The sequence below is a fragment of the Schistocerca nitens genome, chromosome 7, assembly GCF_023898315.1.
Source record: "Schistocerca nitens isolate TAMUIC-IGC-003100 chromosome 7, iqSchNite1.1, whole genome shotgun sequence".
NCBI lineage: Eukaryota > Metazoa > Arthropoda > Insecta > Orthoptera > Acrididae > Schistocerca > Schistocerca nitens.
Genome location: NC_064620.1, coordinates 98,228,303 through 98,282,434, shown reverse-complemented (window position 1 = coordinate 98,282,434; position 54,132 = coordinate 98,228,303). Strand labels below are relative to the sequence as shown.

Sequence of the window (54,132 nt, the reverse complement as noted above, 5' to 3'; positions counted from 1 at the left end):
CTGACTGCGTGAGTGGGGGGACCAGGCACCTCTGGGGGCACTGGAAGAGCCTTGTCCCAATTCTTCTTTTGCTTCATAACTATTGGAGAACAAGGTTTGTTCAAGGAGCCATCTGCACTGAGTGCAGGGACAGATGAAGAGCAGCCAGCCCTGGGACCCACAGCAGCCTTGGGCCCTTTCTGTACATGTCTGATAAAATGTTCTACTCACTTATGGTGATTATTCCAGAGTTCCTCATCTGTTTGGAGCTTACAACCTCTGTGGAAGATAATTCTTGGACCCTGTTCAATTTTTGTGAGGGGGAATTGTCACAGGTAGGTTACCCAGATGATCACACGCGTGAACAGCTGTAGATTGGATAGCAGAGAAAGTTTTAAATAATAACAAACCATTTCATATTTTCCCCAGAGATTAAACAGCCCCAAATTTGTTTTCAACAAAAACTAATGGTTTCATTGCAGTAACAGTATCCCCATCAGTCTGAGAGTAGACCATGTACTGGGTGAAGTGTTCACTTCCAGTTGACTGGCTTGTCCCTCTTTCCATGTCATAACCAGAGAAGGGAACATTATGGGGGTCATCACACTCTCCATTATCATCATCTTTCCCATGTGAAGAGACTGCTGGGCCACTGCAGCTACCAGTGAAAGAAAACTTAATTTGCTTTATGAGTGAATCCTCTGCAATGGTGCCACCCACTCCAAACATGGGCGCTCTCCCAACTGGCCTTACCCAGCCACAGGAATGGTTACCCACCCAGTAAACCATTGCCCTGAGTCCCCGTGCCCAAGCCATGACAGGCACATACTCCCTGGACTGCATGGGGAGTTTCCACCTCAGCCACCTACAGTGCAATTATTGTGTGGTCACAGGGGTAGGTGATAATCTGAGCAGCCCCCTTAGATTGTTTGCAGATGATACTGTAATTTACCGTCTAGTAAAATCATCAGACAATCAATTCCAATTACAAAATGATCTAGAGAGAATTTCTGTATGGTGCGAAAAGTGGAAATTTGCACTAAACAAAGAAAAGTGCGAGGTCATCCACATGGGTGCTAAAACAAATCCGATATATCTTGGGTATATGATAAATTGCACAAATCTAAGGGCTGTCAATTTAACTAAATACCTAGGAATTACAATTACAAGCAACTTAAATTGGAAACACCACATAGATAATATTGTGGGAAGGCGAAACAAAGACTGTGCTTTGTTGGCAGAACACTTAGAAGATGCGACAAACCCACTAAAGAGACAGCCTACATTACACTTGTCCATCCTCTGCTGGAATATTGCTGCATGGTGTGGTATCCTTCCAGGTAAGATTGATGGAAGACATCGAAAAAGTGCAAAGAAGGGCAGCCCGTTTCGTGTTATCGCGCAATAGGGGCAAGTGTCACTGATATAATATGTAAGTTGGGGTGGCAGTCACTGAAACAAAGGCAGTTTTCTTTGCAGTGAGTTCTATTTACGAAATTTCAATCACCAACTTTCTCTTCCGCATGCAAAAATATTTTGTTGGCACCCACCTACGTAGGGAGAAATGATCATCATAATGAAATAAGAGAAATCAGAGCTCAAGCAGAAAGATTTAGGTGTTCCTTTTTCCCACGCACCATTCATGAGTGGAATGATAGAGAAGCAACACGAAAATGGTTCAACGAACCCTCTACCAAGCACTTAAGTGTGAATTGCAGAGTAACCACGTAGATGTAGATAGTGTTCAAACAGTGCCTTGTTATGTAGCATAGCAATGTTTGCATTTCTGCCTTCCTCACTCTGAGATTATGTGACAATGCTTGCCTCCTACCCTGACATCTGTTGAATTGCCAGTATGCTTTGTTGACTTTGAAATTGCACACCAGCCCAGAGCTAACTACTTCTGTTCAGAGCTCACTTTGTAGAGCCTTTTAAAAATTCGAGACATGTACAATAAAATTATTCTGATGTGCAACAATTCTTTTTATACTGTGAGCTTGAGTTTAATTGTCTTTAGCAGACACAAGACAAAACAATTTGCTCCTGTAGAGAAATGTTTGCGCAATTGCAATAACAAAATATCTGCATTCTAAATTGAATGCAACACAGAACATTTTATTTAAAAAAATAACACAGCTCAATGAACATACAAGTGGACAGATTTTTTAGTCAAGTGAACAAATGCTACAAAGGGCAAGGACGTTCTTTGTTGGATGAGATTAGAAAACATTTGGACATGAATGTTATCGCTAAAGATCATAATCCATGTAGAAATTTAGAAGGTGTTTATTCCCTAGTGAATGATGAATGGCTAATGATATACATGTGCTTTCTAACTTAACTGTTGAATGTATGGTAAACTTGGCACGCATAACTTACTGCATGTAAGGGAGCAAGTGGGAACTCACAGAAATTGCTATTGAACTTTCTACACAGATTATCAATTGGAAAAATATACTGAGAGATGCATTCAAGTCAGTTTCTCTCCTTCATAACAGTAATGTTCATTTTCCTTTGTCTTGGACACACTAGTTGGTTGTAAGTGGCAAGTTACTGGCCCTAACACACTTACCTGCAAGCATTCTGCAAAGGTTCACTGGAAATAAAATCTGTAGTTTCTTCCATACTGATAAAAAGTGAAAGGCAGGGCTTCATTGAAACTCAATATCTCAGAAATAAACACAATCTAATTTAAACTCTTCATTTGTCTCATCATGATGTCCACTTACCATATACTTACTTAAGGCACTCTAGGTTCATCTGTGGAATTGCTAAAAATGCATACTTATATCACCATAAGTATTTTGTTTTATTGGATTAAAGCATTGTCATTGGGCTGGAATTAAACATATTTACAGTTCTGATGTGATTGTAGAGTCACAAACGGGTTGTGTAATAAACATTTTTTTTATAGCATCTAGTTCCTGTTAGTAAGCATAGTTGTTTCTGAATATTTTACTGAGACTGTTTAACTTGCATGTGTTTGGAGTTTGTGATTATGTGGGCAGTTTGACGTGTAGCATTCATTATATTGTCTTGTGTGGACTGATGCATGTGTCAGAGGTGGGGTTCTTTCTTTCTACATCTAAACACAGGCTTTAAATTCTACACACAGCTCAGCTCAGGACTGGATGACAATGCAATATTAACTCAGTTTCTTGCCTGGTGTGTGGCAGAGGGTACTTTATGTACTACTGTCATTCTGTTTTGGGTGTGACTGGTTCATGTGAAGAGAGAGTGGTGGTAACCCTCTGTGTGGGCTCAAATCTTTAAATTTTGTCTTCATGGTCTTTTCAGAAGATACACGTGTGGGGAAGCAATATATATTAACTAAGGCAGATGAAAAACTGAAATAAACCTGAAATTTGCTACATCTCTTCTCTGTTATACCTCATCAAAATGTTTGAAATCAATTGAAAAATTTCACACAAAGACAAAAGCAAAACATAAATACATAAACAAATAAAAATTAAATTTTAACACACATTTTAAAATCAGACTCAACAGGTATAAATTAATTTCTCCTAGCCCAAAATAGATTCCGAATCCCATACAGCTAATCCTGAAAATTTGTAATTATGAATCTTTAATAGCTGCAAAAATACTTGTAAAAAATTTAAGACAAAAAACATGTAGCACACGCAATACAAAATTGATGCATGAACAATTCCCTCCTCACTTATCTGTTGCATGTGTCCCAAAATTTTCATTTTAAATCTTAAGTATTTTCCATGCTATTAAAAATTCACAATCATAAATTTTCGGGATTATCTGTATGAGGTTTGGAATCTGTATGAGGCTACGACTTATTTCACACTGGTTGTAGTCAAATTTAAAATGTGGCATATTAAAAATTCATTTTATTTGAATAATTATTTATGATTGTACCTGGAACATTTTGAGTGTTTCTGGTTCAACCACTGTAATCTTTATGTTCTTATGTATTGTATTATATCTGTGTATTCAAATGAGAACAGAACACTACCACTATGTATCTAATAGTTTTCAGCAAAGTAAAGTGAACAGCATATTGTGAGATATTTCTCTCTCTCTCTCTCTCTCTCTCTCTCTCTCTCTCTCTCTCTCTCTCAAGAGTTAGTGTTCAGCCATACAAACAAACAAATCATGTACACATTGTCTGTACACCAACCAACTCGTTCAACACAATTTAATGGAAACGTGTGGCTGACATAGGGAACATACAAATATTTTTCCTCTTCTTCAGTCTCAGGGTTGGTGAAGCATGTTGCTATGCGACTGGGTAAAAGTGTCGGGAGAGTTGTCAGATCATGTCACATTCCTGCTGTTTCAAATGCAATTCTGTCCATTAAAACAAGCATTTGATATTTATAGCCCAAAAGACATTGGTTCTACATCTGCAAGCACACACTGCTTCTAGTTGCCTTTCTTAAACATAATTATAATGCTCTTCTTCCACTTATTGTGTATATCGACGTGCCAGACTAAATTTCATACTGCCCAATTTCTGTTTCCATCATAAGCTTTAATCATGGATATTCACTACATCTAATCATTTTATTTACTTCTATTTGCACTTTCAAGATGCATTAATTTTCTAGAAGTAATGTAAATATTCACTTTATTCACAGTACAACAGTCAAATTTTGATTTTATGTAATATTTCTGAGCTATCTTGATTTGATCAATTGACTGTCATTCTTTATCTTGGCAGTATTACTGAGATGAACAGTAAATGAAGTTCCTGGTGTTCTGGCTATAATACAAGTTTTTATTTGAAAGCAATAGAACAGAATATAAATCATCAGTAGTACACTCTTCTCCATTACCTTCAATATTGTCCTCTGTCGACAGTTTCTCAAACCTGAAGGTAATTAAAGACTTAAATACCAACTCAACTATGTAGAGAGAAAGGGTGATGCAAATAATTTTCGATGGCTTTCCAAATCTGGCACTTGCTTAAAATTTGAATCGGTATAATTGGGCAGGATTTTTAACATCATCCTTCCAACACATTGGCATGTATCTTTACCAACCCCATATGGTCAATTCATTAACTCCATGTATGAAGGCAGTTTTTGTTTTCTCTTGTAATTGTCAAGACAAGTTTGAGAAGTATCTTTTCTATTAAAGGAGGTTCCCCAAAGATCATCAGGGCAGAAGCAGAATTCTGACAAAACAGTATTATGAAGAGAAAATTACCACTCAAGCACACCCCTATATAGCAGCATTCCTTATCAGTAACATATCACCCATCCTCTGTAGAATAACTTTTGAATAGTTATTTGATCCTCTGCAAAGAATAAGTTCATCTCTCTTATCTATTATATTTCAGAGCTATGCCTTTCTTTTCCAGTTATCAATGATGCCATCCATACAAAAAGTTAACAGATGCAGACAACATATGTTACATTTGTCTGGCATTTTGGATTAGAGATATTTGCTTGCTGTTTTATCCCTTTATCTCTACTTCACTGTTATTTTGGAAGGGGGAGAAAAAAAAAAGTTTGTTGAATTTGTTTTTCAATTGTTTCACACTAACTACGCAGCCTGTATGGGATCATCCACTTATAAAGTGATGACAAACATATCATTTAACACAATCTTGTCTAATACAACACTAGGCTTCTAGTTAATATTTTCAGAGAGGTTTGGTAGGTCAATGATGTTGGTAAGAATGGTCCAAGTTTGTAGCTTGTGGTTCACAAAAATAACAAGTGCAAATTAAGACAAATGCCACTGACATTTATTCATTAATATTTTGTTTACACATTTTTTCATATGGGGTAACAACATAATGATCAAAATCCTTTTAACATACACAACTTTGGTTACTATGAAAATATTACAGAACAATAATGGCACTAGCAAAAAGATCTTGAAATGGTTGACAGTATAGCTGAGGTATTTTGGAAGACAGTGATATTTCAATCACTAATACTAAAAAGATAGTATTTTTAAACTTCCTCACTGAGAAAATTAATAAACTTACAAATGAGTCACAATCAGTACCTGAACAGTCGAAGATTCATTCTACTAAGTTGCTACATAAACAGTATATAAGACACTAGTATAAGTTTTCTTGTAAGACAGCTTTTGGCATATATATATATTACTGAAATGCATTAGTTTAAAATGACAGTCCAAAAATCTTTAAAGTAGATCCTACACATTACACACACGCATCCACACAGATGCAGTATCACTAAAATAGAAAGTTTTAACACTGGAAATGATACTGTTGTAGCATAGAAATAACAATTTGGTTGGTTTGTCAGTTGGCTGACAGTTTGGTTTGTTGGTTGATTTGCTGATTCACTGGTTATTTGATGTTATTCAAGGTTCAACCTTCAGTAACTCAACATCGAATATCAGTGTTGCATTGGGTGGAATAGTAATTTTCATTAAGGAAAGTCTACAATTAACTTGTCTACATAAAAACAGCTAATACACATAATGAATCACAAAACAAGTTTTAGCACTATAACAAATCATATTAGTCAAAGTAAACACAGAAACAAATCTGTTAAAGTACTGAGAGCACAATCAAAAAACAAAAGAATAATAAATACTAGCTTTTACACACACACACACACACACACACACACACACACACACACACACACACACACACACACAAACCAACCAGAGACAAGGAAAGGGCTAAAAGTAAGACAGCCTAAATATTAGCTGAAGAAAAGATAAAAACAAAGTTAGCATCCAGAAGTTTCAAGATATGCGAGTCGAACATAAAGAAACAGAAAGAGAGAGAGAGAATTTCTTCAGCTTCAATTGTATATGAAATATATATAATCTTGAAATAAAATATTTATTTTGTACTGCTAACCAATTTCAAGTCAGATTTTTATCAAGAGTGTCTGATGCACAGGTATAAAGATGCTAATGAAGCCCGACTCCCTTTAACATCTCCATTTTCATATGAAGCGTTGCCACAAGTTTCCCCAAGTGAAATTCCCTGATGCCCACACAAGTTTTAACTTTTTCCCTGACAAATTTTGAGATCTCAAGGGTAAGTTAAGACATAAGTTGACAATATGTCTTTGCAGCTTAGTACAAGGAACAACAGTGTAAACAAGGATATATCTTAAAAAAATTACTTGCAAGCTGATGGCATTTCCTGATGTGAACAAAAATCATAAGTACTAACATCAACCTCTTTTGTAATGATCTCAGACTGACTGTTTTCCTTCTTATCGTCCATACTCTCTAGCATACAAACTAATTTTTACTTTTTAAGTGCCAAAATGTACTAGAAAAAATAAAATGTGTATAGAACGCCACACTGTACAAATGTACTTGTGGCGAGACAGTCACAATTCTTGAAATCAGTCACTCGTGGCCTCTGGCATGCTGAGGAGCACTGCAGTCCTGGGTCCATGGATAAACTATGAAAATCTGAAGCATTACGCCACACACAAACAGCCCTGGCCTGTGGGCAAATCGGTGAGACTAGATCTGACGGGCACGGCCTGCACATCAGTGGGAAACAATGTGCTTCAGATCGGCAGACCTGATCCATTTCAAATATCTGCAGAAATGGCCTGTGGTTTCGGCCCATTGCAGAAGTCCACTCATGTGGCCAGCTATTCACAAGCCACAGACAGCATGTTTTTGAAATGAGACCACAGTGATCAATCCTTGCAACATATAACTTGTTCAAATACTCTGGGAATCAATAATGAGGATAGGTAGCAACTCACCATAAAGGTGATTGCTGAGCTGCAGACAGGCACGTACAAAAGGCAATCACACTTTCAGAAGTAAAATTTCGGCCATAGTTTTTGTCAGAAAATGAAAGCGCACACACACACATTTACCCAATCACTCATATGCAACTTGTGCACACATGAGCACCATCTCTGGCCGCTGCGTCTGCAGTCTCTCAGAATCAGATCCAAACAAACCACTCCTCACACCTCCCTGACTCTCGTCGGCAGCTGCAAGCCTAGGGACAAGAAGTGTGGCAGCACTGACTGCACGCTGATGGGGGTGGTAGGAAGGGGAGCAGCAGTAGTAATGTGGGAGTAGCGAAGAGGCGCATGTACTTGACTGCACCAAGCCACTGACAATACGCGACACCACAGTAGACAAACCATTTCATCTACTTAGACAAAAACCAAAATTTTTCCAGTGTTTTCTTTTTTCCAAATTTCCCCGACATGTTTGAAATTCCCCAATTTCCAGAACCTGTGGCAACTCTGATATATCAACCCAAAATTTAAATATTTGTCTCTTCTGGTAACTGTGCAGTTTCTTCTTCCATTGGATTTGAATTGACATTATCCATGACAATGACAACCTCACACTAAACCACTCAATAGATCTAAACACAGGTGTTTAAAATCTCACAAGGATCACTAGATTTGCCAGATGCAAACATTAACACTGAACTTTCAATGAAGCTATAGTCTGATTAACCTCCATAACAGTAAGTCTGTTTTTCTATCCAGTCAGCCCTTTCAAGCTGCCATTTCCCCTCAAATCCTGCATAATATTTCCTGGCTTAATTTTGATTGAGCCAAGTCTCATCAAGATAGGTAACGCAACAACTCAATCATTTTCTAGGTGACGTACATTTTTGTTAGAGAAGTTGCCCTACCTGCTACCACATCAGAACATTCCATCAGAATCTACCTTCCGTCATTCCATTTCCCAAACCCCAAAATATTTTACAATTCTGCCTATCAAATAGTGATCCCTTTTTAAATCTATCCTGTCATGTAACACACTTGTCTTTTGCCATAAGGGAAACTAAACACTATCATAAAATTCCAATAGTGTGACAAATGTCCTGGAAACTGTCCAACTTAGTGAGTTGCACTTTCAAAAGCATTTCCTTGCACACTGAAACTGTTACATAACTACAGATTTCCATTCTTGCACTGATCAATGTAGAACGCCACACTGCAATTTTTAGATTTCATCTTTTCTGAGATTGTATTTAAGGTTATGAAGAAATTCTTACACCTCTTATGTGACACCCAATTTGACCCCGTGTGTATTGTAACTGAGTCACCTTCACTCCAAAACAAGAAAAGCCAAATATATTATGAAAAATCAAAGCTCTCTCACTAAACAAACACTTCCACAAAGCAAACACTTAAGTGACCGATTAGGTGCAACAATGTGGCAAAGGCCAGCACTGATGAAGTATAGTGTAGCCTCCAACAGTCAATGGTGTGTCTGGTAGTCACTGCTTCTTGTGATGCTAACTGGAGGACAACCATGTATCAGGAATGATACTGTGGCTAGTGCGTACACATAAGTCATGGACTGAGAAAAAGGCTTTTCACTGGCAGTTAACGGTGAAGGAAAAGATGAAATACCTCTCCAAGCCACAACTTTGGCTGCTTTAGTATAGGAGGGAATGGTGCAAGGCACTAGTTTCACAATTGGGGCAGTAAGAAATATTCACAATATGGCACTAACATGTATCTAGAATGAGCAAAGCAGAGTGACCAGGATATTTTTGATGATTAGAATCTCACCAAGGTGTGTAGGGAGAACAAGTGATATGCAAGCCTCACTATACACTGGCTGCTGAAACATCACTTGACACCTCACACGTAGTTGACTATACTGAGATTGCAAGCAATCAAACGCCCACAACTCATAGCTCCGAGGTATATTTCGTAAATGCAGGTAACAACCCTTGTGTCTATAAGCTGTCCCTTAATAATGTGTACGTAAGTATAACAAAGAACATGTTACTGACAATGGAGAAAAAAGCTATGGAGAAAAAGCATTTGATAGTGTATGAAAACATGAAATAAACAAAGACCAAAGTAAACTACAGTGTTTATTCTACATCTGTTGTTGTTGTCTTCAGTCCTGAGTGGTTTGATGCAGCTCTCCACGCTACTCTATTCTGTGCAAGCTGCTTCATCTCCCAGTACATACTGCAGCCTACATCCCTCTGAATCTGCTTAGTGTATTCATCTCTTGGTCTCCCTCTACGATTTTTACCCTCCACGCTGCCCTCCAATACTAAATTGGTGATCCCTTGATGCCTCAGAACATATCCTACCAACCGGTCCCTTCTTCTAGTCAAGTTGTGCCACAAACTCCGCTTCTCCCCAATCTTATTCAGTACCTCCTCATTAGTTATGTGATCTACACATCTAATCTTCAGAATTCTTCTGTAGCACCACATTTCGAAAGCTTCTATTCTCTTCTTTTCCAAACTAGTTATCGTCCATGTTACACTTCCATACATGGCTACACTCCATACAAATACTTTCAGAAACGACTTCCTGACACTTAAATCTATACTCGATGTTAACAAATTTCTCTTCTTCAGAAACGATTTCCTTGCCATTGCCAGTCTACATTTTATATCCTCTCTACTTCAACCAGCATCATCAGTTATTTTGCTCCCCAAATAGCAAAACTCCTTTACTACATTAAGTGTCTCATTTCCTAATCTAATTCCTCAGCATCACCCGACTTAATTCGACTACATTCCATTATCCTTGTTTTGCTTTTGTTGAAGTTCATCTTATATCCTCCTTTCAAGACACATCTATACTCTCGAAACTACCTAGAGGTCTATGGCAGAGGATATATCCCACTGTATCAGTTATTAGGGTTTCTCCTCATTCCATTCACAAACAGAGTGCAGGAAGAATGACTGACCGAATGCCTCTGTGCATCAAGTAATTATTCTAATCTTATCCTCATAATCCCTACGTGAGCAATACATAGAGCATTAGAAAACTAAAAACCCGCCGCGATTGCGAAAAAAGCACCTAGCGTTAAGTTTTAACCCAGGTTTCAGCGTAGATAACTACACCTTCTTCAGAACAATAAAAGCCACAAGTGCCTAAGAATCACTGACAAAGATCTTCTTAGGAACTTGTGGGTTTTATTGTTCTGAAGAAGGTTTAGTTATCTACGCCGAAACCTGGGTTAAAACTTAACACTAGGTGCTTTTTTCGCAATCCCGGCGGGTTTTTAGTTTTTTAATATATTAACCAACAATTGCTGACGCGCTGCGATGTTGAAGGTTCTTACAAAGAGCATTGTAGTATATTCACAGGATCACCATTTAAAGCCAATTCTTGAAACTTTGTTAATAGACTTTCTCGCGGTAGTTTACATCTGTCTTCAAGAGTCTTCCAGTTCAGTTCCTCCAGTTTCTCTGGGACACTCCCACAGATCGAACAAACATGTGACCATTCATGCTGCTCCCTCTGTATATGTTCAATATCCCCTGTTAGTCCTATTTGGTACAGGTTCCACACACTTGAGCAATTTTCTAGAACTTGACGCAAGTGATTTGTTAAGCAGTCTTCTTTGCAGATTAACTGCACTTCCCCACTACTCCACCAATAAACCGAAGTCTACCACCTGCTTTAACCATGACTGAACCTATGCGATCATTACGTTTTATACCCCTATGAAGTGTTACACACAGGTATTGTTTGCGGTGGCCGATTCTAACAATAAATCATTGATATTACAGTCATAGGATACTATGTTTTCTTCATTTTGTGAAGTGCACAATTTTTACATTTCTGAACAGTTAAAGCAAGTTGCCAATCTTTGATCCACTTTGAAACCTTATCAAGATCTGAATGAATATTTACGCAGCTTCTTTCAGATAGTACTTCATATAGATAACTACGTTATCTGCAAGAAGTCTGATGTTACTATTTATATTGTCTGTAAGGTCATTAATATACAACATGAACAGCAACAGTCCCAACATACTTCCCTGGGGGCACGCATGAAGTTACTTCTACATCTGACAATAATTCTCCAGCGAAAATAACACTGTCTTCCCAACCACAAAGTCTTCAATTCAGTTACAAATTTACCTGATACCCTATATGACTGTCCTTCTGACAGTAAGCCTAGGTGTAATACTGACTCAAATGCTTTTCGGAAATCAAGAAATACTGCATCTGCCTGACAGCCTTGATCCAAAGCTTTCAGTATGTTTATTGAAGTCTTTCTGAATCATTGCCATAATGACTGCATATAAAACGTCATAATAATGTAAAACTAAGCCTAACAAAAGAACACGCTATCAAAAACTTTACTGAAAAAAAAGGAACAAGTGCATACTCTTAGAGTGAAAGAATTAATTCTGCACACTTTTGCACTCAGCAATTCATTATGTCAATGGCGTAATTCCATGACCACCACCACCACCACCACCACCACCACCACCACCACCACCACCAAGATAAATCATTACCTGTTCATTATGATACTGTCTGGTCTATGCTTCTCTCGTGAACTTACCAACATGGTTTACTTTCTTCCTCCAAAAGGTGGTGTTTGAAGTAGCAAGACCTTCACATAACAGCCTTTTCACTTCTGTTACAGTAAAAAACTACATTTTGAACAACATTAAGCCTCCCCTCAGGAACCCTGACCTTGCCGAGGTCTAAAATACGCATACCATAAGTGCAACCAAATCTGAGGGGTATCTGAAGAGTAATGACATGTGATTCCCGAAAAAGGGCAGCAGCTTTTCAGTAGGTGCAAGGGCAACATTCTGGATGATTGACCTGGCATTTTAACATGAGACAATATGCTCTTGCTATGCTTACATGCAACTGGCTGAAATCAACAGGAAACTATAGCCATTCTTTCCGAAGGCACACAGCTCTACTACATTGTTAAATGGTGATTCCATCATCTTAGACATGATATTCTAGGTGTAAAATGGCAGCTCCTTTTAGAGCTTTGGGCAGGTCTGATAATGTTTCAGAGATGATGAGGCTGCACAGAATAGAGACGTGTGGAGAGCTGCATCAAATAAGTCTTTGAACTGAGGAAACAACACCACCACTCCATCTTAATGATTACGACAAACCCTTCATTTTAGCCTTCTCAGATCCCAGAATTTCACTATGAGAGTAATGTTATGTTTATTCAGAACTGAAATCTTACTTCAAACCTCACTAAATACAGCAGACAAAGGATATATTCCAGGATGACCACGTGACCCGTACGCATAATCTGGAGAGCATGTAAGGCGGGCTCGTTGACCAACACACATCTGAAAATAATTGCAGTTATTAATACAATTATTATTATCACAGTATATGGCATTTAGAGATTTGTCACCAGCTTAGAAAGAAAACCAATTATCTGTTCTTAATGCAGTGGAAGTTGTTAAAATTATACAGTGGTAATAACTGCAAGCTTCTCTGAAGGCTTAAGGAATACATCTACATCTGTCCACCTTCAGACACACATTTAGTAACTACAGAAATTTAGTACAGAGCAAGAAGATGCTACAAATTTCCCCCCTGCCCTCCTGTTCTTTGAGTGTGCGAGTTAACAGCAGCATGCTGCATTAGACCAAGAATTATTATAACTTCTAAGTAGCCTTTCTGTTACCCGTATATTTACAGCTTCAGGGATAATAAATGCACTCAACCAGACCTTTCTATGTCTAGTATCAGCACGGTAGAGTAATTTTTTGCCAAACTGCGTTTAAATGTGAAGTGGGCAATACTCTCATAAATTTAATATTAATGGACACCCATTCTGCAACAAAGTGAAAAAGTAGAACATTTAAATTATTATCGTTGGTTGGTTGATTTGGTGCGTGTGTGTGTGTGTGGGGGGGGGGGGGGGGGGAGGGTAGGCAAAAACATGTTCATTGGTCCCATGCACATGATCTACGATGGCAGAAATCAAAGGAGGAACAACACAAACAGCGCAGTCCCATCAAGGGGAAGGAATAACGTCCAAATAAAGGGAAAGGAAAGGACAGGACAGGACAGGACAGGACAGGACAGGACAGAAAGGGAGTGGGCGGAAATGGGGAGAGCAGGGGTGCACCAGAAAAACTATGTGTGATGATGCACCAGCAGCACAACCGACCCGTCCAGACACTCTCGCCATACCATACCATCATCACTATATAATTGGCACAACATCAGGGGAAGAAAGAAAAGGGGAAACAAAACAGTACAACAGAGCAGACAAAATATAGGGACAAGGCAGAGAGAAACTGGCCAGTGTGGAGGCAAAGTCAAGGCCTACACTGATTGAGGGACTCAAATTCTAGAGTAAAATTCAAGGCCTTTTACTTCACCCTGGACAATGAAGGTGGGAAGGCATAATTAATGTGAAGGGCCAAAAGGCAGGGGCAGTCCAGCAAAATATGGATCACCATGAGGGAAGCCCCACAACTACGAAGTGGGGGAAGTGGGCAGTCTCACAGCGGAGTAAAAGACCATGGGTCAACCTAGTATGGCCAATATAAATACAGCAGAGAATGGTAGATTCCCACTGGGAGTTGCAGAGCAAAGAATGTCACATGGTGGGAGTCTCCTCGATGGCACATAGTTTATCAGACAGGGGGTTAACCTCTGAAGAGTCGACCCGTGACTGAGCAAAAAGAGATTTGATGTAAAGCCGCAAATCTGTCCCCAGAGGGGTCACAGATAATGGGGACATGGCAGCAAGTTCACCACCCGGAATACCTAAGTGGGCAGGAATCCAAAGGAAATCAACTGAACAAGCAGCATCACCATGATCAGCAAGAGGGCATTTATGGCAGAGGCCAAGGCGTGACAGGGAAAACAATGAGTGATACCCTTAAGGCCACTCAATGAGTTCATACATAACAAACCTCAGGTGAGTCAGGTTTGTTGGTTGTTTGAGGTTTAAGGGACCAAACAGCAAGGTCATCAGTCCCTTGTTTCAAATATACCCCATTCTGCTAACGGGACATCTCAGAAAAGTCAGAACAATAAAACGGAAAAAGGGGAAAACGTAAAAGGGCAGTCACGTTGTCATTGGTAAAAAACAAATGAGAAGTCGGCAAGAGAACGAACCCAACACTATGCTGAAGCAGCATAGGCAAGACCACCTGTGACTTAAAGGGTACAACTGCTATAATGCAGAAAGTACGTATGGGAATAGAAAGACTAACCAAGCCTTTAAAAAAAAAAAAAAAAAAAAAAAAAAAAAAAAAAAAAAAAAAAAAGGGGTAAAAACAGAGTAAAAGGGAAAGAAAAGAGGATTCCGGTCAGGGAGGTGAATCGGGAATCTCTGAACACTGCCTACAGTGGGAGACACCCAAACACTCACCGCCCTGACCGAACACCAGAGAGATTAAAAACCTTAAAACTGAGAATAAAAACCACTCTCCCGGAGGAAACCGAGAACCAGAGAGACCATCCAGGAATCGTCAGCCAACATCAAAGGTAAAGTGTGGGTGAGTCTGTACTTAGCACGCAGAGCCAAAAGAAGGGGGCATTCAACCAAAATGTGGGCCACTGACTGGAAGGCTCCACAACCACATAGCGGGGGTGGCTCATCACGCAAAAGAAAACCATGGGTCAGCCTGGTATGGCCAATGCGGAGACGACACAGTGTGGTCGAGTCCTTTCGGGAGAGGCGAAAGGAAGAACGCCATGGGCCTGGTGTCACCTTAATTGCACGAAGTTTATTAGACAGTGGAGTAGCCTCCCAAGAATTGGCCCATGACTGTGCGAAGTGGGATTTGATGTGAAGCCGTAAATCTGTTGCAGGAGGGGTTACAGAAAACGGGGGGGGGGGGGGGTAAGTAACTGCTCCCCCAGCCAAACGATCAGCGAGCTCATTACCCGTGATACCCACATGGCCAGGGACCCATAGGAAGTCAATGGAACAAGCAGCACGGTGAATATCAGCGAGATGGTCATGGACGGCAGAGACCAAGGGATGGCGCGAAAAACACCGGTCAATAGCAAGAAGGCCACTCATCGAGTCCATACATAACAAAACGCGGTTGTGTGGGGATTGTTTAATAAAGGTAAGGGCCCGGGAAATTGCCATCAATTCCGCAGTAAACACCCCACATGTAGGTGGCAGCAGATGATTTTCCGTTCCAACAGAGGACGTGAAGGCATACCCAACATGATCAGCAGATTTAGAGCCATCAGTGTAAAAAAACAACAGCATCCCGAAACTCCCATAAAATTTGGCGGAAAAAGGAACGGAACACCACCAGGGGGATGGAATCTTTCGGACCGCGGCGGAGATCCATCCGAATTCGAGGCCGAGGAACTAACCAAGGAGCGGTGGAGGGGAGGGAGCGAGGAAGACAGGACAAAGAAGGAAGCTGAAAATCACGGTAAAGAGATGCAAGGTGCAGCCCAACCGGTAAACCCGCCCGAGGGCGGGAGTCGGGTGGGCGACGTCCATGGTCTGGGAACAGGATAGAATAGGAAGGATGAGTGGGAGAAGAACGGATAGCGAGGGCATAAGACACCAGAAGCTGGGACTGCCGAACAGAAAGGGGGGGATCCCAGCTTCAACCAGGAGACTATCAACAGGGCTAGTAGGGAAGGCACCGGTGGCCAAACGGATACCACGATGGTGGACTGGATCCAGCACGTGCAGTGTGGAAGGAGCAGCTGAACCAAAAACTTGACAACCATAGTCCAAACGAGACAGAACTAGAGCACAATAAAGACGGAGGAGGAGGGAACGGTCCGCACCCCAAGAGGAGTGGGCAAGGAAGCGAAGGACATTGAGTTTACGGAAACATCCTACCTTCAGGAGTCTGATATGGGGCAGCCAAGTGAGCTTGTCGAAAAGAAGACCCAGGAAACGAAACTGTGGAACCACAGGCAATCGTTGTGCAGCGAGATAGAGCTCTGGATCAGGTTGGATCATAGTACGGCGACAGAAGTGGACCACCCGCGATTTTAAAGGAGAGAACTGAAACCCGTGTGAGAGGGTCCATGCAGAGGCACGCCGTATAGCCACCTGGAGCTGCCGTTCTGCAGATGCCATCGAGGAGGAACTAACCCAAATGCAGAAATCATCCACATACAGGGCAGGGGCGACCAAGGGACCGACAGAGGCCACAAGTCCATCGATAGCAATGAGTAAAAGGACACTCAAGACAGAACCCTGTGGGATGCCCGTCTCCTGGGTCCGTGGAGAACTAAAAGCAGTACCAACTCTAACTCTGAATGACCGATGGATCAGGAACTGGCGGATAAAAATCTGGAGTGGGCCCCGAAGACCCCACTGATGAAGGGTTAGTAAGATGTGATGGCGCCAGGCCGTGTCCTAGGCCTTGCGAAGGTCAAAAAACACAGCAACCAAATGGCGGCGCTGGGAAAAAGCCTGCCGAACTGTGGATTCCAAGCGAAGTAAATGATCGATAGGAGATCGTCCCTCTCGAAAGCCACACTGGTAAGGGGACAATAGATCCCTAGATTCGAGGACCCAAGTGAGCCGACGGGCTACCATCCGTTCAAGTAACTTACAAACAACATTGGTCAAACTAATTGGCCGATAGCTGTCAACAGATAGGGGGTCCTTACCAGGCTTAAGGACGGGAACCACAATGCTATCCCTCCACTGAGAAGGGAAGTCGCCCTGGAGCCAGATACGGTTAAACACCCAAAGAAGATGTTGCCGTTGTGGAGCACTGAGATGTTGAAGCAGCTGGTTATGAATGGAATCTGGGCCAGGGGCCGTATCATGAGAAGAAGATAGAGCAGAAAGAAATTCCCATTCAGTAAAAGGTTCGTTGTAAGATTCTGACTCACAAGTGGTAAAACATAAGGTGAGAGCTTCAGCCTGCTGTTTTTGATGAAGGAAAGCAGCTGGATAGTAGGCTGACGCTGATGCCAGTGCAAAATGGGTCGCAAGATGTTCTGCGAGAACTAATGGGTCCGTACAAATGCCATCTGGGAGGTGAAGGCCTGGGAGGGCGGACTGCCGATGGCAACCTTGGAGAGAGCGAAGTGTAGCCCATACCCGTGACAGAGGGACAGTGGAACCAAGGGAAGAAACGAATCATTCCCAAAATATCCACTTGCTCTGTTTGATTAAATAACGGGCTTTAGCGCGAAGGTGTTTAAAGGTAGTAAGGCTGGCTACGGATGGGTGCCTCTTAAAGTGTTGCAAAGCTCGACGGCGATCACGGATGGCAATGGCAGTACTCCACCACGGGACTTGCCGGCGACGAAATGGTCCAGATGAGCGCGGGACAGCAAGGTTAGCAGCGCGAACAATCGCGTCAGACACGTCACGTAGGACGTCATCAATACAACCTGACAAAGAGGGAGAAAACTCGACCTGTGCAGTGTATAGAGGCCAATCGGCGCGGTGGAAAGACCAACGAGGTAACCTGTCCATCGGGGAGCAGGAAGGGAGCGTGATAATCAACAGGAAATGGTCACTATCACAAAGGTCGTCGTGTGGCGACCAGTGTAATGAAGGGAGGAGAGAGGGAGAAGAAAGAGAAAGATCAATGGCAGAAAAGGTACCATGACCGGCACTGAAATGAGTAGGGGAGCCATCATTAAGAAGGCACACGTCGTGGTCTGCAATAAATTGGTCTATAAGAAGACCTCGTCTAGATGGAAAGGCACTGCCCCACAAAGGATGATGAGCATTAAAATCCCCAAGGAGGAGGAAGGGAGGAGGAAGTTGCTGAAGAAGGGTGGTTAAGGCAGCAGGTGTAAGAGTCCTGTCAGGAGGGAGATAAAGATTGCAAACTGTGACTGCAGAGTCTAAGTGGACCCTAACAGCAACCGCTTCCAATGTAGTTTGGAGAGGAATCCACGTGCTAGCAATGTCTGTACGGACCAACGTACAAACGCCACCAGAAGCCCGCAAGGGTCCGACCCGATTTCGACAGAAAACACGGAACCCACAGAGGGTCGGTGAGTGAGCATCAGTAAAATGAGATTCCTGGAGAACCACACAAGCTGCAGAGTAGGACGAAAGAAGGGATTTCAATTCCGGAAGGTGACGATAGTATCCATTACAATTACATTGGAGAACCACAGAACGATGGTTTAAATGAGGGCTGAACACGCTAAATCCAGTCATACCGCCGGGTCCCCACCCGTCACCGACAAGGAGGGGGCGACATCCATGAACGACAGGTCAGAATCCGGTTGTGAAGTCGGGGAAGGGACCTCCGGTGACACCAGAGGCTCTTTGTCCCGGGACTTATGTTTCTTCTTCTTTTCAGGCTGAGATCGAGGAGGGCTGTGTGGCATAAAGGAGCCAGCTGCAGCAAGATCAGGAACAGAAAGAGACCGGGCGACCTGGGGGCCGACAGACCGCGGCTCTCACGGGCGCTGCGCGGCAGCAGACCTTTGACCTGGAAGGTGCCGGGAAGGGGCATCCTGGGAGAGGTGCCCTTGACCGGTAGACGCCGAAGGAGTGCGACACTTCTCCGGCTGGGGAGGGGGAGCAGCGCCCATAGGAGAAGGTGTGGGAGCCGCAGGGGAGGAGGGGAGGAGAGGGGTCCGGGATGGGGGTAAGGAAGAGGGAGGAAGGGGTGAAGATGTAACCAAGGCGTAACTAGATGTCATGGACACAGGGTGCAGTCGTGCATATTTCTTACGGGCCTCTGCGTAGCTTAAACGATCGAGGGACTTATACTCCTGTATCTTTTTTCTTTCTTATATACTGGGCAATCTGGTGAACGTGGAGAATGACTACCATGACAATTTACACATACAGGAGGGGGAACACAGGGACTCCCCTCATGGAGTGGACGTCCACAGTCACCACAGAGAGGGTCCTGGGAACAGCGAGAAGACATGTGGCCAAAACGCAAGCACTTAAAACACCTCATAGGAGGTGGGATGTACGGCTTCACATCACAGCGATAGACCATAATCTTAACTTTCTCAGGAAGGGTATCCCCTTCAAAGGCCAGGATAAAGGCACCAGTATCAATACAATTATCTTTAGGACCCTTCTGAACACGCCGAACAAAGTGAACACCACGCCGTCCAAGATTGTCCCGAAGTTCCTCATCAGTTTGAAGGATGAGGTCCCTGTGAAAAATCACACCTTGTACCATATTTAGAGACTGGTGAGGGGTAATGGACACAGGAATTGTGCCAAGATGGGTACAGGCACAAAGGGCCGCAGATTGGGCAGCTGAAGCAGTTGCTATCAGCAACGAACCCGACCGCATCTTGCTCAGGGAGTCCACTTCGCCAAACTTGTCTTCAATGTGTTCCACAAAGAATAAAGGTTTGACACTGGTGAAAGTATCTCCATCAGTCCTAGTGCAAACTAGATAACAGGGGAAAGATTTTGCCCCTAGACGACGGGCCTGACCCTCTTCCCAGGGGGTAGCCATGGAAGGGAAGGCCGAAGGGGCAAGAGAAGCAGCACTTGAGGAATCAGTTCCACGCAGAGAGACGGCCGCAGAAGAACGGCCAGAGTTTTGGACCCGTATGCGTTTCATCTGCATAGCGTCCGCCCTGATACCACCCACTCCGATCAGGGGCTCTCCTCACGGGCGCCACCCAGCCACAGCAAGGGCCGCCTGGCACAGCGGCTATTGCCGGGAGTTCCGATGCTCCAGGATGACGAGCAACCACTCCAAGGCATGCATGAGGTGGTCACAGCTCAGGTATCAGAAGTGTGATCCCTGTGTGCTCAGGGGGCTCAACCAAAAGGGTACATAGCGACCCCACCACACGGGCTGGCTACCGTGCTGGCTATGCACCCTAGCATCAGACTACGACGTGAAAGAAAAGGTGGAATGTACTAGGAGGGCGCACGTCGGAGACACTAGGTAAGGTGCTCTTCCCCAAATGGCTCACACTACGGAGGAGAAATTTTGTAATGGAGGTCAAACCCCAGAGGGGGACCAAGGAATGCCAAAAGGAGGAGATGATTACGCAACAAAGCCGGAGTGTAAAACCAACAGAACCAGGAGGATAGCGGGGGCCAACATAAGCAAGGACACCAATAGAGGGAGAGGAGAGGGCAAGGGGAAAGGAGCATGGAGGGGAAGGGAAAGGAAATGGAGCCCGGGAGAGAAAGAAGGCTGCAATGGCTCGGGGCCCCGTGCTCGCCACGCACGTATCCACAAAAGAGTTGTGGACCCCCTGGGGGGCTCAGGTGAGTCAGGACCGTTTAATGCAGAGCACCTGTTAGATTGTTATCAATTCTGTAGTAAACACTCTACATGTAGCAGTCAGGAGATGGTGTTCAATGCCAACAGAAGACATGAATGCATATGCCACACGATCGGCAGATTTAGAGCCATTGGTGTAAAAAAAATAATGGCTTCCTGAAATTCCTGTAAGAGCATTTGGAACAAACAACGCAACTCCAGTGGAGCAATGGATGCTTTCAGACCCCGAAAGAGATTCAGCTGAATCCAGGCTGAGGAACTAAGCAAGGGGGAAAGGGGAGGTGGGGGGGGGGGGGAGTGTCGGGTCGGGAAAGGACAAGGAGGGGAGATTGAAGTCACAGTGGAGAGACGCAAGGTGAAGCCCAACCAATACACCCACCTGAGGGCAGGCAGCAGTCAGGCGACAGCCAGAAGCCACGAAAAGAATAGAATAGAATAGGAGGGGTGAACAGTGATGGCATAGGAAACTAGGAGCTGGGACCACCGATTCAAAAGGTGAGTGATCCCAGTGTCAACCAGAAGACTATCGACAGCATTAGTGCTAAAGGCTCTGGTTGCTAAACGGATAAACAAAGGTGAACCAGGTCCAAGAGGAGGCGCGTGGAAGGGGCAGCTGATATATAAACTTGACAACCATAGTCCAGATGAGAGAGAATTATTGCCCAGTATAGGTGGAGAAGAGTAAAATGATTGGTGGCACAAGAAGTGTGGGCAAAGAACAATGGGTGTACTAAAACAGCCAATCTTCAGATGACAACTATGGGCCAACCAAGTAAGCTTGTTGTCAAAAAGAAGACCCCAGAAATGGAACTGGGAGACCACGGTCAGGCATTGAGCATTAAGATACAGCTCCAGAGCAGGATCAGGATCGACTGTAGTATGGTGACAAAAGCATCACCCTAGACATAAGGGCGGAGAATTTAAGATTGTGCGAGGCTGTTTACGTGGAAGCACACCGGATGGCACCCTGGAGACGACGTTCCACAGAGACCACCAAGTGGGAGCCAGCCCAAATACAGAAATCATTCATTCACATCCATAGCAGAGGTGACCATTGGCCCAGGAGATGACCCATGTCCATTAATAGTGATAAGACGGGTACTTTATACTGAACCCTGTGGAACATAATTCTCCTGGGTCAGCAAAGAGCTGAGAACAGTGTCTACCTAAATTCTAAATGACCAATAGGACAGGAACTCATGAATAAAAATCAAGAGTGGGGGCCCCAACGACCCCACTCACGCAGCATAAGGAGGATGTGATGGCGCTAAGCTGTGCCATTGGCCTCACAGAGATTGAAGAAGACTGTGACAGGATAGCAGAGTTAAGGAAAACCTGCCGAACTGCAGTTTCCATTCGAAACAGATGATCAACTGGAGACTGCCTCTCCCAAAAGCCACACTCTTAAGGAGATAGAAGTTCCCAGGGTTCAAGGACCCAACTGAGCTGACTAGCCACCATCCAGTCTAGTAACTTACAGAGGACAATTATCAGGCTGACTGGCTGGTAACAAACAAGGAATGATGCGTCCTTGCCAGGCTTAAGGACATGCTGTCTCTCCACTGAGAGGGGAAAATGCCTTGGAGCCACATACGATTAAACACCTGGAGGATATATTGTCACTGTGGAGGATTGAGGTGTTGAAGCAATTGGTTATGGATGGAATTCGGGTAAAGGTTCACTACAGGATTCAAGGGGTAAAAGGTAAGCGGGGAAACTTCAGCCCACTGTTTCCATACGAGGAAGGCAACGGCGGGTTAGGAGGCCAACGCCAAAGCCTTGGGTCATGAGGTGTTGCGCAAGAACTGATGGGTCTGTACAAATGCTGTCTGAAAGGCAGGGCCTGAAATGGAAGACTGCCACAGAGCCTTGGAGGGTGCAGAGCGTAGCTCACACCTGTGATGAAGAGACAGAAGAACCTAGAAAGGAGACAGTGTTCAACACATCCATTTGCTCTGTTTGATTAAGTAACGGGCTTTGGTGCAAGATAATAAGACCAGCAGAGCACAGGTGCCACTTCAGATGTCTCAAGGTGCAACAATGATTACAGATAGCGATGGAAATGGCCATGATCCTCTACAGGCCAGGGTCTTTCAAGTTGGAACAGCAATGCTAGCAGCACGGATTATCTTATTGGATCGATCACAGATGTCATCTATGCAACCCGACAAAGAAGGTGGAAACATGACCTGAGAGGTACATAGAGGTCAATCAGCATGATGGAAAGCCCAGCAGGGCAACCTAACCAGAGGGAAGGGAACAGGAGAATCAATGGGAAGCAGTCACTATCACAGAGGTCATCATGTGGCGACAATGTAACAAAGGAAGAAGGGGAGGGGAAGGGAGTGTAAGATCAATGGCAGAGAAAGTGCCATATGCAGCACTAAAATCATTAAGAAGGCATAGGTCATGGTCCACAAGAAACTTGTCACTGAGGATCTCCCAGCTGGATGAAAAAGCACTGCCCCACAAAGGGTGACAGGCATTTAAATACCCAAGGAGGAGGAAGGTAGGGGGGAGTTGCTGATGGAGGGCAGTTAGGGCAGCAGATGTAGGTAGCCTGTCAGGAGGGAGGTAGAGATTGCAAACTGTCCAAGCAGACCACGACGGCATCTGCTTCCAACAGGGTACTAACAATAACTGTAAGGACCAACCTGCAGGCACCACCAGAAGTCCTCAAAGAGCTGACCTGGTTCCAACAAAAAGCACGGAACCCAGGAAAGATTGGTGAGTGAGCACCAGTAAAATGAGGTTCCTGGAGAATGACAAGTTGCTGAGTGAAAGGCACTAAGGGATTGCAACTCTGGGAGGTGACTGTAGTATCCATTACAGTCCCACTGAATAAGCACAGCATGGGTATCCAAATGGAAGGTGAATATGCTGGAGGCGATCACACTGCCAAATGACATCCATAAATAAGAGGTCAGGCTCAGGTTGAGAGAGGGGGTGGGGGTGGAGATATGGCACCTATAGCGACACTAGGGCGGCCTGTGGCCTTTTCCTGGGGTTTCTTGTTCTCCTCCTCCTCTTTCAGAGGGTGAGGAGGGTACAGCACAGAGAAAGAGTAGGCTTCTGCAAGATCTGGCACTGAAAGAGAGCAGGCGACCTTGGGGTGCACAGACTGTGTCCCATGGCCCAGATGTGGCAGCAGGCCTCTGGCCTCAGACACAAGAGGGAGCGGGGGACGACGACGACGACAAGTCCTATCACCAGCAGGTGCCAAACAAGGAGGGACAATTCTTCAACCGGTGAGTAGGAGTGGCACTGGGAAGGGCGGACGTGGGAACTGCAAGGGAGGGTGGAGGACGGAGGGACCCAACTGGAATAAGGAAGAGGAAGGAGGTGAAAGGACATAACAGAGGCAAAAGTAGAAGTCTACGACACAGGATGAAGTCGGTCAAACTTCTGACAAGCGTCAGTGTAAGATGAACGATCCAGGGACTGACTTATCTTCGTTTCTTTCTTATAAACCGGGCAATCTGGTGAGCATGGAGAGTGACGGTTGTGACAATTAATGTACACAGGTGGCGGAACACAAGGGCACCCCCTCACAGAGTGGGTGTCTACAGTCACCACACAGAGGGTCCGCTGTACGTAGGGAAGACATATGCCCAAAACGCAAGCACTGAAGGCACCTCATGAATAACGGGACATACAGCTTCACATCACACTGGTAACAAATAACCATAATTTTCTGTGAGAGGGTATCTCTGTCAAATGCCAGAATAAAGGTGCCAGTCCCTGTACAATTGTCCTTACGATCCTTTTGGCACACGTTGAAAAAATAAACACTGCGTCGTTCCAAATTGGCTCTGAGTTCTTCATCCATTTGAAGGATGAGGTCCCTATGAAAAATAACTCCCTGGATCATATTCAAACACAAATGAGGTGTAATGGGCACTGGGACATGACCAAGATGATTGTGAGCACAAAAAGCTGCAGACTGGGCAGCAGAAGAAGTTATGATCAACAGGGACTCCAACCATACCTTACTGAGAGGCTCCACTCTGCCAAACTTGTCTTCGACATATTCCACAAAAAACAACTGCTTTATGGCAGTGAATGTTTCCCCGACCATCCTAGCACAGACCTTGTAGAGAGAACAGTGTTTCAGCCCAAGCTGGCGAGCCTAGCCCTCTTCCAAGGGTGTAGCCAGGGCAGGGAAGCCTGCAGTGTCATACAAAGCAGCACTGAATGATTAGCTACCACTTTAAGAGACAGCCATAGAAGAACAGCCAGATTTTTGGAGCCTGATGCATTTCCCCCTCCCCATGGGACTCACCCAGCCATAGCAAGAGCATCTGGCACAACGACCATAGCTGGGAGTTGTGATGCTCCGGAATGACAAGCAACCACTCCTAGGCATGGGGGTGGGGGTTCAACAGCTCAGGTATCAGAAGTGTGATCCCTGTTTTGTCGGAAGGATCAGCCAGATAGGTACATAACAGTCCCACCACATGGATTGGCTACTGCTGGTGACCTAGCGGAATGGAGGGGGGCTACAGGGGAAGTAAGAGGGGAGAGGAATCCACTCTGTAGACTGTAGGAAGGAAATTCTTCCTGAAGTGGCACACACTAGACAGAAAATTTAGAAGTGAAGGACAAACAACAAAGGGGGACCAAAAATGCTGAAGAGGAAGAATGAAAGAGAAAAGCCAAGGGGAACAAAATGCAAGGAATAAAATAAAACTAGGTGGATAGCCAGCTCAATATAAGTCAGAACACAAGACAGGAAGGAGGAGGCAGTAGGGAAAAAGCGAGGATGGGGAAGGACGGGCACATGGAAGGAAATGCAACCTTAGAAGTAAGAATGTGCTACAATAGCTCGGGGCTCTGTGGGTGCCAAGCATGAACTCAAAAAACTGTGAGTATATAACACAGCACTGGATCTTGAAGGTGACAACATTTTCAGCACATGTACACAAATACTGCAGTATAAATGTTAAAGTAAAACTACATCAACTTCAACATTACTGAAGTAATGGAAATTCTTGGCTGGGGCAATAAATAAAATAAAGGCAACCATTCATCTATAGCAGATCAATATGTGGAGCACAGAAACACACCAGAAAACATCGTTCACCCTACCTTCCAAACACCTGATGTTTCTCTAGAAAAAGTACACACATTCACACCCACAGCCACAGCCACAGAAAAACCCAAACCATCTTCAGGTGAGAATGCTGATGCACAAGCTCACTGGAACTGAGTTTCCAACAGACTTGGAGGCTCCTTTGTACATCATGACCAGCCCCCTGCAGCAGCACTGCTGCCCTCAAGTGGAAGTGAACTACTTGTGCACCAGTGGAAGAAATAGGCAAAATGATATATCGCTAGCTGAACCTCAATTAAAAGACTCTGCTGGTTGAAATGAAGGCCACTGTTGTTTAGTATCGGCTATAATCAGATTCCGCATCTTGAAGGGAAATCTTTATCCCAATTATTAATATTACCAGATAACTGAATCTCGATAGATTCCTTTAGAACACATTCCCAGTAACAGGAAGTAGAGCAATCATTTGTGTGTCATTAGACATCACTTGACGTCACTCTTTAAGATAGTATTCTGCCACTGAATTTCTCTGGCTGGAGCAAAATGGTTTGACGGTGGTGTCGACACACAGATGCTGAATATTACGGATAGTTTAGCCAATATGCCACCCCTCAATGATATGGAATTTTGTATGATCAGATTTTCCTCAGACCCAAGTCATCCTTTACTGACAAGAATGGCTCTAATCTTAGCCAAAGCATGAACACATTTTTGCTGTCAATCTTAAAATTCTCGAAATTTTCAAGTATGTATTTCCCGCAAAAGATAGAAAAGCAACAGATCTACAAGTTTCCCTGACAGTTTGAATGAAAGAGCATGGCATAGGTATTTGTTGGTCAGCATAACTATTTTGCTTAAAAACAATTTTAAGATGGTCCAATACTGGTATCAAATTTTCTGTATCGGAAATGGCATAGGCTCTTCTCCAAAGTCTGCAACACCCCCATGCATTGGTGTAGTGGATGACAGCTGGTCGGATGGAGATAACGATCACTATGCATAGGTTTACATACTCTGCTATGCCCCGTAATCTCATTGTCATGGCGATAAACCAAATCACCAAGAAAAGTCATCCTTTTCAACTTCCATTGTAAATCTGATACTAGGATGGAGACAAAGTATCTAAAACACTGTTCAAAGTGAGGATACTTGCAAATATGCTGCTATTTCATCTTTTGCGAGGAATGTATCCTTCAGAATTTTAAGAAGATATGACAGCAAAAGTGTGTTTATGCTACTGGCTAAGATCAGTGCCCTCCTTCCATCGGCAAAGGATGACTTGGGAATCAGGAAACCCAGAGTATACAAAATTCCTTGTCATTGAAGGATGGAATATTGGCCAAACTATCCATACTATTCAAGACAGATGTGTAGAACACCATCATCACACTAGTTTGGTCCAGCCAGAGAAATCTGCAGTGGCGGAACACTAGGAGGGATATCAGATGATTTATAACAAGACGCATATTATTGCTCTGCTTCCTGTTACCAGGAATGTGTTCTAAGGGAATCTATTGAGATTGTACTATCTGATATAATAAAAGGGTAAAGGATTTACCTTTAAGATGTGGAATTCTATTTTAGCTGGTATTAAAAGTGGTCTTCATTTCAACCAGCAGATTCTTTTAATTAAGGTTCAGCTAATAATGATTTATCATTTTGCCTATTTATTCCACTGGTGCACCACTAGCTCACTCTCCCTTGAGGTCAGCAGTGCTGCTGCAGTGGACTGGTTGTGGTTCATAAGGGAGTTGCTGATTCTGCTGGAAACACAGTTCCAGTTAGCTTGTGCATCAACATCCTCACCTGAAGATGGTGGCCAGTTGGTCTGTTGAAGTATTGTGTTGTGTGAAGATGACATTATCCAGCTGCATACCCAATAGTGCACAATCTGTACACTTGTGTGTGTGTGTGTGTGTGTGTGTGTGTGTGTGTGTGTGTGTGTGTGTGGTGTGTGTGTGAGAGAGAGAGAGAGAGAGAGAGAGAGAGAGAGAGAGAGAGAGAGAGAGAGAACGTTGAACTTCATGTAGTTTTACTGTAACATTTATACTGCAGTTTTTGTGTACATGTGCTCGAAATACTGTTACCAACAAGATCCATTGCTGTGTTAATACTAAAAATAAATGCTACAGGATCAGTTTAAACAGGCTGCTTTTTCATTTGTTACGGAATTTGTGTTTAACTTATGAGCTTTACCTCATTTTACATACCGTTGAATCCAGGAATTTCCATAATGACTTCACTGCTTTTACATTCAAGCAGCTTTTCAGTTCACCTCAAGTCCGAGTGGACCTTCTAGACCTTTCCACCACAAAGATTTATGTTAGCTACTGGGAGCTCAGTGTTACTAACCAAAAATGCTACCTGCCACCATGCAGTTGGTTTGCTTTTCTCCAGTGACTGTTGTTACTGTTGTGGCATTACAAGACTAGAAAGGCTGTGTATCAAGCCAAAAAAGTTGCGTAACAATGAAAATTTTTGACAATATTATGTGATTGGATACATAACAAACCTACTCATCAAGTGGCAGAATACACATACCAAAAAATAAAAAAAATAAAGGTTGCATGTATATAAACTTTAAGAGCCAGTGGCTCCCCATCCTGGCAGAAGGGGGGAAGAGGAAGAAAGAGGAGTGATGGGAAAGGATTGGAGAGGTTTCGGAAATGGGATAGAGTTTGGATAAGTCACTCAGAACCCTGGATCAAGGGAGACTTACCAGTCTTTCCCTCTCTAACCCCTTTCCTAAACCTATCTAGTCCCTTTTCTTCACCCCTCTTCCTTTCCCTTCAACCCTTCTGCCAGAAGGAGCCACTGGGTTGCATACATAAAACCCTTTTTATGTGTGTCATCCTGCCACCACTTGGTAAGTAGATTTTTTTACCTATCCAATTACCAGAAAGTGTGTGAGGTTTAAGGAGGAGAGACACTTTGCACACAATGAATCTGAAAATACAGTAAAATCAGTTGGCATAGATTCAAACAACGAGTCAGCATTACCATCCACAAGAAACAGTAGGCAACAAGTCAAGTCACAGATGAGGAAAATAGTGACACAGCAAAACAGTAAGGGTAGTTTTATGGATACTGCCTATGAAGCATCTCGATCAGCAAAATCCAGATGTAGTGTATATCCTATTACCGTTCTTATTCTAAATAGGTACTTCACGGAGTACTGCAGTTTATGCTATAACTACCTCCTCTCCCTGTTTCTCAGGCATAAACAGCAGTGCTGCCACCCTCATCAGATAACCAGTTCACTTTGCCAGGTTATTAATAGCAGAGGAAAGCAACAAATAGAAATACATGTTACAAAAACAAACCACAAAACAACTTACCTGTGCTACACCTTGATCCCAACCTTTAATGACTTCACCTTTACCTAATCGAAATTTGAATGGTACACCTCTATCTCTCGAAGAATCAAATTTAACACCATTTTCTAGTGTACCTGTAACATAAGAAGTTAACATCATTTCTTAATATGATATCAAAATAAAATGTCAATCTGACTTACATTATATTCTTCCTTTATTGTATTGTCATATGTGCCTGACAAAATGGGCCAACTGAACCTAATAATACTGGATGACAACTTTGTCCTCTAAAATAATGATGTGGCGTGCAATCTCACGGCAAATACAGACTTGTTTGGACGCTTAAGCAATTCTGTGGTATGGCCTTCCCAACCCAATTTATTAGAGTGTTGTAATCCGAGAAATTTAACACTGTCAAGCTCTTTGATCTACATGCCTTCATATGTTATACTCATGCTGGAAGGAAATCTCTTACAGGTTTTCAACTGTTTATAGTGGGTCTTCTCAAAGTTTAATGACAGTGTATTAGCATTAAACCACTTAACGTCAATGAAAATTTGATTAACAGCTGTTTCTAAATCTGTACTTGACTTGCCACTTATTGCAATGTTTGTATCATCTACAAACAAAACAAATTTAGCATCTGGAAATGTAACAGATGAGAAGTTTTAATGTACACAAGAAAAGGCAAATGTCCCGAGATGGAACCTTGAGGACAACCATATGTAATTAATTACCAGTCAGATGAATACAGACTGCTTACTGCACAGGTATTTCGCAACGACATCCTTTGTTTCCTGTTAGATAAGACTCAAACCATTTCGCAGCACTGCCGGTGACACCATAATATTCTAATTTACTTAAGAGAATGCTGTGGTTCACACAGTCTAAGGCTTTTGACACGTCACAGAAAATTCCAGTAGCCTCTAATTTATTATCTAATGAATTAAGTACATTCTCACTGTAAATGTAAATAGTTTTCTCTATATGAGAATCCTTCAGAAATCCAAACTGTGACTTTGACAATATATTATTTGCAGTCAGATGCTTAAGGAGATGCTTGAACACAACCTTTGCAAACATTTTTGAGAAAGCTGGCAAAAGTGAAATTGGTCAATAGTTTGATGGTGTCTCTCTATCCCCTTTCTTATAAAGAGGCTTAACTTCAGCATATTTTAGCCAGTCTGGAAATGTTCTGCTGACAAGAGAGTGATTACGCAAATAACTTAAGATAGAACTCAATTCACATGAGCACTCTTTGATTAACTTCATTGATATGCTACGATATCCACCTGAATACTTAAAATTTAACTGACTGCAAAAGTGAGTAACAGCTGCGGCGAGTTTGGCACTATGCCAAAGTCATCCATCTTTTGCTTAATCAGACCCAGAATACCTGCAAGTAAAAGTAAGTGGATAGTTCTTTGCGAAGGGATACACGACAGGTATTCCAGACAAAATACAAAACTCCTTGTGGGTAGAACTGAGTACTTTGGACTGCCTAAAATCTTCAAAACACTATCCTACCTGACTGGTAAATAACGGTTGTGGAAGCTGACACTTCTGTCTCAAAGTTTAAAGAGAACTGTCACTACTTCATTGTTTTAGGAGCACCAATCCCATCACTGACACCAGCACAGTTCTCTAATCATCCTCATTTACTGCTGTATTATTTAAATTAGCTCAACCTAAGGCTTTCTAAAAAAGCTTGACAATGCCATATGTAACATCCATAACAAAGTCTTCCATTGTGCCACATTTCCAGACAAGGCTAACAGGTCTTATCAGCAGCTATCTTTTTCCTTCCTTGCCTAATCCAAACTACAATTTTGTCAGTTCCATTCCATGTAATATCATGGCATCACTACCTTTTACAAAATTGCTAATTTGCAGCATTACATAGTAATAAATGACATTACAAAGTGTACAACCAATTTTATGTGAAATGCAGATCTGTTTGGGCACTTACAAGTTGGATCTCTTTAAATACGGCTCTCAGATAGCTCCCTCACTTTGATTAAATGTATAAATCGTACAGTTTAATACCACACTGCTCAAACTAAATAAATCGCCACCAGTGTAGCTCATGTGGGCATTTTTTCTTCCAACAGTGTTTAGGGAGTTGGTTCTGTATAGTTTTGCTTAATGGGTCACAAGGGCACTGGGTGGTTCAGGGATTTATGTACCACAAGGATTTGTTTCTCTAGTATCAAAAGACATTCTGACTCTTGGTAACCATGCTGTTGAGTGCCCACCACCACCACCACCACCACCACCACCACCACCACCACGTATCAACTTAATGAGAGCTAAGAGATTGGCAGAATCAAAACTTGGAGGTTGCTGTGAGGGGTGGCACCTACAGAGGGAAAATTTTTTATGGTTAGGCTGTTGGGAGAATTCAATGGTCTAAAAAACATTTAAGGAACAGTATGTGGCAGTTTTCGGGACTAATACAGATGGGACAGTGGTCCCTTTGGGGTTGGGATTTTACTGCAGTGGGAGGAAGCGTAATGCAAATGACTGCAGAGTGGTAAGTATAAGTAAACACTATACAGGAATACTGAAGGTAAAACTGGGTGGCACACGACAGGAAAACATTTACTAAATATGTAAAACAGATGTGAGGAATGGGCAGATTAACAAGTTACAGCTCTGTACAAGGATTTGTCCGAAAGCTAACAAAGTTCTCACTCTTGTTTACATGCTATTCAACAACTCAGCACCTGTATTATTTGGTAAATTAATCTCATTTTACAACATTGAATGCTCTTAATTTACAATGCCAAACTATCATAACTATCTCTGTGATAACATTATTTTGACATGCTCCATATTGCTGAGCATTCTCCTGGGATCTCTCAATTACCTGAATGAATAAATGGAATGTTTAGACCATAAAAATCACTAATTTCAGTTTTCTGTAGATTAATGCCCCAGACTTCATAATATAACTAATAATTTGCTTAGTTCACATCTGACTGAAATATCTCCACAAGTTTAAATCAATAGCCCTTTTCAGAATGGGGCTAAGATATTGTAATGGCCCCTTATAAAAATCATGGTCATGGTAACTGATTTGTAGAACAGCCTGAGGTCTAGGTTAGGTGGCAACCTCGTTGGGAGTTGGAGAACCTAACAAATGTGTATGTGAGAAAGGTTTTAACAGAGTTATCAGTAGCCTAGCTGTATATTAGTGAGTGTCATATGTACGAGGTGCATTCAAGTTCTAAGGCCTCCGATTTTTTTTTTCTAATTAACTACTCACCCGAAATTGATGAAACTGGCGTTACTTCTCGACGTAATCGCCCTGCAGACGTACACATTTTTCACAACGCTGACGCCATGATTCCATGGCAGCGGTGAAGTCTTCTTTAGGAGTCTGTTTTGACCACTGGAAAATCGTTGAGGCAATAGCAGCACGGCTGGTGAATGTGCGGCCACGGAGAGTGTCTTTCATTGTTGGAAAAAGCCAAAAGTCACTAGGAGCCAGGTCAGGTGAGTAGGGAGCATGAGGAATCACTTCAAAGTTATTATCACGAAGAAACTGTTGCGTAACGTTAGCTCGATGTGCGGGTGCGTTGTCTTGGTGAAACAGCACACGCGCAGCCCTTCCCGGACGTTTTTGTTGTAGTGCAGGAAGGAATTTGTTCCTCAAAACATTTTCGTAGGATGTACCTGTTACCATAGTGCCCTTTGGAACGCAATGGGTAAGGATTATGCCCTCGCTGTCCCAGAACATGGACACCATTTTTTCAGCACTGGCGGTTACCCGAAATTTTTTTGGTGGCGGTGAATCTGTGTGCTTCCATTGAGCTGACTGGCGCTTTGTTTCTGGATTGAAAAATGGCATCCACGTCTCATCCATTGTCACAACCGACGAAAAGAAAGTCCCATTCATGCTGTCGTTGGGCATCAACATTGCTTGGCAACATGCCACACGGGCAGCCATGTGGTCGTCCGTCAGCATTCGTGGCACCCACCTGGATGACACTTTTCGCATATTCAGGTCGTCATGCAGGACTTTTTTTTTTTTTTTTTTTTTTTTTTTTTTTTGTGGTTTTCGGGCGCACAACTTCAATGGTCATTAGCGCCCTGACTACTCTAAGAATGCACCGCGAGGCACAAGTTGACAACAACAACTAAAAGGGAAAACACAATAAAAGACAGACTGACAGGCATAGGATTAAAAAACATCATCAAATGTCCTTAGCGAGGTTTGTCAAATTGATAAAACAAAGAACACGAGCAGCTGCTCGTGGGTCATCCGCTAAAATGGCATCTAAAGTAGTAGGCAGGTTAAGATCGAGGCGCAGTGTTTTAAGATCGGGACAGGACATTAAAATGTGACTAACCGTCAGCAAGTGCCCACATGGGCAGAACGGCGCCGGCGCAGCCGTCAGCAGATGGCGATGGCTGAACCGGCAGTGTCCAATTCTTAACCTTGCTAAAACGACCTCCTCCCGCCGAGAAGGGCGTGAGGAGGACGTCCAAGCCACGGGAAGAGGTTTTAAGGCCCGAAGCTTGTTGTCGGTAAGTGCAGCCCAATCGGCATGCCACAGCGACACAACGCGCCGACAAATGACCCTGCTAAAATCGGACGAAGGGACACAACAAGAAGCTGTCCGAGGCTGGAGGACCGCAGCCTTGGCCGCGGCATCTGCAGCTTCGTTCCCAGGGATACCGACATGGCCAGGAACCCACATAAAGCTAACCGGCGTACCGACGTCCACCAGCTGCTGAAGAGAGCGTTGGATCCGGTGTACGAAAGGGTGAACCGGGTACGGATCACTGAGGCTCTGGATGGCGCTCAGGGAATCTGAGCAGATGACATAAGCAGAATGTCGGTGGCGGCAGATGTACAGAACAGCCTGGTAGAGGGCAAAGAGCTCAGCTGTGAAGACCGAACAATGGCCATGGAGCCGGTATTGGAAACTTTGTGCCCCGACAATAAAGGAACACCCGACCCCGTCATTGGTCTTAGAGCCATCTGTATAAATGAAAGTCATGTTGTTGAACTTCGAGCGAAGTTCCAAAAAACGGGAGTGGTAGACCGAACCGGAGGTGACCTCTTTTGGGAGCGAGCTGAGGTCGAGGTGAACGCGGACCTGAGCCTGGAGCCAAGGTGGCGTGCGGCTCTCGCCCACTCGGAAGGTTGCAGGGAGTGAAAAATCAAGGTGTTGAAGGAGGCGACGAAAGCGAACTCCAGGGGGTAGCAAGGCAGAGACATACAACCCGTATTGAAGGTCAAGAGAGTCGTCAAAAAAGGAACGATAAGAAGGATGGTCGGGCATTGACAGTAGCCGACAGGCATACCGACAAAGCAGTATATCGCGCCGGTAGGTGAGTGGCAATTCGCCAGCGTCAGCATGAAGACTCTCTACGGGACTGGTATAAAATGCTCCGATCGCAAGTCGTAAACCCCGATGTTGTATGGAGTTGAGGCGGCGTAAGATGGATGGCCGTGCAGAGGAGTATACGAAGCTCCCATAACCCAGCTTGGAGCGGACGATCGACCGATATAGGCGAAGGAGGACGGTTCGATCCGCTCCCCACGACATACCACTGAGAACACGGAGGACATTTAAAGAACGGGTACAACGGGCGGCCAAATATGACACATGTGGAGACCAGCTAAGTTTCCTGTCAAAGGTAAGGCCTAAAAATTTGATTGTCTCCACGAGTGGGAGAGCAACGGGACCGAGTCGTAAGGACGGTGGGAGAAACTCTTTGTAACGCCAGAAGTTAATACAGACCGTCTTCTCGGCAGAAAAACGGAAGCCATTGGCGACACTCCAGGAGTAAAGACGGTCAAGAGAACGCTGAAGACAGCGCTCCAAGACACGTGGACACTGCGCGCTGCAATAGATGGTAAAATCGTCCACGAAAAGGGAGCCTGATACATCAGCTGGGAGGCAATCCATTATTGGATTGATCGCGATGGCGAAGAGAGCGACGCTCAAAACTGAGCCCTGTGGCACCCCATTCTCCTGGCGAAAGGTGTCGGACAGGACAGAACCCACACGTACCCGAAACTGTCGATCCATTAAAAAGGAACGAATAAAAAGAGGGAGGCGACCGCGAAAGCCCCATGTATGCATGGTGCGGAGAATGCCCGCCCTCCAACAGGTGTCGTAAGCCTTCTCCAAATCAAAGAACACAGCCGCGGTCGGGCGCTTCCGCAAGAAGTTATTCATGATGAAGGTCGACAAGGTAACCAGATGGTCGACAGCAGAGCGGCGCCTTCGAAATCCACATTGTACATTGGTAAGTAGGCGTCGAGACTCGAGCAGCCAAACCAATCGAGAGTTAACCATTCGCTCCATCACTTTACAGACACAGCTGGTAAGCGAGATAGGTCGATAACTGGAAGGCAAGTGCTTGTCCTTCCCCGGCTTAGGAATCGGGACAACAATAGACTCGCGCCAGCATGCGGGAACATGTCCCTCAATCCAGATGCGATTGTAAGTACGAAGAAGAAAACCTTTACCCGCAGGAGAAAGGTTCTTCAGCATCTGGATATGAATAGAATCAGGCCCTGGAGCGGAGGACCGTGATCGGCCAAGTGCGTTTTCCAGTTCCCGCATGGTGAATGGGGCATTATAACCTTCACGATTCGAGGAGCGGAAGTTAGGTGGCCTCGCCTCCTCTGCCTGTTTGCGGGGGAGGAAGGCAGGGTGGTAATGAGCGGAGCTCGAAACCTCGGCGAAAAAGCGGCCGAAGGCATTGGAGACAGCCTCAGGGGCCACAAGGACTTCATTCGCGACCTTCAAGCCAGAAACTGGGGAGTGGACCTTAGTGCCAGATAGCCGTCGCAGGCTACCCCAGACAACAGAAGAAGGAGTAGAACTGTTGAAGGTGCTGGTGAAAGCAGCCCAGCTGGCTTTCTTGCTTTCTTTAATAATACGACGACACTGAGCACGTAATCGTTTATAATTAATGCAATTCGCCACTGTAGGGTGGCGTTTAAAGGTGCGTAAAGCACGTCGACGAGCACGTAAAGCGTCTCTACATGCTGCGGTCCACCAGGGGACCGGTACGCGACGTGGAGAAGAAGTAGGGTGAGGGATGGAATATTCAGCAGCAGCGAGAATGACTTCCGTGAGGTGTGCGACCTGACGATCGCAGCTTGTGAAGGTTTGATCCTGAAAGGTCGCCCTGGAAGAGAAGAGCCCCCAGTCTGCCTTGGAGATGGTCCAACGAGAGGAGCACGGAGAGGGAGTATGCTGCAGGAGATGGATAACACACGGGAAGTGGTCGCTCGATTATGCATCAGCAAGTGCATACCACTCAAACCGGCGTGCAAGTTGGGGAGTACATATAGAGAGGTCTAAATGGGAATAGGTATGAGATGTGTCCGAAAGAAAAGTAGGGGCGCCAGTATTGAGGCAGACAAGATTGAGCTGGTTGAAAAGGTCTGCTAACAAGGAGCCCCTCGGGCAGGATGCTGGAGAGCCCCAAAGAGGATGGTGGGCATTGAAGTCTCCAGTTAACAAAAATGGTGCAGGTAGCCGAGTAATAAGTTGCGTCATGTCTGCCCTGGTAACGGCAGATGACGATGGAGCGTAAACGGTACAAAAGGAAAACGTGAAAGTGGGGAGAGTAATGCGGATGGCTACTGCCTGCAGGCCGGTGTGCAACGTGATGGGATCGTAGTAAATATCATCCCGGACCAGCAACATAACCCCTCCATGAGCTGGGATACCTACCACAGGGGGTAGGTCAAAACGCACAGAGGTGTAGTGTGCCAAGGCAATTTGATCGCATGGGCGTAGCTTCGTTTCCTGGAGGGCTACGACGAGCGGACGATGCGAGCGGAGCAGCAACTTCAAGTCCTCTCGGTTGGAGCGAATGCTGCGAATATTCCAGGTAATAAGTGCCATCGTAAGAAAAGGAAGATGAGAGAAGGGGTCACCTCGAAGGCCGCTTAGGGCCTGGCTTCGAGCGAGCACTGCCGCCGCTAGCAGGAGGCGGACAGTCATCGTCCATGGGGTCTATAGGGTCATCGGCCATCTCAGGAGGATGGCCGGGAGGGGGAGCTTCCTCCGCCGGTGAACGGCCAGACGTTCGGCTACCAGCGGTGCGGCCAGGCGAAACGGATGACGGCCTGGGGCGGCAACCGCTGGGTGGCGCAGGAGAAGAAAGGCGCCGCGGCGGAGAAGGAGAACTGTGCTTCCTATGCGCCTTTTTAGAAGGACGTTTGGTGGAAGTACCGGTCGAAGGCTGGGAGGTCGAGGAACGGAGGAAGTCTGCACGGGATGGTTCCTTCTTGAAGGCCCGTGCATCTGACTTCGGGGTCTTCGACTGAGCAGAAGCTGATGAAGTGGCTGGTGTCTGTGGGGTGATGGGAGGAAGAGGAGACGTCGACCGCGCGATCTTAGCACTGGCCGAACGGACGACCGTGGTGCTGAAGGTCAGATCGCATGTCTGGGTTGCTACCTCCCGGGTAGTCCGAGGAGAGGCGAGGACAGTGCTGTATTTCCCCGCTGGGAGCAGCGTGGGCTTCCTACTAGCCAATAGCTTGCGAGCAGCCGAGGTGGACACTTTCTCTTTGACCCGAATTTCCTGGATACAGCGTTCTTCCTTATAGACAGGACAGTCGCGGGAGGATGCGGCATGGTCACCCTGACAGTTCACACAACGAGGAGACGGAGGTGGACAGTCACCCTCATGGGCATCCCTGCCACAAGTGACATATTTAGCCGCATTGGAACAAGACTGTCGAGTGTGATTGAAACGCTGACACTGGTAGCAGCGCGTAGGTGTCGGGACATAGGGGCGAACTGAAATGACCTCGTAGCCCGCCTTGATGCGCGATGGCAGCTTAACACTATCGAAGGTTAAGAAAAGTGTCCGGGTCGGTACAAGGTCATTGTTGACCTTTTTCATGACCCTATGGACAGCCGTCACGCCCTGCTCAGCGAGGAAAGATTGAATCTCCTCGTCAGTCAAGCCGTCGAGGGATCTAGTATAGACCACACCACGAGACGAATTCAAAGTTCGGTGAGCCTCCACCCGGACAGGGAATGTGTAAAGGAGTGTGGCCCGAAGCAGTTTTTGTGCCTGAAAGGCGCTCTCAGTTTCGAGTAATAGGGTACCGTTACGCAATCTGGTACAAGATTTGACAGATCCAGCTATGGCATCGACGCCCTTCTGGATAACGAAAGGGTTGACAGAGGAAAAATCCTTTCCTTCCTCAGATCGAGAAACGACGAGGAACTGTGGGGCAGGCGGTAGTATTTTTGTCACTGTTGGCTGGTCACGTTTCCGTTTGTGGGTCGAAGTCGAAAGCGATGGAGTAGAATCCATTGCGGAGGAATCCCCCATGATTGCCAGCGTCTCCGATGGCGCGCTCCTTCCTTGTGGGGACCCTCTCAGAGGGCACTCCCGCCTTAGGTGAATGTTTACACCTCAGGTCACACCTCCCGAGAAACAGACGGAGGGACCAATCGGCATGGTCAGAAGGTATCAGCTCAGGCAATCACCCCTCCCCGGGCCTGGCCTTTACCAGGGGGTACGCGCGTGCCTTACATGTCTACCCAGGGCGGGGACTTACGCGTTACCCCGTCACCGGCTACGCGTGCGAACGCGTGGGTCGGCCTTCAGACACGCACAGGGAGGAAGGAAGAAGAGGAAAAAGAAGAGAGAGGGAGAAAGAGGACAGACTGTCTCAAACGCCGAGGCGGAGACCAGAGAAGGCAAGGAGAAGAAGGCAATGAGAAAGCAAGGAGAAGGAGGCAAGGAGAAGGCAAGGAGAAGAAGGCAATGAGAAGGCAAGGAGAAAAAGGCAATGAGAAGGCAAGGAGAAAAAGGCAATGAGAAGGCAAGGAGAAAAAGGCAATGAGAAGGCAAGGAGAAGTCAAGGGAAAGAGTAAGGAAGACAGTGAAGTGGAGAAGAGCAAAAAAAGGAACCAACAAAAGGAATGAAGAAACGAGAAGTGAAAAACCAAAAAGACCACGATTATAGGTCGGGAAACCGTCCGTCTCCGGACGCAGGCGCTAACTACCCCCGTGAGGGGGATGGTCTCCTTTTAGTCGCCTCTTACGACAGGCAGGAATACCTCGGGCCTATTCTAATCCCCGGACCCGCAGGGGGTGTCATGCAGGACTGTGTGCACAGAACCCACAGAAATGCCAACTCTGGAGGCGATCTGTTCAACAGTCATTCGGCAATCCCCCAAAACAATTCACTCCACTTTCTCGATCAAGTCGTCAGACCGGCTTGTGCGAGCCCGAGGTTGTTTCGGTTTGGTGTCACACGATGTTCTGCCTTCATTAAACTGTCGCACCCACGAACGCACTTTCGACACATCCATAACTCCATCACCACATGTCTCCTTCAACTGTCTATGAATTTCAATTGGTTTCACACCACGCAAATTCAGAAAACGAATGATTGCACGCTGTTCAAGTAAGGAAAACGTCGCCATTTTAAGTATTTAAAACAGTTCTCATTCTTGCCGCTGGAGGTAAAATTCCATCTGCCGTACGGTGCTGCCATCTCTGGGACGTATTGACAATGAACACGGCCTCATTTTAAAACAATGCGCATGTTTCTATCTCTTTCCAGTCCGGAGAAAAAAAATCGGAGGCCTTAGAACTTGAATGCACCTCGTAATGCACTATCGACTATTGAAACAAGGTACAACAAATTAGACTTATTAGACAGACAAATATCTTATGAGTATTTTGTTGCACATTAAGCATTTTTACTATAAATGGAAAGGAGGGGGGGGGGGGGCAGAACTATGTAGCTCTTACCACAACTGAACAAATCAATTTCAGCATATCTCAGGATTCAGTAGGAGGTACCTTCTTCTTCTTGCAAGAAGTAAATAGGTCATTTAAGCAGCTGCCAGTGGATGCACATGCATGTACAGAACTGAAGTCTGCTTTTAAGCCGAGCCGCCTTCTATTTTGGCTGCTCAGTGTGGCTGCCAGTTGTTTATGCAATGAGTAGCAAGAAGCAGCTAGAACCTGCACAAAGAAAGTTTTATAGCACTCCAAAGTTGCACGATTCTTACATGTGCAGAGCACTCAAGAGTCATAGTGAGGGATAGTCTCCACGTGATCTGTGTTTACGTTAGTTGATTTAGCTACTTTCTCTTCGTTTACGGCTCTCATTTCCAATGAAAACAAAATGGATTTCTATGGCTCGAAGCTATCAAGTGAATTAAAATACATTCAAATAATCCTGAAAGACTAAAATTTGTTAGTTTCAAGTTTCTAATTTTATTTCCATGTTATTAGCAGTCAAGCATTAATTGTCTTGCAGATCAATGAAGTGATTTTTATATGTTTGCTAAAAAGATTGCTGTTTTTAATCTTTTCTGTAGAGGTATTCAGTTTATTTGAAACTATGTTTCATTCCACACTATTGGCTGGTTTCAATTGTTCTCTCAATTTCAAGTGCACATTTTCACTCTCTGGCAGGAATCACATTATGCCATAATAAAGAATCAAACATTAAATGTTACAATAGCGGTACTCCAAGAACAGTTGCATACCAAAAAACAGACTGAAAAGATAATATGAAGTACCTCAGTGTGAATGTGGACATACAAATGTGCACTTTAAGGCGAATAATGCATTTTAGTATGGTTTACGAAATTCTGACACTCTTTGAACCTTCTCTGACATTCAGTTTCTTTTACAAGATAATGTAAGGTCTCGTAATGCTGTATATGTATGAACATACATAAATATTCACTTAAAGATGACTAAGCAGGCAAATTTGGTTAGTAGTATTTAACAAAATATTTTGTCTCTAATATGCTTTAGCAGAATTTTACAAATCAGCCTTCCGTGAAAAATGTTGTTCGACCACAACTTGTTTTAACACTATTATTTTTTTATAAATTACATCATAATTCACAGAATGCCATTTTTGGTAAATTATAGACTGGGAGCACACCGTGTTTTATCATTGTAACTCCCCACATGGATTTATATTTATTCCTAGAGTAGAATATGAACTGCCAGTCAGTTTCTTGGCTTTACAGATAACCTTGTCGATTTTTTAAAGATATGGAAATAATTATGAAATAACTTATTATCCTTAGTTTTTGTGTACACAAGCACCTTTTATTTTTGCAAGAAATTAGTATTTGTTCTTACTTTCTTTTTGCAGTGCTGCGTGCATGTAAACCTGATTGGAAATGCTATATAACAATATTGCAGACAGGGAATTTAAAAAATTGTGTTAAGCTCACCACAAAGCAAAGTATTAGGGTACTTCGAGTAGTAGAGTCTAGTTCTTAAATGAATATTATGCCAGGAACTGATTCCTTACCTGGCTACAATATGATAAAACAATTGCACTAAGTACAATAACTCATGTCCCCTCTGAGGAACATGCAACAGTGCTGCACATGGTCACTTAATGCCCCAGTATGCATTAAATTCCATCAGAAATGTGACAAAAAGTGTATGAGCAGAGCAAACACCAAGCATGCACTTCCTACGTCATCTTATATGAGCATCTACAACAACACTCCTTTTCTCACAATACTGGCAATTGCTCAAAGTAATCTCGTTATGTCCCTCCACATTTCCTCTAACCATGTCTTCCTCCTGTCTCCCCAGTTACTTTTCCACCTTCTCATTATGCCTCTACTACTTCCACCAGTTCCGTGCACCTTCCCTTCCTTCCCTCACTCTACCCTCTATTATCCATGTCAACTTGTCTCTGTTACTTGTTCATCAGCACCTCTAGCCCCTGCAACACAGTTCTATAAAGTTTACCAATGCTACTCCCACAAAATACTTGACATGTAGGGCTGCCTACATGTAAGGGCCTTGAAAAATCATTTATTTGCCCCACATGTGTGGGCTGCACAGCAGATTGGATTTGATAGGCCAATACTGGTCCCCTACAATATGCCTGCCATACAAGGCAGCCTTCACGCCAGGGGTTGGAAAAAAAAAGTTTTTGCCCGGATCCCACTTGTATTAGTGCTAGCAGGCTATAAACCTCCACAGTACTGATACTTTTGAGGCCTGCTGTCTCTGTGCCAAATATGGTTGGAAGTGATCCAGGGATTGGGAGGAGATGGCAAACACACACACACACACACACACACACACACACACACACACACACACACACACATACACACAAAGCCAACATACTTGCAGAAGACCTGATTTCCCTGTGCTCATCCATTTCACATTAAGTGTCTATATATTGAAACCATTTAAGTTTGTTGGAAGTAAAAGCAAAAAATTAAATGCCTAGCCTCAAAGTACAAGACATAACATGAAGCATTACAGTCTTACAACACAAACACTGCCTTTATAAAAACAGCACTTTTCAGCAAGGAGTTGCAATATAAAATCGCACACACAAAAACACAAGCCAGAGTGTTGTACTAGGTATTTTCTAGAGGTATTTTATGACCATTACATAAGAGAAAGCATAATATTCATGATGCACAAGATTAAAGAATTAGTACGATTTGAAACCAAATGGGGAGGACTGAAGACAAAAGGTTTATACACAAGCATCACATCTGATTTCAACTACATGAAGTTACACAAAAAATTACCTCCTTTTAATAGTTCTTTGAAGCAACAGTGTATCTAAGCATGGCATTTCCTTAGTATGCAATTTGTAATACAAAAATGCCAGATACGGTATTTTAGTTTTGGAATCAGTGAATCCTATGCAGTGTAAATATAAATTTGAAGTGGTTGAGCAGTGCTACAGGTGACCAAGCAACAAAACACACTGCTCACGTGCTAAGGCAGTGCCACAAGTTGCAGCAGCTAGAAAAAGCATATAACACGAAAGTATACAAAGACCCTTACATACCTGTGTAGTGAACAACCACAGTCTGGCCAGTTTTGGGGTACGTCTGTCCTGCAACAATTTGTTTCTTTTGTCAATTGCCATTATGTTAATGATGAACACACTTAATGCTTACTTTGTTAATATCTCAACATAAATATTGAAAAGCATTGACAAATAACACCCTTGTCTAGCACCTCTTCCAATACTAGTTTTAACTGCTGGCTCCACACCAATTCTTACTATTACTTTCTTGTGTACAGATCTTTATCTATCTCCTGTCTTTAAATCTTCCATTTTTAAATATCTCCAGGAGTATACTGCAGTAACCTCCACTCCATGTCTTTCCCCAATCAACAAAACAGCTGGGCATACCCCTGTTAATTCCCAACCCTCTTTATCTTATGATCCTCAAACATCCAATGGCATCTCACGGTTACTTCTGAATCCAACTTAGCCCTGATCTCTGTTTATTTATCTTTCAAAACTGTAGATCGAGTCAACACACAGCCTTTGAAATATATCATTCAATGACCAATTATGTTTAGATTAGATTAAGTTTTCATTCCACAGACCCACAAAATGAGATGATTCTCATGGGTGTGGAAAATGTCAAAGTATAACATAAAAACATAAAACATTTGAATATAATACTTACTACCCTGATCATTTGTCAGGAGATAGTTGAAATATGTTAATACAATGCAGTAAACTGGAACAGCTAATATTCACAGGATTAACACACTGTCAGAATGAAACACTGTTATGCACTACTAATAAATTTCTCATACACAAAATACCTAATCTTGACTGTTGTGACCAAGTGTTGTCAAAACTGAAATCGAACAGATTTTTACTTAAGCTGGCTTGCCTCTCAAAAAGTCTTTCAAACTCTGTTTAAACTGTGTGTTCCTGAATATTGGAAACCTTTTTGGACCAAGGTAAATTGGTTGGACTGGAGAAAGGGACCAAACTACAGTCATCAGTCCCTCCGACCTTGGAATAACAAACTGATAAAACCTCACACTATAAGAGGGAACTACAATGGCAATAAAATTACAAACTATTGACAGAGAAGAAAGGGAGGAGGCAGAAGAAGAAAGAAGGGAGGGAAACAAAGTGAATAATGACAGGGGCATGAGGGAAGAAGCACAGGTAGACAAGATGGACACTCAAAACAGACCCCATCAGGAAAGGAGTGGAAAGGCAAAGGATGGGGTTGAACCACCAAGCCCAGTCGAAGCCAGTGCAATCGGGGCGAAGGGGAGAGCAAGATGGCCTGCCATCCCCTCCACCTACGGATAAGGTTGAAGATCCCACCTTTAAATAAAGCGATAAAAACCCCCATCACAAAGAAATCTTAAAACTAAATCAGCCGCTGAGGCATTGTCAGCTAACGCCAGGGCAGCTAAGTTGGGACAGTCCAGTAAGAGATGAAGCATAGTCAACATGAATCCACAACACAATGACAGGGGGGGGGGGGTGTCCTCACGACGGAGGAGATAACTGTGAGTCAGCCAAGTATGGCCAATGCGGAGCTGGCAAAGGATGATAGAGGCCTTACGAGAGGCCCGTAAGGAGGACCACCACATAGGTGTAGAATCCTTTATCGCCCTGAGCTTGTTCGGTGAAGAAAGCTTGCCATTTTGCATTCCAAAGTCCCAAAACCTGACAATGTAATGCCGAGCGAAGGTCTATTTCCAGAATGCCAATAGCAAGAGATGGCCTGTTAGTAGCCTTCATTGCCAGGGATCCCAACATGGCGGGGAGTCTAAATGAAAACCACTGAGCATCCAGATTGATCAAGGAGAGGAGGACCAACAGGTGGCGAGGGAAGCTAACTGCTCAAGAAGTCACTACAGATAGTGAAGGACAGTCCTGAGCAGAAGCGGATATGGTCCAGTGCGTGCGAGATGGCTACCAATTCTGCAATTCTGCAGTAAAAACACTACAGCCATCTGGCAAGGAACGAAGTTCCGTATGTCTTGCATAGGTGCAAGCATAACCAGTGTGGCCAGCAACCATGGAGCCATCAGTATAAATCACTTCTGAACCCTGGATTGAACTGAGGAGACAGTAGAAATAGTGGTGGAGGGCATCCGAGAAACATAATCCTTTGAATTGATGGAGAGATCAAGACAGAGCTGTGGCCAAGACACACGATGGAAGGGTAGGGGTGAGAGTGGAGAAAAGAGGCGGCAAAGTGAAGTGCTGAAGCTCAGAAAAGAGCAACTGAATGCGGGCAGCCAAAGGAGACCATAATTAGGGTGCTTTGGGTGCAGCGAATGCGGAGGGCGTAAGATATCATCTGTTGTTGGCCCAAAACTCGCAGCAGTGGAATCCCCACCTCAGCGAAAAGGCTAATCATGGGGCTAGTCCGGAAGGCACCAGTCGCAAGTTGTACCTCACAATGGTGGATGGGGTCTAGTCTCTGCAATGTCAAAGCTGATTCAGAACCATAGACAGGACTCCCATAGTCCAAACGAGACTGGACCAGCACTTTGCACAATCACAGTACAATAGAGTGGTCTGCACCCCAGGTAGTATTGCACAGAACATTTGAGATTTAACCAGCACATCCTCTTCAGCTGGCGAAGATGAGAGAGCCACGTCAACCAGGCATTGAAGACCAGACCCAAGAAGCGGGTGGTATCCACCACCTCGAGGAACAGGTCCAGATAGGGATGGGCCAAACGGCGACGGCAGAAATGCACGACACACAACTTGGCCATCGAAAACAAAGCCATGGGATAGAGCCCAAGATTGCACCAAATAGATTGCCCCCGTGTAGATGGCGTTCTGCAGCACCCGCAACAGAGGAAGCGACATAGATACAAAAATCATCAGCATACAAAGAGTGGGACACTTGGCCCAGCAGCCGCCACCCGTCCATTAATGGCTACGAGAAAGAGGGACACTCAGCATGGAACCCTATGGAATCCCATTTTCTTGCCGCTGGTAAGTGCTGTAGGAGGAACCAACTTGGACAGAGAAAGAGCGACAAGATAGAAAGTTACGGATAAAAATGGGCAGAGCACCACAAAGGCCCCATTTGTGAAGGGTAGTGAGGATGTGGTGGCACCAGGTGGTGTCTCAGGCTTTATGCAGGTCAAAGAAAACTGCAGTGAGGTGTTGCCGATGGGCAGAAACTGACGGGATAGCAGAATCCACGTGGACCAAGTTATCCTCTGTAGAGGGGCCACAGCAAAAACCACTTTCAGTTGATGACAAAAGGTCACGGGATTCAAGGATCCAAATCAGTTGCTGACTCACCAGGCGTTAGAGGAGCTTGCAGAGGATGTTGGTAAGGCTAATTGGATGATAGCTATCCAACTGAAAAGGTGGCTTCCCAGGCTTCAACACCGGAATAACAATGCTTTCCTGCCACTGGGTAGGAAATACCCCCACTCCACAGATTGCAAAGGGTCAGTATATGACAGTGGCCAGTCACTGATAAAGTGGTGGAGCATTTGGTTATGTATCTGATCCGGTCCAGAGGCCTTGTCGGGACAAAGGGCGAGGCCGCTGGCGAATTCCCACTCGCTAAATGGGGCATTATAAGCCTCCACGCAGCGAAAAACTAAAGACAAAGGCAGTCGTTCCGAGTGCTCTTTCAGGAGGAGTAATGTGGGCAGGTACTGAGTCAATGCAGAGGCTTGGGCAAAGTGTTGAGCGAAATGCTCTGTGACAAAGTCCAGATGGGTACGGACAACACCATGCACAGAAATTCCTGCAACACCGTGGGAGGACGATGGCAAAAAATTTGCCTGAGTTTCGCCCAGACTTGTGAAGAGGGTGTGTGCGGTCCTATGGCAGCCACACATCATTCCCAGCAAATCTGTTTCTGAAATTTGATTAGGTAACTGGCCCGGGCACGGAATTGTTTAAAGGCCAGAAGGGGGGTAGTAGAAGGGTGCCGCTTGAAGTGTTTAAGAGCATGGCGGCAGTCTTATGGCCGCAGCAATTTTCAGAGACCATCGAGGAACCATCTTCCGACGGGTGGGAACCCGAGGAAGAAGGGATGGCTGAAACAGCTGCGGAAAGATGGCGGCAGTCAAAGTCTGTGTAGACCTGGGTGGGTGAAGGAGTGAGAGACACTGAAGGAAAGTCAAAACAACCAGGTAATGATCGTTGTCACGTAAGTCATCGTGGACACCCCATGAATGGAGGGAAGAAGGCCAGGACTACAGATGGCGAGGTCAATGGCAGAGAAAGTGCCGTGTGCCACACTAAAGTGTGTGGGAGCACCAGTGTTCAGTAGACAGAGGTCAAGCCCTGCCAGAAAAACTTCAACTGTCCTTCCCAGGACAGTAATGGTGTGACTATCCCAAAGAGGGTCGTGGGCATTAAAGTCCCCTAGAAGCAGGAAGAGAGTTTTTGAAGGAGGGTGGTTAGGGCAGGGGATGTGTGCAGCCTGTCAGGCGGGTGGTAGAGATTACAGATTGTGATTGGAGTGGCCAGAAGGACCCTGACAGCAATTGCTTCCAGAGCGGTATGGAGGGGAACCTTGCGGACCAAAGCGCAAACACCACCAGAAGCCCGCAAGGGGCCAATTTGGTTCCGACAAAGTGTGGAAACCACGAAGGGCAGGTGAATAAGAACTGATAAAATGGGTCTCCTGGAGAGCAATGAAAGCAGCAGAGTAGAGCTGCAGCTCCAGGAGTTGACACAAATATCCATTACAATTCCACTGGAGTATTCTCAAGCTGGAGCCCAAATGGGAAGCTAACGGTTGGTTGGTTGGGGTTGAAGGGACCAAACAGCAAGGTCATCAGTCCCTTGTTTCAAAGGTGGTCCATTCGGACAGATTTACATCTCAGAAGACTCATAACGATAAAAGGTAAAAGGCTAAAAAAACGTGAAAGTGCAGTCGTGTTTTCAATGGTGAAAACAAAAGGAGGGAAGTCAGCAAGTGGGCAACCCCAAGGCTATGCTAGAGGCAGGAAATATCCCACCTCTGATACAGTACAGGCAAGACCACCTGCTATTCAAAAGAGTTCAACCGCTAGAATGTAAAAGTGTGTATTGTAAAAGGAGACTAACCAAATCTAAAATGTGATAAAAGGGAGAGAAAAGAGGATCTTGGCCAGGGAGGGGAGTCACAAATCTCCCAACACAGGGAAGTGAACAGACAGGAGCTGGTCACTCTGATGAATCACCTTTCATCACCGATAAGGATGGGGCAATGTCCATATAGGATGGGTCAGACTGTTGGTTCATTGGCTGGAGGAGGGGAAGGCGGCACCTGAAGGGGTACCAGAGGGGCCTTGCCCTTTTTCTTGTGTTTCTGATGCTTCTCTTGTGAAGGAAGAGAAGGGCAGACTGCAGTGAGGTCAGGCACAGAATTACTCATGGCAATCTTGGTGCCCACCAGCTGCAGATAGCACGGCCGATGTGGAGCTGCAGATCACCTTTCAGGGGGTTGCCAGTAAGAGGAGTCCGGAGGGAGCTCCAGTACCAGCGGCTGCCGAAGAAGGGGAGCGCTTTTCCAGTGGGGGAGGGGGAGCAGCACCAGAAGGGGTGGGTATGGGTACTGATGGGAAGGGGGAGTGGGGGGGGGGGAGAGAGAGAGAGAGAGAGAGAGAGAGAGAGAGAGAGAGAGAGAGAGAGAGAGAGAGAGAGAGACGGTGAGGCGTAAGGTGTGGGGCAAATGGGGCGGGGCTGGGAAGAGGAGGGGGAATGGATGCAACTGAAGCAAAAGTAGAAGTTACAGGCACGGGATGGAGCCGGTCATACTTCCGACAAGCCTCGGTGTAGGCAAATCGATCTAAGGTCTCTTACTCTTGAATCTGTCATTCTTTCACATACACCAGGCATGCTGGGGAGCATGTAGGATTCTGCACATTACAATTTACGCAGGATTCTGCGCATTACAATTTACGCACACTGGCAGGGAAACGCAGGCACTCCCCTCACGGAGGGGGCTCCCACAGTCACCACAGAGGGTATCACTGGTGCAGCGGGAAGACATGTGGCCAAACTGTAAGCACTTAAAGCATCTCATCAGTGGTGGAACGTAAGGTTTTACATCACACCGATACACCATCACCTTGACCTGCTCTGGGAGGGTATCCCCCCCGAAGGCCAGGATAAAGGTGCCTGTAGCAGTGCAACTGTTTTTAGGGCCTTGCTGTACACGATGGAAAAATCAAACTCCTCGCCTCTAGAGGTATGCACGGAGCTCCTCCTCAGTTTGGAGGAGAAGATTCCAGTGGAAAGTGACACCCTGTACCGAGTTCAAAGATTGGTGGGGTGCGACAGACTGGGATGTCACCGAGATGGGTCACAAGCACACAGGCCTTCAAATTGGGCAGCAGGAGATTTCTTTAAGAAGAACCAGACCGCATTTTACTCATGGATTCCACTTCGCCGTACTTGTCTTCAATCGTCTCCATGAAAAACAAAGGCTTGGTCATGGCAAAATTTTCGCCATGTGTCCTGGTACAAACCAGGTACTGAGTGAAAGGTTTCAGCCCAAGCCAGCGAGCTTGACCTCTTCCCGGGGGGGTGGCCAGGGAGGGGAAGGCTTAAGGATCAGAAGGAGTGTCATGTCTTCTATCACTCTTAGAGACGGCCACAGAATGGCCAGGATGTTGAAGCTTTTGTCACTTCATGTGCAAGGCGTCCGCCCTAGTACCGCACACTCCAGCCACCCTAGTACCACCCACTCCAGCCAGGGTCTCACCCATGGGCATCCCCCAGCCACCTCAAGGGCAGTCTGACCCAGTGGCCATTACCAGGAGTTCTGATGCTCCAAAGTGATCAGCATCAACTCCTTGGCATACACGAGGCGTTAACAGCTCAGGTACTAGCAGTGTGATCCCTATGTTATCAGGGGGCTCAGCCATGTGGGTACGTAACAGCCCCACCACACAGACTGGCTACAGTGCTGGTGACCTAGCAGGAAGGGGGCCAGGGTGCAAGGGGAAAAGGGAGGGGAGAGGAGCCTGCAACATGGAAACTAGGTTGGGAGTTTATCCCCAAATGGCTCACACTGGAGGGAAACATTGGAAATGGAGATCAAACCCCAAGGGAACCAAAAACGCCGAAAAGGAGATGGAAACAGCAAACTAAACAATAGCACATACCAAAACAAAGCCAGGAGGGTAGACAGGCCGATATAAAGAAGTCCACCAAGAGAAAGACAGGGAGAAAGAAGCAAGGACAGGGAAGGAGAGTAACAGGGATGGTAATGCAGTCTGGAAAAGGAAAGGAGACTGCAATAGCTCGGGGCCCCATGTGCGCCACACACGTACCCACAAAAGGTACTGTGGACCACCTGACGGGGGAGGGAGGGGGGACCAAGGTAAGTGATTTTACGTCTTAATGTAGACTGTTCTTATTCCTAGTATCGATACTATGTATTGAGCTATTGGTTGGAAACATATGTATTACTTGCAACATATTTCATTAAGGAATAGACACACTGAGAAGCAGTGGTTAGAACCATAGTTCCTTGAACAGGTTTCTACAAGATGTTCTTGAATTTACACCACTAATGACTTATCACATGGTTTTGCACCCTAAAAACTTTTGCTCAGTTTGATGAGTTGCCCCAGAATATGATCCCATATGACATAATAGAACGAAAGTAGGCAAAGTATGCAAGTTTCTTTTTATATTTATATCTCTTACATCTGACATCAACCTCACAGCAAATACAGACTTGTTTAGGCGCTTAAGCAATTCTGTGGTATGGCCTTCCCAACTGAATTTTTTATCGAGTTGTAATCCCAGAAATTTAACACTGCCAAGCTCTTCTATCTGCATGTCTTCATATGTTATACTCATGCTGGAAGGAAATCTCTTACAGGTTCTGAACTGCATATAGTGGGTCTTCTCAAAGTTTAATGACAGTGTATTAGCATTAAACCACTTAACGTCAATGAAAATTTGATTAACAGCTGTTTATAAATATGTACTTGACTTGCTACTTATTGCAATGTTTGCATCATCTACAAACAAAACAAATTTAGCATCTGGAAATGTAACCGATGAGAAGTTTTAATGTACACAAGAAAAGGCAAATGTCCCGAGATGGAACCTTGAGGACAACCATATGTAATTAATTACCAGTCAGATGAATACAGACTGCTTACTGCACAGGTATTTCGCAACGACATCCTTTGTTTCCTGTTAGATAAGACTCAAACCATTTCGCAGCACTGCCGGTGACACCATAATATTCTAATTTACTTAAGAGAATGCTGTGGTTCACACAGTCTAAGGCTTTTGACACGTCACAGAAAATTCCAGTAGCCTCTAACTTATTATCTAATGAATTAAGTACATTCTCACTGTAAATGTAAATAGTTTTCTCTATATGAGAACCCTTCAGAAATCTAAACTGTGACTTGGACAATATATTATTTGCAGTCAGGTGCTTAAGGAGATGCTTGAACACAACCTTTGCAAAAATTTTTGAGAAGCCGGCAAAAGTGAAATTGGTCAATAGTTTGATGGTGTCTCTTTATCCCCCTTCTTATAAAGAGGCTTAACTTCAGCATATTTTAGCCAGTCTGGAAATGTTCTGCTGTTAAGAGATTGATTACACAAATAACTTAAGATAGAACTCCACTCGCATAAGCACTCTAGTTAGAAAGTAACTTCATTGACATGTTATCATACCAACTGGAATACTTAGATTTTAAGGATTTTATGATGGATGCTACTTTCTTTGGGAGACAGGAGTGTCATTTCCATTTTACTGAAGTTATTTTTAAAGACTTGTCTTAGATACTCCATTGCACTGTTCACCAAACCTGGAAATCCCAAGCTGTCAGTAACAGAAATGAAGTACTTATTTAAGAGGTTTGCAACACTACATGTACTTGTTAACAAAGTCATTTATTTCTAGAGCTATCTGTTCCTCATCTCTCTTTCTTTCTCCCCCTCCCCCAGCTGTCTCTGTCTTCAGAGTATCCCATACAGTTTTTATTTTGTTACCTGATGCAATTGTCTTTTTCTCATAATAAAGCTGCTTCGATTTCTGGATTACTTGCTTCAATATATTGCAGTATACATTGTAATACATTACAATTCTAACATTAGAGCTGTTCCTAGATAGTGCACACAGTCTCCTTTTTGCCCCATATGATATCTCTATTCCTTGTGTAGGCCTAATCCACAGTTTATTTTTTGACTTCCGTATGATTTGAGTTACCTTTAAGGGAAAACTATTTTCAAAATTGGAGGCAACTTTATTAAAGAATGCTTTGTCTTCCATTTGAGTCCAGCCTATTGTAAACATCTATCCAGTCCATGTCTTTAAGCAATTTCCTAAATTTCTCAATTTTTCACTTATTTACTACCCTCCTGTTCTCAAATGCAATAGATTTAGAATCTGCAATTGTTAATTCAAAGTACAAAAAAGATCTACAAGTCAAAAAGAACAAATTAAACAAACATTTAGTCTGAAGCACCATTCATGAACTAATATGCACTGATAATATTCCCCTGTAGCAAGGAAGCAGCCATAAGCTACATCACCTGGAATACACTAACATAATCTGATTCAACACTGATTAAAATTTAGTTTTATTCCAGGATCTTATAAAACCTGGAGTATCATTATTACAAAAAGTAGGCCTATGTTGTGTTTTCATAAGTGAGCAGGATTTACCTCGTTTTAGCCACAGATTTACTGAAATTTCAACATTATGGGTTTATAGAGTTTCATCAGGGCAATTATTTTTCAAATTCTTATACTGGTAACTGAAAGAGTGATACTGGTTAATGAAATATACCTGAATCGTGTTTTGCTGATGGTACTGCAGGCCCTACTGTTTGTCTGCAGTGCAGATAAACTTGAACAACTGATGAAAAGAAAGTAAACCTGCTGACCAATTAAGATTATACTAGGACAATGTATAATGAAGACATTGTGCAGTTGAAGAGAACTAGACAGATGTATAAATGTAGATGTAGACCAGAATATTAAAAAAAAAAAAATAATAATAATAAGCCTGGAATGCTTTTAGTAAACTTCATACAGGCTTCTCCAAAACCAAGCTGCTCATGTGCGAAGAAATTTACAATCAGTGTCTTGCCAGTTTTGACTAACGGGTGTTTGGCACGGACAGCTAAAGCAAAAGCTACAGATTACTAGGCGGCTAATGGAGAGCAACATGTTAACCATTCATAGACACGAAAAATAAATTCATCTGTGGAAGGACTACATTGAGAAATATTGTGATCGTTGGAAATTAATAAGGTAAATGAAGGGACTGTACATACACGTATGTACGGTAGACAGTTCAAGGAATCACTCTGCTGAATTCCGCGAGATAAAGCAAACGAATGTAGCTCTCGAAATGTCTCAATTTACCATAGTGAACACCACTGCTGAAACCAATTTCATTCAGTATAACAAGGAGATATAGTTGTCTTCTTGTCACAGCAAATATAGTCCATTCGCTTTTGCTATTTATTAACTGTATCAAATGCATTGAAGAACTAACTTTTTGAAAGCTTCTAAGAATACTTTGCATTCATTCAGTGAACTACACGCGAACGAAACACACAATCTTGGAATAACTGATAATCACCGTATGGTCGTGAGGCGAGTCTTCCTTTGGATCAGCACAGAAACAATCTTCTATTCAGAAAAACGAGCGAATTTTAGGCTATTGTATAAGGCTTAAGAGCTAAATTTTCATTTTCTGCTTACCATCGCCGGGAGAAATTACTTCTACTTCCACGCCCATTTTAGAAATGCCTCTCACAGTACGCAACTATTACAATTAATGTAGACTAGAGTACTGCTCGATGCTGTACCGAGTGCAAAGCAGGCTACAACACAACCACTTCCGTACACCTGCAGCAGCTAACTGTTCGTGCTTCTTGCCTTTTAGACAATACGCTGAAAATGGCGCTTTCAAGGTACATTTTGGGTAATGATATTTTTATTAACAAGATGTCGTTAGCGGAGCTTTCATGTAATTATTTAGAGATGAAAATAATTTGTGAAGAATAATAATCAATTACTATTGCAGCCAAACGTAAATTAATTCTAATTTATTATGCAGCTTGAGTTCACTAGTAGCAAAGTTACTGTTTATCAGGAATTCACTTGCTGAGAACTGTTACTGCGGAGCCGCGCGTTTCAAATTTAAATTTTGTGACT

The 54,132-nt window shown here is 44.1% G+C and overlaps 1 protein-coding gene across 1 annotated transcript; it reads right to left on the bottom strand.

The window, feature by feature from the left end:
• Nucleotides 1–5,682: 5,682 nt before the first annotated feature.
• Nucleotides 5,683–53,892, bottom strand: LOC126194872 (peptidyl-prolyl cis-trans isomerase Fkbp12). The gene is made up of 5 exons (XM_049933217.1): nucleotides 53,677–53,892; nucleotides 43,032–43,079; nucleotides 29,240–29,352; nucleotides 12,918–12,991; nucleotides 5,683–6,352 (listed from the first exon to the last, which is right to left on the bottom strand). Exons 1-5 carry the CDS (start codon nucleotides 53,711–53,713, stop codon nucleotides 6,295–6,297), a joined length of 330 nt encoding a protein of 109 aa, XP_049789174.1. The 5' UTR covers nucleotides 53,714–53,892; the 3' UTR covers nucleotides 5,683–6,294.
• Between the last annotated feature and the right edge of the window lie 240 nt (nucleotides 53,893–54,132).

Excerpts from the sequence above, each read along its gene's own strand:
- LOC126194872 (XM_049933217.1), bottom strand. The coding sequence starts at position 53,713 with ATGGGCGTGGAAGTAGAAGTAATTTCTCCCGGCGATG. Across the intron at positions 43,080-53,676 it reads AGTAATTTCTCCCGGCGATG|GACAGACGTACCCCAAAACT; the intron begins GTAAGCAGAAAA and ends AAATTGTTGCAG. Across the intron at positions 12,992-29,239 it reads GGGATCAAGGTGTAGCACAG|ATGTGTGTTGGTCAACGAGC; the intron begins GTAAGTTGTTTT and ends AATTATTTTCAG.